The 64,291-nt window shown below is 34.4% G+C and overlaps 3 protein-coding genes, 1 long non-coding RNA gene and 1 pseudogene across 7 annotated transcripts; 2 read left to right on the forward strand and 3 right to left on the reverse strand.

The window, feature by feature from the left end:
• Window positions 1–1,171: 1,171 nt before the first annotated feature.
• LOC147395580 (uncharacterized) lies at window positions 1,172–4,392 on the reverse strand. The gene is made up of 2 exons (XM_086452042.1): window positions 2,805–4,392; window positions 1,172–1,643 (listed from the first exon to the last, which is right to left on the reverse strand). Exons 1-2 carry the CDS (start codon window positions 4,205–4,207, stop codon window positions 1,388–1,390), a joined length of 1,659 nt encoding a protein of 552 aa, XP_086308168.1. The 5' UTR covers window positions 4,208–4,392; the 3' UTR covers window positions 1,172–1,387.
• A 5,380-nt stretch (window positions 4,393–9,772) lies between these two features.
• LOC147395581 (protein GIGANTEA pseudogene) lies at window positions 9,773–10,859 on the reverse strand (annotated as a pseudogene).
• A 38-nt stretch (window positions 10,860–10,897) lies between these two features.
• Window positions 10,898–18,590, reverse strand: LOC147395582 (uncharacterized). The gene is made up of 9 exons (XR_015180876.1): window positions 18,415–18,590; window positions 17,746–17,788; window positions 17,396–17,508; window positions 15,017–15,124; window positions 13,754–13,838; window positions 12,666–13,508; window positions 12,449–12,540; window positions 12,112–12,326; window positions 10,898–11,316 (listed from the first exon to the last, which is right to left on the reverse strand). It is a non-coding gene; the product is annotated as an uncharacterized LOC147395582 (long non-coding RNA).
• A 2,996-nt stretch (window positions 18,591–21,586) lies between these two features.
• On the forward strand, window positions 21,587–27,325 carry LOC147395583 (protein NRT1/ PTR FAMILY 5.6-like). Of its 2 annotated transcripts, none has more exons than XM_086451004.1 (6): window positions 21,587–21,782; window positions 21,886–21,979; window positions 22,701–22,862; window positions 25,421–25,638; window positions 25,740–26,230; window positions 26,317–27,325. In XM_086451004.1, exons 3-6 carry the CDS (start codon window positions 22,775–22,777, stop codon window positions 27,149–27,151), a joined length of 1,632 nt encoding a protein of 543 aa, XP_086307130.1. In that variant the 5' UTR covers window positions 21,587–21,782; window positions 21,886–21,979; window positions 22,701–22,774; the 3' UTR covers window positions 27,152–27,325. The 2 variants fall into 2 exon arrangements, with proteins under 2 accessions (XP_086307130.1, XP_086307131.1); XM_086451005.1 differs by having other exon boundaries at window positions 22,707–22,862.
• A 14,152-nt stretch (window positions 27,326–41,477) lies between these two features.
• Window positions 41,478–51,588, forward strand: LOC147395584 (protein NRT1/ PTR FAMILY 5.4-like). Of its 3 annotated transcripts, XM_086451007.1 has the most exons (5): window positions 41,478–41,593; window positions 49,306–49,478; window positions 49,654–49,871; window positions 49,958–50,484; window positions 50,825–51,588. In XM_086451007.1, the coding sequence occupies exons 2-5, from the start codon at window positions 49,382–49,384 to the stop codon at window positions 51,462–51,464; spliced, it is 1,482 nt and encodes a 493-aa protein (XP_086307133.1). In that variant the 5' UTR covers window positions 41,478–41,593; window positions 49,306–49,381; the 3' UTR covers window positions 51,465–51,588. The 3 variants fall into 3 exon arrangements, with proteins under 3 accessions (XP_086307133.1, XP_086307134.1, XP_086307135.1); XM_086451008.1 differs by lacking the exon at window positions 49,306–49,478 and having other exon boundaries at window positions 41,479–41,593; XM_086451009.1 differs by lacking the exon at window positions 49,306–49,478 and having other exon boundaries at window positions 41,492–41,593; window positions 49,816–49,871.
• Window positions 51,589–64,291: the final 12,703 nt, after the last annotated feature.

A 64,291-nucleotide genomic window follows, 5' to 3' on the forward strand; every position in this document is an offset into this window, starting at 1 on the left:
GCTAAACTCAACACCCTCCCGCATGTGTAGGCCGAACTAGGTCGAAGCATGTGGAGATATGAATTGAGTGATATGGAGGAGAGAAAGACCCGCTCTGATACCATGATAAATTTGGGGGTCCAACTCAAAACCAATTGGCAAGTTCTTTGAATGGCGCACACATAACTCCCCGTACACACTAAGCATTTTCTCAAGCACTTTTCTCTTCGCCTTTTTGATTTTCCTCCTCTCTTGTGTGTGTCATACCCCCGTTAAATCCCACGATTGATCCTCTAGTTCTCCCCCTTTCCAACAGGTCGGTCTTTTGGAGTAGTTAGTTGATTAACATGATTTTAGAGCACTACATTCATATAGGTCATAGGTTTGATTTTTACCACCCTTAATGGGTGAGTGGGTGAGTGTTGAGTGTACATTTTCCTCCACTCTCGGGTTTGTCTTACCCCAATTAAGTCTTGTGACCCTCTCTCTCTCTCTCTCTCTCCAATAGATTGGACTTTTGGAATTGTTGGTTGGTTTATGCGCCTAGTCCATAACTCCAAATTTTCCAACACACATGAAATCTTGCCATTGATTCATTAGCTTAGTACTTTTTTTTTTTGGTTAAACAACAAATGTTAATTCTATTTATTGCCATCCTAAGCTAGAACAAAAAATCAAGGAGGTTATAAGTGCGTGGGGGTTCAAATTGATGGTTTTTATTTTGAGTAATCTTACCAAAACATGCACTGAAAATTGAAAAGCAGCACAGTATTGCTCATTTTAATTCTGAACGAATACGTAAAATGAAGAGTCGTGCTGGAATGACATTAAAATTGACATCGTTCCACATAGATGATGTAGAGGTGTAGACATAACCATAGATGCTTTTCACCTCGTACCTTGATGAAAAGCATCTATGATTTCTGCATACACATCTACATCAGCAATGTGTGAAACAATGTCAATTTAAGTGTCACTCCAGCATTTTCCTGAAATGAATAGTGCCATTTTGCCGTTCAACTATATTCCAACAAATGGCTGAGATGTGAATAATATATTTCTTTGAGATTCCCAAGTTACTTATGCCTAGGAATATCAACTTCCTTAAATACTTGGCATCTGAGCCCATTTGTTAGTTAGACAACTTCCAATTAAAATATTTTCACATTTGAGCCATTGTTTGACATAGTGCCTCGGCCACCAATGTGATTTGAGGCTCAAAAAGTCATTAAAAAAAAACTCCCACATGAACACCAAGTTTTCTTCCTAATTTCAATAATTGTAAATTCGTTAATTTTTGTTCTTTCTTTACATTTTATTCCAAGTATTATTAGAAGGAAAGGAGAAGGAGAAGAAGAAGGAAGGAATGAGTCTTCTAATGGGTATGCACTGTGTCTGTATCCATTAATCAAACCTCGTTCGTGCTGTTGTTGGTGGTGGTTTCAAGTGTGTAACACGTGTCATCACCTCCTGTGTTCCACAGAAAATTGGCGTAATTGGCTGCATGGAAAGTGTTACCCGGGTCAGCTGCCATGGCTTCCAAGTATGTCTGTTCCGCTGCTCCTATATCCTTCTTTGCTACCCACAAAAAACTTGCGTAACGGCTCAGTATTTCAGCATCTAGTGGTTCAACCTGAATCGCTTTATTGAAGTACAACTCCGCTCTGTTATCCATTTGAAATCCATTAATTTTATAGAGAGAAAAGGAGGCGTTTGGTTGGGAGTATTAGATTCTGATCTTGGATTGTTAGTTCTACATAATAATTTTTCTGTAGCTGATATCATAATCTCCTTTTGGGTCCTGCAATTGTGTATCCTTTCTTATTTTTTCAGACAATTTCTTTTTGCTGATTATGTGAGAAATTTTTGTAAGACTGATTTACTGAAACATGCTCTACAAATTGAAAATTTGCCAAAACAGTAGACTATTTTGGGAAATCAATTGTAAATAATTAAAAAAAAAATAATCAATTTTTGTAAATAATTAAAAAAAAAAATCAATTGTATAAAATAGTAAAAAAAATTCTCCACTTATGAAAAATATTATAATTATGGAAATGATAATTTACCTTTTCAGAATTAAAATGAATAGTCTACCACTTTCGAAATTTCAAGTCTTAGTTTCTCTTAACATATGATAGTTCCCCAATTTTTCTAATCCAAATCAAAATGTAATATTTGAGTAGAATGATTTAGACATAAAGTGAATACTTTTGATAAATATTTGAGATAACTTGAAGGATTGAAATTGAAGGCGTACCCCTTGACTTTTTCTAGTTTGGAAAACTAATAGAAAATGATCTAAACATTATCATCTTCAACATCTGGCCAAACACCCTTGTTTTTTGTACCAAAATAACCATATAGGTTGTATTTAATTAATGTAAATTTACTTGCCTTTGATTTACCCAAAGTAAATGACCATTATTAAACTACAAAAATGTGATTATTTGCAATGGCATCTTGTAATTATGTAATGAAATAGTGGAAATTTTTGAAGCTTAACATACATGTAATTTGATAATTTCAACTAAGTATGGTACATTTTTAACTTTTAATTTATTTTGTGTGAGGGTATAAAGATAAATACAAATTAACATCCCTATATTTAATTTATTATTTTACATAAATAATGTAAAACTATCCCACTACAAAAATTCATTAAGGTTTATATCTGTTTTTGTAATTCTATTTAAAATTAATTTATCCTAGATATTCAAGAGCTAATCAAGGGTTTATGGCTTAAGGTTGAAGATGATGGCATTAAAATGCATCCAAAATGATCCGAGCTGACTTGATTAGTAAAGAAGGAAATGAAAATTTACCTGTCGTGATCGTGGAAAACCAAGTAGATGAACTGAGCATAATTGGAGAGGAGAAGACAATTCTGAGGCTCTTGAGACACTGCAAGCTGATACATAAGATCTGTCCTCATGTAATCGACATAATTCTCTGGTTCTATCTCCACCCTCACAGGTGATACAAATCGTTTCATGGTCTCATGATCAAGAACTTCATCCTTCAACAAAGTTTGCATTCTTGATGCTTCTTCCATTATTGAATCCCACAACTTCACCTCCTCAGAACCCAAAATCGTTTCTTTGCTTGTTCGGTTCCCAAACGATGATAATTGAGATATCTCATCCGCAAGAAATGTGTGATGGTGGTTAGTTGATAATGATAACGACCCATCAAACCATCCGTCCCCACCACTATCGGCTCCGTTAGCAATTGGCCTAACTTTCCCTCCTCTACCATTGTTTCCTCCAATATTGAAAGATACAAAAGAAGTCTTACTTACTAAAGAATTCTTCGACCACTTGTGATTTTGACTATGAGAATTGGTTGATATGTGAGAACTTAGGGGCGGAGGTGGCGGTGAGGCTGCAATTGCAATGTTGTGGGACATCGAATGAACGGTGAAATTCGCGAGAAGGATCATTACATACACCATTAGAGATGGTGTGTGTGAGAAAACCTGTTGAAATAACCACACAAAAGAAGCTTCAATCTCTCGTTCGACTCGAGAAAGAATCGATTGTAGATCTTGGAAGAAGAGGACCTCTCTCATTTGTAAAGTGTAGCTATGAATCTCTCTAATTATGAACACCATTGAAGAGAAAGCCTTCTTCATAGAACAATAAGTAGATTCCCCTACTACTCTAAAACCTTTTTCCAATTGTTTCTTTTTCTTTATGATTCTAAGGGAGAGAGGTAAATCGACTTTGTTCGCTTTTCGCTCGATACTTGCATGAATAAATCTATCTCTTTCTGGCCAAATTGGCAGATCCGGACAAATTTTAAGCCATGGAGGTTCCGTAGAATCCATTTTATTCTTCAAGAATTCTTCCTTGAATTTAGAATCTTCATTTGTTAAGTTGTTATGATAATCGTCACACGAAAGTTGAAAACTTAGAGCCAATTCTTGAATTTCTTTAGAGAATTCCTCATCCGAGAATCGATCTAAGCTGGGGTTACAAGCTCTCTTTAGGGTTTTGTCTCTTGATTTCACATTGTCGGAAGAATGAGACCTAAATAGTGTCATTCGAAAAAGAGATAATCGATTGGGCTGGTTAACGAATTGGCAAACAAGAACTCGATTGTTCCAATTTTGTTTCTTCGATGAAGGAGAATAAATCAAAGACATTGATGGGTGAGAATTATAGAGAGAATGAGGAACAACGGACTGCGACCAATTCAAACAGGTCGCAGCAACCTTAATTCCCATCGCTTTGTAATGGAAATCAAAGTCGATAAAAGAAAGAAAAACGAAGAACAAGAAATTATCAAAGAAGATGAGAAAGAACTCAGATATGGAGCTTATACAAAGTTCCACACAGAGATTAATAAGAAAAAGAGAAATCCAAGTCACGAAAAAGTTTGTGGAAGAGAGCTTTTTAGTTTTTTCTCTTCTTCAAATTGCAAGTTAGACAATAGAAAGAATTAGAATTATGGTTTTAAGACTCGGTATTTTGTCTCGTCTTGCCTGGATACCGAGTTGGCTCTTGAGTCATCACATCTCACATGAGATAAATTATATAACTCTATCTACAATTGTATGATTATATATATAAGCAAATAATTATAATATTTTATTATAAAATAAGGTGGATTGGAAGATGCATTTATATAGCTAGATCAGATTTTATTTAGATATATTTTTTTCTGATCGATTATTTAGATATATAGTTAATATTTAGATTATAAAAGACATAATAATTAAAAAAACAAAAGCACAATTCAGTCAATCGATGCTCTAGAAATATCAAATAAGTCATATTGGTGTTGTTTCTTGAATGAGTCAATGTGAGGGATGACACACATTGAATATCCTAATGGTTTGGATGATTATTAAAAAATAAGCAAAATTTAGATTCATAGTTTTAAAACTTTGAGTCAACTCAAAGCTCATTCGATTCAAATCGATTTAGTTAAATCATTGCTACTCGAATTTTTCAATTTGCCGAGTGAGCAAAAGAAAAATCTTGTCAACTCTATTGAATCAGCTTGAAAATGAACGTAGTCAAGCCAAAAACCTAGTGGAGTTATCGATTATATATATGATAGAGAACAAAAAAGAATATTTTTTATTTTCTAAAACTATTAAAATTATTTGACTCGTCCCAATCATATTGTGAGTTTTGACTCAACACGACTCGTTGGACCTTGGACTTGGAGTCGGATCTTAAAAATTAATTATGATTGAAATAATATTGCAAGAGTCAAGTATACGTCTATATAGTCTATATACTATACGCCTCTGTCTAAATTTATTAGATTACAAAGAATACGGTTTCGAATACGGGTCATTCAGTTGTTTTATGGATCCGGATGTTTCTCCGGTATGACAGGGCTTTTGCTGACTTTTTTTGTTCAAGAAGCTAACATCACGGACTGTTAGATCTATAACTGCCACGTGTTAACATTGACTACCAATAAATGCTACACCCGTGAAACCAAAGATCTCTTTCTTTGAAAGATCGCCACCTGCAATTTGCTATTAATTCCTGATGACTATAAACCGAATAACAATTTTATTTTTTTACTTTTTTACTTTTTTACAATGAAGTAGTGCGAAAGTCAATTGGTGGTTCAATATCAAAGACCAAATCTTGACTTTTTGGGGTAGGCTGGAGTGGTTCATCAATCAAAACAGTCACAATTGACACCCTTAGTTGTACCACATTGAGAACTTTAATGATTCACTTTAAAATTATTTATTTATAATTAAAAGAAAACTGATGGTCAATAATCTTTATATTAATAAAGATAAATGTAATATAAGAAAAAAAAATTAAAAAATTGGGGCCCCCGACCCCTACTACCCCTAGCAATACCTGGGCTGCTCTTGCTCTTAGAGGCCCCCTCGATGCATAGTTTCAACCCATCCATGGGGAGGGCTCCTCCATTTAAAATGTATAACTTTCCTCAAACAACTATGACGCAAAGGCAGATTTAGAGCTCATAACGCTTCTGATTCGGCTACATTTGAAGAGCTCTTTAAGCTTTGCACACCTTAAGGTTTCAATATGGTTCATTAATGATTAAAATGTGAAGAAGAATGGATAGACTGAGGGCTGCGGGACAAACAAATGAGGTGCTTCGTAACAAAATAAGTAAGAATGAAAACTACTTTATTCTTTTCAACCTGATGAATGAAAAAAGTACTATATCATGAACTTGGATATAAAGTGACTTTATTTTTCTTTTGATGGGTACGTTTAACTTGAACCCATGACCTTGAAGTTGCAATGTGTGAAAGAAACTGGGTTATGAGTCTAAGCCCGATGAAAAAGATATCTTGATTTGATCGAAGGTGCTTATCATCATTTACTTGGACTATTTAGTTTTTCCTTGATTTCTTTTTCAGTTCTGTTTTTTTTTTTTAAAGAGACATGATAAATTGATGTGGTAAATAGTACGTGGTTGACATAACAAGGGTAAAGAACTATAGATCTTTTTCTTGGGGATACACACAGAAAAAGATTTACGATCCTTGCCAATGTCACATCAACCACATACTATTTACCACATCGATTTATCGTGTGAATTTATCAATAGCCTTTAAAAAATAGGCATAATTAATTTATGTGTATGTTGAATAAAATCAAAATTTCACTGCCAATCAGCAATGTTGACCACATCTTGCATTTTGCAAGGGGTATCCCCTAATATTGCAAATTTTGGCTGGGGGAGGGGCTGGGGCCGGGGAGTGACACTGACTTTTTCAAAAATTTTGATTTTTTAAATAAATTTAATCGAACCTACTAAACTAAATTAGGGAGGTTTACATCTTGGTATCATATCTCATCTTGTATATGTTTGTTATCGAAATGACCATATGGCTATCTCAAACACGTAGTTTTTTCTTTCTTTTAATTCTCTAAACAAGAATAACGAAGATGATGAAAAAGAAGATTTCAGTGATGATGTCTCATTCTCCCACGAACGATATCAAGATGACTCATCTTAATTATCTTGATTTCTGATAATTTTTTAAAAGAGACGTGATATTCTGACTCACCCTAATTTTTAAATGATTGCAGCGACATGTTTTACACCACCATCGAGATGTTGTCCATTTTTTCAATGCTTTCTACAACATCATTGGATCCTGTAAAATGGATGGCATACCAGCGATGTAAAAGATAATTGTAACTAATAGTTTTTCCCCAATCCTAACCCTATACCTAATATTCACCAAAACCAAGAAAGATACGCCTCAATCACCTTTGAGTTTTATATTTGGCATTCCATCACAATCATAATCTAGAGAAATATTTTCTCTATTTCATTGAAATTTCGCAAAGAATTTTCCTTCCTAATACACCGTTCTTTTTGAATCACATAGCACCCATTGATTGGTGTCAATGGATTTGTTTCACCAGTTTAGAATCTTAATCAAACCAGATTGGCCTTTCACGAGATACGCACAATAATTGTAGAACATAACATTTGCATGACATGCTATTTTTATCTTGATAGTTACAACCACCATGGAATGATCCCTCGAATGAACTCTCTTTCACACAACTTTTTACTGATTGGGCTATTCGAGATGGTCCATTCGTCTGCACTCCTTTGTTTGTTACTCAATTCTTAAGATAATATCCAAAAGAAGAAGACATCGTTAGGGCCCCTTCACATTGACTTGTACACGCCACTGCCACGACCATATCCTTATCTACTCATCCATCTCTCTCTCTCTCTCTCTCTCACAAATATCTTATTCTTCATCACTGTGTAGCTGCTAGAAATTGCAGTAGATATGGTTTTTCTCTTTGTCACACACATACCAATCGTTAGAACCATATCTGTACTATATGTATTAGAATTTCTTTTTCTATACTGGTAAAGGAGCAAAAGCAGTGATGTATTAGACCAAAATTGCTGGCGCAGCTGTGCTTTTAAAACATTTGTCGTAAGAGGCATGCCCATTTTTGGCTGCGACACAGTCACATATACGATTTTACATTTGTATCCTTCGTGTGAACGTCAAATAAAAGACCATTGATACAAAATTATTATAAAAAAGCCAGAACTATATTTAGGGTTTATTTCAGGTTGAAGGATAAAAATAAATTTTGCTGAATATATATTTGGAAAAAAGACAATTCATTCGTATGAATTTCTAAAAAGGGTATAAGGATAAATTAAGTTTGATTTCCGTATAGAACATACCCATTTTGATAAAATAAAATAAATTCCAAAATGGCTATGTGGCCATTTTGCTAACTGTTTAAAAAACTTGGCAATTGGTCCAGTAATTTCCATAGAATGCCCGCCCACTTTGGTACAACACATTCTTTTTGAACCCCAACATATATGACATTATTATTCTGGAGAATAATCTTGTAATTTGCAATAATAATATAATTTTAACTTTTCAGACTAAAAGAAGCCAAATTGCTCTTAATGTCTAAATTTAGAAACCAACCATAGATATCCATTCTAATCTCTTAACTCTAAAAAAATTATTTTGACTTCTAATCTATAAGTTGTTCTGAAAAAAATACTACTATTTCAAAAATTCAAGCAAATATTTTTTTTGAGAGAGAACAATTATAATGTATTTTTACAAAATATAGAATTTTTTTGTACTCTTATTGGAGGAATTTTTCGAATCTTCCACTTCTCAAGATCCGCACTATAATTAAAGTGGCTCTCCTGTTTTCTTCTCTAATGATTCACTGAATTTTTTGTCATCTTTTCTGGTGAATCTTTCTTTTCTAGATCGCTTTCTTCATTTGCCTTGACCTGAAAAGACATTGGTGTGATGTCGTCTAAAGAGCCTTCGACGTTCAAGCTAATAACTGATTAAAACTGCAAAACAGGAAGAAATATGAGCGCTAGAATTGTGTGCCTTGTGGTTTCAATGGAAGAAACCTCCTTATTTTATACAGTAAACTCTTTAATGAGGATAATAAATTTAATTGTAATTACTCACTTATGTTGTCTACCATTTATGATAATGAAGATCCCATCCTCATGATTCTTGTAACATACATAAGAGTAACCTTAAATATGTAATTGTTTCATCTTGGTGACTGTTCAGTTCCTCGAATTGACTTGGTTGATTTATGTGTCTGCAACTCTGTTGGATACAATACATTTTTTACTTTGACAATAGAGCATGTTGTAATGACTTTTGCTACTTGATTAATTTTATGGCGACTAGTTATAATACTTTGCTATGTTGTTGCTGAGGTAGCTTTACACAATTTCGTTAATGTATCAATCTTCTTAAAGTAATTCAAAAAAGTAGGAGGGAGAGGATTAATAATAGTAGTAGTAGTATTAGCTATTGAGCAAGAGTAAGAGAAGGATAAATAACAATAATATTAGCTACAACAAGAGCATGAGAAGAAATAAAAGGAAAATAAACAATAGCATCAACTACTAAGAAAGAGAAGAAACAACAGCATAAGCTAATGAGTAGGAGTAGGAGTAGGAGAAGTAGATGCAACGATAATAGTTATTGCTAATGAAAAAACTCGATCAAATCACTTTACATCTCTATGGGGAGGCCGACCCACCTAAGGATTGGAAAATGAGGGGTTGGCTGTCATGAGGAGGCCAAACCACTAAGATGTACCACGGTGTAGGGTTGGCCATGGTAACTGAACCACTTAGATGTAACATATAGATGAGAGGGTTAAGCCAAGGAAACTGAACCACCTTGAACCATTTTGAGGGAGCAAGAAAGGGAATGACCAAGGTAACTAAACCACTTAAACAAACACAATAGAGGGGCCATTGGCCAAAGAGGCCGATCCTGATGCATTTTCGAATTGGATTTGACAAAAAATGTGGAAGCAATATTTTAGATCATGGATAAAACTTACCAAAGTAGATCGAAGGGCTTGTCGAAGACTGACTGATTGTTTCCGGGGCTGCAACCAACTTGTGCCACAGCAAGGAAACAACAGAGAGACATAACTCTTGTTTATCGGCGAGTACAGACTTTAGAAGAACTTGGGCACTACAATTAAATCCAATATGTCTGTCCCTTATAAGGAAATTAGCCAAATCTGATGCATCCTTTTCCAATGAGGACACCCTTGTATCCTTCATGAATGTCAATGAGGTTATACAATGAGGACACCCTTGTATAAATTTCATTAGCCCACTTACACTGCATAAATACAGAGATAGCACGCGTGCACGCCTTCGATCGTCCAAATAGTTCGGAAACATGAGCAGTAACCATAGCTGCAGCGACTATCTCATTTGAACTATAACTCCATGAAGTGCCAATGGTAGATGGCTTTAGTGAAAATAGTGCTTCTAAGATTCCTAATATCCTTTGAGCATATTGTATGGCAGCACACAAACCATTTTGTAACCCATTTGAAGAACCATTAAGTTTTGCAAGCTTGGCCATGCTAGGTACATCTTTAGAAATCAATGGGAACATCTGAAATTCACAAGCCAAAGCACACACAGAAGCCAGAATATAAGAATCAAATGCTGCCACGGGCCCTTGTTTTCTTACTTTTATTGCTTTTGCATCCTTTTGTATTCCATTTCTTGATTGCAAGTCCTCGGTAGCATCATTAGTAGAACATATATCACCACTTCTTGTTCTCTTGCTTCCATTGGGTCGAGCTTTGTGACTGACACACACGGTTAACACCACAAACAGCAAGCGAGAAGCAAGAGCCATAGACGCATGTGATTCCAGGAGTGGTAAATACAGGTTCCATGATAAAACAGGAAGGTCGTAATGGGGTTGCAACTATGATTTCAGGAATATCAACGGCTGAGGAAGTTAAAGGAATCAGGCCATAAGCAGCTTCCCAAATAGTACAAATTCTCTATTAATCCACTTGAGTGTGCTTAGAAGATCTCTTATCCTCAAAGTCTCCTTGCTTCAACACACCCAAGATCTTAAACTTGAAATCAGACCTATCCCCTCCTGCATCACCATCCTCCACCTCCATCTCCTCATCATCTCTTCCATCCTCAATCTCCATACTCGGGTCCTCATTGGTATCAGCCAAAGCAGTTATGTCCACGGCCATCTCTGTCTCCTCCGATGATCCATTCTGAGAGAGTTGCAATGCTTGTGTGTTTTATTCTTCCGATGATCCATTCTAGGATATGCTTTCCAACCACATCTACTGATATAAATCTTGCAGAATTGGCAAACCTGTAGAGGCTCATTTTCATTAGTGGAGCCAAGCATCTCATTCACCAAGATCTGACGTTCTGCAGGACCACCAAAAGCTAAGCACTTCTCCACAACATTAGAAGCAAACTTCTGCTGGCTCATTTGAACTATCTGCCCAGTTAATTTCTTGGTTATGGAAGAGCGTTCGTGTGGCTTGTCATGCTCTATTACATGTTGTTACCAATACAAGCAATAAATCAATTGGAAGAACATGTGAACTATATTATTTTAAGCACACGAAGCTACAAAGTCAACAGTTTACAAGTATATATGGTGTGGGGAAGGGCTTAGACCCATAGCTCAGTTGGTTTGCCACATTGCAAAGCAACTTTGAGGTCGTGGGTTCAAGTCCAGCTTACCCATCCCAAATATATATATATATATATATGGCGGGGGGAATGAATGAGATCAGTGATATTGTGAGCAGAACTGCTGCATTATATATATATATATGGCGGGGGGAATGAATGAGATCAGTGATATTGTGAGCAGAACTATTGCATTCTAGAAGGTTGGGGAGCATATAGATCAACTGTATGTGCATGTGTTTCTTCTAGTCTGAAAACGTGATTGAAGCACCCAATAGACTAATTGGTATTATGATATCTATGCTTTTGTCTTAATTTTTGTTATACCACTGTTTTCCATCTAATTTCATAATGTGACTCAGGTTTATGTTCCACTGTTTTCCGTCGGTAGTCGTCGCTAATAGTCCCATCGCAAACACTTTTTGAAAACAATTCACAGAGACATCGGTAGGTACATGACTTATAGCGATACAGAAGCCAACATAGTTACTAATGTGGAGCTCACATATTAATACATTCACAAACACTTTTTGAATGTGGAAAGTGTACTGGCATTGGCTGTTACCATCCTTAGAACAAGTCTTCCATTTAATCTATATAAGCTTTGTACAGTCAAAAGTAAGAGGTGGGAGTAGGGAAAAAAAATATCACCTAGAAACAGAGATTAAGAGCATCATCTCCTTGTGAATTCCTGAGGCTCGAGAATCCACAAAGTCCCCAATTGTTGATGAATTGGACCATGATTCATATGGACAATTAGCTTGAGAAGCCTACAAAGCGATCATTCCCACAACTTAGAAGAAGTTCTGGCTGAAGAAGATTGCAGTGATGCCCCACAAGTTTTGTTGTTCGAGCGCATATCCACCCTGCAAAAAGCATAGGAGAATAATAGAACCCAATTTAGTATAAATACTTGTATTTTGTAATAATAACTGTGCTATAATAATAAAATAAAGTGCCAAGTAAACCACAAAAAAAGATTACTCACAAGTAGAGAAATCCAAAGCTATTAGCAACAAGCACAAGACCATTGTCTAAATTGATGTCCATACCATACAACATTCTCCAGTTAGCTGGGCCCTAGGAAAAAGACCATATGCGAATCAGTCTAGACGATAAATAAAACTAGTAGTTGCCATCATCACTTATCATAGATTAAGAATGCTAAGGACAGCGAAAGAAACAGTAATAAAAATAAGCAATACAATTGCTTATTGCAAAGCTACTCGCTGAGTCCTATGATCTTAAATTCCATATTGTTGTGAATCTCCTTAACCCTCAACTTCTTCAGCATTTCTTTGGCCTGCACACACCCAAATGATACAGGATGACCACATGAACAGAAAATAAGCAAATAAGAATTGAGAACTAAAACAATATCCCTCACATTCTAGTTGGTAAGTAAGAAGTCCAAAGTTACTTACAACTCAAACCTAAACTCATCCCTGATTTAGAAGCTCAAGCTCAAGTTGAATTGTGCTTGGGTTGAGAGTTGATCCAAGGGTGGGTTCACTTCAACCAGCCAAGGTTGGTTGGAGCCCGAGTGCTTATGCATTTGCTTCCATTTCACCAAACAATTCTAAGGTTTAGATTCTGTTGAGATTCCATATGAAGTTCAAAAAAATGAATCAAAAACCATTGGATTGTTTCTGAAATGTTGCTCAGGAGGAAGCAATGGTATTTAGCTATCATGAGACCCACGATTACAAGCCTAACTTAAGCCTTTGTATTCATTGTGCGTAAGCAAAGCAACCATTTATTACTTACCAACCACAAACAACTACCTATGCATCCAAAAGGATCAAAGCCTCTTTGGAGGCCTAGGTGGGGCTGCTTTGCCTGCGGATTCGAGGGCAAACTCTATGCCATGGGAGGACGGTCGAGCTTCACAATCGGAAACTCAAGGTTTGTGGATGTATACAACCCCGCGGACCACTCCTGGTTCGAGATGAAGAATGGATGTGTCATGGTCACTGCACATGTTGTGTTGGACAAGAAGCTCTTTTGTATGGAGTGGATGAATCAGCGGAAACTATCTATCTTCAACCCTGATGAAAAAAAGTGTCAGATTATCACGACTCTTATAAGAAAATTAAGGAGTCTACCTAAATATTTTTTAAGAGAGCTTCTATTAACATCCCAACTTTTACTTACTACACCCCAAATTCTTAAATTATTTATGACAACCCAATTAAAGATTACAACACACTACTCAAAACATCAAAAATGTTTGGCTCAAGTATCACCACAAGGCAATAGAAAGGATAGAAGCAAAATATCTAGATGAACATACTTGGTGTCACTGTTATAGCTGATATGAGAGGTCCATGTACACCTTTGTCTGGAATGGCAGTAGTCCCTTTCCCAGACCATCAACTCTAATACAGTTAAATAAGAGAGTAAATTGAGAAACATATGGTACCTGAAATGCAGTTTGCTTAAATGGTTTATAAGACACTTCTATATGTAGGTCTCCAATTTTATATCTCATTATGTTCTCTTTGTACAAAATCCATCTTAAATTGGCTCACTAGACTTCAAAATGGATAGGCTCATATACAACATTCTGTTGATTACTTAACTATGAAAGACACTAATTATGTAATTGAAAGAAAAAAGAAAATAGACTTGTTATATATGAGCCTATCCATGCTGAATAGATATTTGCAACTTACGAGTTGTTGCACAGTCGCTGAAAATGCAATATGACGTAGTGTGCTTATGATGACACTGGCATGTTACCTTCTATTTTAACTATATAAGTTTTAGTGAGGACACATTAAGAAAAACAACCAAAAAATATATGACAAAATTACATCTCTGGCAGCAGAGTGAGCTGGATCAGAAGTGAATTAACATACTATGCACACCCCCACACAACTCAACCATTTCGGTGGCCCAGCAACCTGAAATGTCATCATGTAACCATGTGTGGATTCCACTCCCCCAAAAATCATGTAGTCTATTTTATATGAGGTTTGATGGTCGTTGTTCTCATCCAAGTGTTTTTCTGCCTCATATGATTATGTTCCAATGATGAAAAGCAGAGAAACTTTGTTCTTGGAACCTATCAGAACTTATAGATAAACATGTTGTATTGAAGACTAGAGTGATATTCAATCAAATCAATTTACTTTGAGAATATTAAGGTTATTTCAATGTTGATAGCAGAAAGAGAAGATGCTGTAATATTCTCTTTGATATGTAATATATAACCATCATGTACTCACAATGGATCCTGCAAGGGTATTATTGATTGGTGCAAATGAATCGTTATCTATGACGGCAATGCAAAAGCTGAGAGCCAACAAACAATTGGAAGATTCTTCTGACTGTGACTACAACGGCAATATCAAATTCACTACATCAAACCACACAACAAATATAAGCAAAGGAAGGATTCCATCCCACTCAAAAAAAATAGAAGCAATAGCAAAAGGAGAGTTGCAAGGATAACCTGGCCAGTGAAATTCGTCCAAATTCGACAATAAGACTAATTTGTGAGGAGAGAAAAATGATCTACAGAAAAAAAGTATTAAGTAGGATTCAAACTTACTTGCTAAAAACATTAGAGAAATGACAACTTGATCGAAATTCACAAATGCCAAAGGAGATAAGGATTGCCAAATTGTAGTAGATCCTCGTGCTTGTAAGTAAATGGTATCTGAATCATAATAGTTCAATGGTGTGAGCCCCAAAACATTTAGCAGTGAGTGGAAGTTCTAGCAATAAAATAGAAACTCAATTACTTATACTCAAGGTTCCTTAATCTAGATGGCCCAACATAGGCTTTACTTGAGCAAAGTGAGTCCTATGTTGTTCTTTTTCATCTTTGTTCCTTAATCTAGATACACATGCTTGTCTTTTACCAATTAACAGGTTTCAAAACATCACCAATTTGAGAAGAAAATTACTTTAATCACTTCCTAAACCATAAAAGCCAACATCCAACTCTATTGGTTCAAGTGTGTTCAAGCCCATCCTGAACATTAAATCCAATATGATTTTAAACTCCAATTGAATGGTAATGAAAAAAAAAAAGAGAAGCCAAAGGCTACTGATGAGTAGGTTTTATACCTACGAATTAACCACTTTTAAATATAATATTTTGTTAATTTTAGAGTCTTTTAGTTGTTTTTATTTAAGTTTAGTTAGTTTTATACTTTTTATATGTTTATATGTTTTTATTTGATTTTTATGCTTATTTTACAGATTATGAACAATATGGAACATTGGGATGTTTGCATACGTTTAGGAGAAATTCTGACTCCAAATTGGTTCACTCTCGGAAGAAGGAAGCTAAGCATACAAGCTAAGAAGTCTTCAAGCCGCAGCTTGATAGAAAACGAGGCCGCGGCAGGAATTCAAGAATGGCATAACAGAAATATAAAAGTACAAGCCGCGGCATGATATACTGGGAGGCCATGGCCTGCTTACGTTTCCAGCTTTACACGTTAATTTATGGTGATCGAATTAGAGACGGATTTTGGGACTCTTAAACCCTAATGACTCCATACCTATAAATAGGAAAGTTTAACCCTTATTTGAGGACAGAAGTTTTGGGGTTTTTCTTGGAGGCACAAGATCGAGAAGGAGGACGAGAGTTGGAGATTCGACTTTTGAATTTTATCTTTCTAAACTTTATCTCTTCTCTTGATATTTGTAATCTCTAAGAATGGCTGAATACTTTTGTGATTTTGTTTTCTTTTCAATGATGAACTAATTTCTATTCTAGGGTTATAATGGAACCCATTCATGATATTTGATTAGTTTTATTTCTTTCTTCTCTGATTCCACATGTGATTGTTTATTCTATCCTATGTTTAATGCGATTTAATTAATTGGCCATTGATTGAATTGATTCGGTGAACCTTAATAATATCGACAGAGTTATTTTGTGTTCATGACCTAGATAGAGTAACATATGCTAATTTGAGATAGACATATACTCAAGTTGCATGTGCATCCCTTATGAGAGCTTATTCTTAATGAATTCTTCTTGATTTAATTCTCATAGACATATAGGGAGTTAGTTTTACATGACCATCGACAGAGGCTTGTAGAGAATTTAGTGTTCTTGGGTGACAATTGTAGTGGATTAATTTATCATAGAAGGAAAGGTAATCTAATTAAGTGGATTGTTTGGGGGAAATTATAAACCTAGATTTCATCACTCATTGATTTTAATTTACAAATTCATTTTCTCCGTTACTTTTCTTGTTTAGTCTTAAATCCTATTTTTACTTTTGTTTGGATAAAATTAGATTGAGATAAATTGGTAATTAAAAATAGATTGGTATTTAGTCTCCGTGGGAACGATACTTTCTTATCACTTTATTACTTGTTTCGATACGTATACTTGCGTGCGTAAATTTAGACAACATCTACAAAATCAACAATTGTTGGACCAGTATAAGTTTAATTGATGAGGAAACATTTTGTCCCTCAAGGAAACATACTTCCACATAGATGTAAGAATGCTGATATTTAAAGCTACCAAAAATAACCAACTTTTTTAAGAACAAAATATAAGAAATACAAGAAATATGTATATCAATAAATATGGTAGAAAAAGGTCAGTCCGTCCCCTTCCCCCGCTACCAACCTTCCCCTCAAAATCTGAAAATTCAAAGAAATACAGCCCATGCTTTCTAAGCTCTTCCCAATTTTCCTAACATATCTCAATTAACAAATAGAGACAAACAGCAATTCAGTCAGGTTGGTGTCTACTACTTAACTATTGACCACTCATTTTTAACATTTAATCACCTAATCAACATTTTGCAATAATACTATCCTTCATATCTTCTCAATTAAAAGGTGATCCATTAAGGGCAATACTTGGTCCAAAACTTCATTTTGCCATGATTTTCAACACATGTACTTAAATTTTGGATTTGTGTGAAAATTAAGGAGGGCATGATTACTCCGTTACCTGTAAACTAAAAGCCTTCAAGTGATGCTCATTCTGAAGCTCACGCATCCGACAACTCACTGCTAGAAGAGCTTTAGAAGGCACTCAGCTTCTATTCACACATGTTCCTCCCACTAGATAGAGATCGATAATCAATAATATTTCCATCATTTCTAACCCCATCACTTGTCCATGATTGATGTGGAAAAACTCAAAGACAGAAAATTTGTAATTCCACTTGAAAAATATAAATAAAATAAATAAAACAGTTCAAGTGCAAATTCGTAAGTGTCAATTATTAAACCAAAAATTGCAGCCACGCACTGAGTAAACCACAGACTAAAAAATACAAAAAAAAATGGTAATAATACCTCAGATATTGCTTGGGTACATGAAGACTCGAACCCTAAATCCCTGCAAAATCAAGCAATAATTAAGATTAAATCTCCAATAACCCTCCAATGAAATTGAAAAAAAAAAAACTGACAAACAATCATCATTGTTGATTACACTCAATAATATTGATCATAAACCAAAGATCGAAGGTAAGTTAAAATGATTAGAAAGGGGGAGATCGAACAAAGCCCTAAAACTCGTAACACGAAATCACTTTAATCTTCTTCTCCAGTTCGGACCAAATTGAAATCAAACCAAAAGGAAATCACTTTAATCTTCTTCTCCAGTTCAGACCAAATCGAGTTCAAACGAAATCAAGATCAGAATTAATTGAGTTCAAACCAAATCGAAATCAATTTAATTTTCTTATCGAGTTCAAACCAAATCGAAACAACCCTAAAAATCACAAATCGAAATCTGATTGCGTGTGACCACAGATTCAAAACCCTAGTTATCTTTCTTCAAAATCCGAGATTTATACGTGAGAGATCGAGTGAAGAATCGACGATTTTTTTTCAAAATCCGATCGAGATGGAGAGAAAGAATCAAAATCCGAGATTTGTGAGTGAGATATCGAGCAAAGAATCGAAGGTTTTTTTTTTTAAATCAAATCGAGATGGAGAGAAAGAGTCAAAATCCGAGACCTGTAAGTGAGAGATGAGCGAAGAATCGAAGATTTTTGTTCACAATCAAATCGAGAGAGAGAGTCGACTGATTTCAATACTTCGTTCAAAATCGAGAGAGAGAGTCGACTGATTTCGATTCGTCATTCAAAATCCATCGAAAGAGAGAGAGTCGAGTGACAGAGAGAGAGAGAGAGACACAGTTGAACAATTTGTTTGTGTGTGAAACAGTGAGAGTGAGGAGCTGAGTCGTGTTGACGCGCACTGAGCCGCGTTGAGTAGCGTTGACTCGCATTGAGTCACGGAAAAATAATGATTTGCGACTGCTGGAATCAGTCGCTTAAAACGACAGCTTGAAGCAGTCGTTTTGTCCGCAAAACTAGTGTTGCTTCTTGCGCCTTATGACGTAGTGGTAGGTTGGCCGCTTTAACTTTTGCTCGGAGGAAGGGTTATAATCAGATGGCACTGATTTCAGACTCTCTGTATGCAATTAGATGTATAAGAGAAGGAAATGAAGCCTCTTGGAAGTACATGGAAGATATCAAAGAAATTCAAGAACTAGCATCTTGCGTGAATCTAATAGAGCGACAGATTTTCCTGCGAAGTTAAGGGCCTTTTGAGAGGATTTGTTTGTAACTGAGGATGCATCATGCGTACCTTAGGAATTAATGTGAATAATTATCGAAGATTTAGGTTGCAATTATTCACGTTGAGCTCATGTAATCAAGATGGGGCCCTCTAATCCCAGCTTATCAATAATTAAAAAAAAAAAAAGGAATATTTTTGGATCCTACATCTTATATAACGATTTTTTGTATCTCTCTATGGGGACTAATAATGATGTACTTTTTGTTACTTTATCTAAAAATTCTTATAATTAGATCAATTCTATTATTCCTAAAATAAAAAGTAGAGGCACTTTATCAATTATCATATATTTTTATTGTGGGCATTGCCACTTACATTCCTTGTTTTAGGACCTGAAAACTTGTCTTGCCTTGCCTCGAATGACCATTGAGTTTATCTGAAATTTTTCCAGTGAATTGGGACGAGTCAAACTAAAATATATTAAAATTTATAAACATTTTAAAAATAGTTTGTAATATTTTTAAATAAATAAATATATTTATCTTCTGTTCTCCATAAAACTATTAGGAATAACTGGACAACTCAGTTGATCGAGTTTCTACCTGACTCGGTGCATTATCAAACTGTTTCAGCCAATTGGATGAGTGGACTTGATAATTTTTCAGGTTGACTCGAAAAGTTGGCTCTTTATAGTTTTAGGGTTCAACTCAAAATCCAATCGGACTGAGTCAACTCAATGAGTTTTAAAACTACGCTTGCACCAACTCTATGTACCCACTAATAGAATACTCCCTAACCATGTTTGCTAATAAGGATTCTTGCTAGGGTCAATCCAGTCAAAACTAAGGGTAGTTTGGAAATTTGGCAAACAAAATATCTAAGGTGTCTCTTGGTCTACCCTACCCCGCAAGTGGTCCCTTTATTTTTCAACCGATCCAAAGCATCTCACGAAAACATCATCTTAATTCTTAGAAAGCTACTACATGCAATCCCTGGGCCATAAAGCCCATAAGCAAATGTGCTGTATGGCACATAATTTCAAGCCCAATAAAGTTGTATGCACTCATTTATTGACTTACATGCCAAAAATCAGTTTGATTAGTGATTTTTGCCAAAAGTGTGTTCTTGTTGGGTAAGACTAGCCTTACTAAGTAAGATTTTAAATCTAACTAAAGGCTGTTGACTGCACCTTGTGGCATCCAATAGCATGATGCGATGCCACAGGAATATGTAGAGGCCAAAATTATATATATTAATTTTTTACTGTTAAATTTTAAATTTGGAAGTTCGGTGGGAGTTCAGTAACTATTCATTTTCAAAACCTTAGTAAGATTTGAAATCTTACCAACTAAGAAAAGTGTTTTTCGGTTCTGGTTCTTGTTTTGTAGGTCCAAAATGTTGGACAAAAGTGCAGATGGGTCAGTTGACCCGAAATAGTGTGCCATGGAATACTCTTTGATGTGGGACATTACAGCATTGTCTTTGGTAACGACTAACTTACTTTGGTGACGTGGTTGATTGATCATATTGTGCCAAGTGTCATAGTTATTGCTTTGGAACCACTTAAAGAAGGCGGAATTAAGGGAAACTAACTAGCCTGGTACTTAAGTTAATGGGCCAAGCCCATCCAATGTTCTATGTGCCAGATCTTAAGTTGCATATATCAACCCAAATGACTGGTCTAAACCATAGTTAGTAATTTGGTGTACGGTAAAAAATTGTTATGGGATTAATTCGAGAATGATTCAGAATATACATTTAGTATATTTAAAAATTAGGTCAAAAATTCAAAGAACGGCAAAAATACGATACGAGAATGGTTCAGGTATAATTCGACTTCAATACTCTAAAAAAAAATCTTTCAAAAATTTGTGTGTATGCATATTAAAATTTTCATAGTATTTATATCCAAATGCTTAGAAAACTCTCTTATCTTTCATTGATTTATTGTTTTTTATATTTTTTTCTTTTCAAAATCATCATTTGTACTCATTCTTGGTAAATAAAGAATATATGATATTTGTAAGCATGTGCATTCAAAACTTAAGCCTTATTAAAATCATTAACACTTGGATATCTTTACACATAATTCATTTTAATATTTATCAGCTTTTTCCGCCCTAAAAATTCAAGAGTCATGATAAAAGGATCTAAAACATGTGCAGTTTGTACGCCGCTGATGTAGCAAGTGCGACCATAGATCTTTTTCAACATTAGTCAACATTGGATGACATGTTAGTGTGTGGCTACACGCTTCACAGGTCGGTGGTTCTGGATAAACCTAATCTTGTAGTTTGCAGGGGTAAGCCTATTATCACCCATTAACCGGTCGGTGTTTCTAAAATACCCTTTCAAGAACTTGGAATTTTTTTTTAAAAGACAAGTTATTTTTTCCAGTTGAATTTGAAATTTGGGAGTATGGTGGCTGTCCATTTTCATAATAATGGATCAAGGTAAACCATGTGAGCCCAATGACCCTTAGTAAGATTTGAAATCTTACTACGTTAGTTAGGATATTCTGATTTCAAATAAAATTATTTAAAATATTTTTAATTTAAGAAATTTATTTAATTTTTGAAAACACATTAATTACAGGTGAGAGGAGGTTTCCAACAACAATTCTTGAAGTTTCCATCGACTCTTAAAGTTTCCAACAACAACAACGACTTTCATAGAAACAATGGAGAGGAGGTTTACAAGTTAAAAGAGAAGAGATTTCTCAGAAGGATACAAGAAAATAAAATAAATGGGAAACGCGTTTTGTAGAAGGACAAGGACACGGACACTACCTCTCTTCTCTCGTATTAAAAGGATTTCAACTTCTTCCAATAAGTTTCATTCAAAACTTGTTCTTGATTTATTTCATTATAATCCCATTTTATTTTTATTTACTTTTTTTCCCAGGAAAGAGGCATCGAAGAAGATAAAAAGACAATCAGCCAATCCGCACCATCATATCTAACTGGATCTATTGCTAAGCTGGTTCAATTTATTACAGGTATATAAAACTTTTTTGGAATTCTGATTTTAATAAATGTTAGAGATATATATCATTGATGTGGTATGATAAAAATTTTAGAGAGTAAGATAGGTTTAATTAGTATCAGTTTGATTTTTATGTTTGAGATCGACACTTGAAAATAAAACTAGAGTCGTTCTGCACTGCCTGCATTGGACACAGAGTACACCACTGCCTTGACTTAGAGTCACAGATAACCATAGATTTATTTTCTCGAAATATGAGTTAAAAATCAACGATTCTCTATGCACTGCCAGGTCAACTCAGTGTTGAAAAAAAAAAATGAAAAAAAAAAACACCTCAAACGTTTAAGGATTCTCTATGCACTGCCAGGTCAACTCAGTGTTGAACCCTTGTTAGCAATCTCCCATTTAATTCGATTTTTTAAATGAAAGTATTATTCTCCAGATTATTGAACTATTCTTAACAGTTCACGAATGTTAAGTTTGAAAAGAATAAAATGCAATTTTTACGGCTTTTGAAGCTCTTTAATCAAACCCCTAATAATATTTAAAGAGCACTGATTATATGTTTGCATAATAAGTACTAATGTACCATGCATCAGTAACCTTCAATGAATTGAAAGAATTTTGATTCTATAATTAGAGTTGGATTTCTTTTTCATATGTCCCTTATCAAATTGTATCTTTGATAATTTGTTTCGGGTTCTTAAGATGTTGAACTTCTTTCTATTTTGAAGTTACAGGAAAGAAAAACCTACAGGTTTGAAGTAGCAATTCTTAAAAAAAAAAAAAAAAAAAAAATTACTTGACAATGACCATAGTGAGCATTCGTGAGCTTGGTATCAAAAGCTGGATCGGGTACTATGTAGGTTTCTGCAAGGCTGGCCTTTTCATAACAGGTAATCAGCTTGATATAATTGCTTTTTCCAACCTTCTATGATGTCGGCAATTTCATTAGAGATTTTTTTGCTAATTAAGTTAGATAAATATTAATGAACAAAAAAATATAACATGAAAAGAAGGGTAATGTGAAAAACAAAGCAAAATGAAAAAAATCACACAGAATAAGAGGATTTACTGTTAAAGTATGGCTTAAAAATCAATTAGTCCTGGTTCAAGTGTGCGTATTGTTGGGTCAGTCCAAGGTAATTTGAGTTAGACTTGTAACTTATGTAAGTGACCCACTTATGTGGTACTTCTAAATTTTTTTTTTATTTTTTTGTTGTAAAAAGTCTAATTTCAAGTCTCAGTTTTTTTTTCTAGAGAAGAGTGTAAAGAAAGAAAGAAATCCAAGAGATAAGTGGTTGAGAGGTTTGGGAATATTGTGATCTAGAAGAAGATGAATTTAAGAGATAAAGGAAGTTATCGTATCAATTTGCCCCGTTTTCTTTATAGTGAAATCGAGCTCCAATGCTCATACCTCCGTGGATGTAGTCTTTTGGTGAACTACATAAAATCTCATGTTGTGTGTATTGTGTTCTTACTCTTTTCTCTGTGTGATTATTTATCTATTTTGCATTTGCTACTATTAGTTGAGTTACCCTTCATTTCCATTATTAAACAAAGTCTTGGAAAGTGTAACATATAAGGTGTTTGGTTAGGTACCCAATAGGTGTTTGGTTAAGTATCCAATAAGTGTTTAACCAAATTACTAAGTGAGTTTCACAAAGGTGTTCACATACACAACACATTCATGGTTCAAAGTCAATCTTAATCATATCTCACCCCTAATATATCAAACGTGTAAACCTTTTCTAAATTGGGTAAAATAGACATTTGATTGAATCCAAGGGCTTGATTTAAACATTATTCAATCTTGAACTCAAAATCAAAGGCACAAATCTTTCCTAACACCTAAACCCCAGCCCCAAACTTAATTATACCCTTGGGCATCGATACCTTTTATAGGGCAATTCCAAGTACACCCAATCAAAAGATAAAATCGCTTCAAAAATCATAACTAAGACTCCAAAATCACAAAACATGTACAAAGCTTAGAAAAACTTTCTCCAGTCTTAGAAATTCGTCCATCCTCCTAAGGGCCTCAACAAAACACTAAATGCTCAACTTTTTAGCCAAATGCCTCTAAAAAATCATCAACCCCTTGAGGTAACCCAAAGTTCTAGAAAATGCCTCAACACTTTTTACTAAATAAAAAAAAAGTATATGACTGAAAAATTAGGAGATTTTCTGAGAATTGAGAGTCACCACCTAATTTAGATGGTTCGGTAGTGTGCCTACGTCTACGGATCAAAATAAGAACAATCACTATTTTCTTTTAAGTTTTATAGTCCTAGAGATCTCTATTTAAAAAGTCAGGACTGCTAAAACGCATTTATCTTCCCCAAAACAGGAATCCACAAAAATAGTATACAAAACATCTCACACACAACAGTATACCTGTTATATTAATTACAAAATCGAATTTTGAAGTTGAGCAGACCCTTTTCTCTCTGAATGAACATGATTATTCTCCAAAATAAATCAAATTCAGAATTGAAGATTGGATTATTCTTTCTTCTTAAATCCATTGCAGTCGAATGCATCTATTACTGTTTGCCATCCCAAAAGTGTTCCCTAGCCTATGGACCACATTGATCTTTTAGAGTATCCTTAGTTAATTTTATTCATCCAAGGATCCACAATCCAAGGAAAATTCTCCTTACTAGCGTCTTACAAAATAGCAAAGAATCTGATTCAATGACTATTTTATCCATTTACACCAACAAGCTTACGACCTTAAGCTAATGATCTAAACTCCACCTCATTCTTTGAAGTTTTACCACAAAGAAACCTGAAAGCTAGCAATAAACTTCCATATTGGAATCCCTAACTACTTCGACTCCATCTCCTATACCTAGGTTCTTCAAGCAGGGTCCACCAATGTTACAGATGGAAGCGGAATCAACATCACTCAATGAAGATCTGACTTGAGTCAGATTGTCGAGTTTTAAAACTTTAATTTCCAATACAAAGGACATACTACAACCTATTTGTTGCTTTTAAAATATCGACTAAGTGGAATGTCATGCATACCAGTTTGGGAGTCGTCTAATTATTTTTTGGGAAATGTTCGACACCCTACACTTTACCCTATGCTTTACCCGACGTGTTTTGTCCTACATGGGTTAGAAGTTTTGGAATGGGCTGATTTTTGGTGAGAGTGATCTCTACGGTTAAAAGATCCTCCTCACCAAAAATCAGCCCATTCCGAAATTTCTAGCCCATGTTTACAAGTGGAAAAATCGTGGACCATCTATTTTTTGTAAATCATTTTTGATGGGGTTAAAAGTTTTTGAATGGACTGATTTTTTGTGAGGATGATCTTCTCACCATAGAGATCATCCTCACCAAAAATCAGCCCATTCCAAAACTTCTAACCCATGTAGGACAAAATGCGTAGGGTAAAGCGTAGGTGCCAAACGGGACCCTTATTTTTAATGCATTTCAATTGTAGGTATGATTTTCAGCTATAGCTTAGTGGAGTATGGTGTGGTATACCTCTTGATAACAAACTTCATCGATTTCTGGGGTGAAACATTACCAAATGCTGCAGCAATTGTGAATGTGAAAGAGGGAGTAACTACGATAAAAGCAATTCTTGTTGCTCACATTGCAGATTCTTACCTTGGTCGTTTTACCATGGTTATCATCTGTGCTCTTGCTTACATTATTGTAAGTTCTTTCAATTTCTTAAAACATATAATTATTCGTTTTTTTTTTTTTTTGTTCCTTGAAGTGTATCGACCTTTCTAAGGCATCTAACATTATCACAGGGATTAATCCTTCTATACATTTTAGGGATGCATCCACATATGATTGCTCGGAAGTCTCTCTTCTACGGGGGACTGGTCTTAATAGCATTAGGCAGATCAAATAGCGAACCCACATTGAAAGCATTTTTTGCTGACCAATTCAAGGCGAAGGATAAAGATGAGATTCGAGTTGATGCTCGCATAAATGTTTGGTGGTGGATCTACGGGTTTGTTGGCATCATGATCGGCACGTTCTGGCTCTCTATGAATGCTGATATTAGTTGGGCAACTACATACAAAATTTCAGCAATAGCAATAGGGGTAGCTTGTTTTATATTCTTGTGCGGTTCTCCTTATTATTCCTACAATAGACCTAGTGGGAGTCCACTCACTAATGTTTGTCGAGTTATTTGGGCCGCTACATGGAAGAGACATCCTGATTACCCTTGCCAGTTATATGAAAAAGATAATTTTGGAAATGAATTAAGATTGCAACAAACTGATCGTATCAGGTTTAGTGTAAAATTCTTCTTATCTCTTTAAATCCTTCGATCTCTTATTTTAATTCTCTCTAAAATGTAATTTTGATGGATTGCAGCTGGTTACACAAAGCTGCCATCATTGAATCATCTTCTCAATCTCTACAAGAACAGCAACAAAATTGGAGGCTTTGTACAATTACGGAAGTGAAAGAAACGATACATCTATTACAAATGTATCGACTGTGGGGAACCTTCCTCGCTTATGGTTTGGTGAAGTCTACAGGGAAGACCTTCTTTATTGAGCAAGGAAGCAATATGAATCCTTGCACTATCAACAATATAAAGGTTCCACTAATCTCCCTCTTTGTGATTAAGTTCTTCTCAAATTTAGTGATCTCCAATCTATATACACTACTATCCAGAAGATTATCCCCATCAAAAGAATATGCAGCCAAAGTTAGAATTTGGTTCGGTATGCTCTTATCGATATTTTGTTGTACAATTGCTTGGAGGGTGGAGGCGCAAAGGCTGAACATTGTTACGAAACTTATTTCTATCGGCAAGCCTCCTGAAGAGCTTATAAAAGCCATGAGCATGCTATGGCTAGTTCCCCAGTTTGTGTTACTAGGGGCAATGGAAGGGCTTGCTGAACCTGGCCTGGAGGATTTCTTCTATGATCAAGCACCTGAATCAATGAGGGACTATGGGCCACCATTCAACGACTGTATAGTAGGAATTGGAAGCCTACTTAGCGCATTTTGTGTGCATGCCTCAAGAAGCTGGTTTGCTGATACCCTAAACGACAGTCGATTGGATAAATATTATAGGATGTTAACTATATTAAGTTTTGTCAACTGGTTAATCTATCAATATATCTCAACGACATACACATTCAATGAACCAGTAATAGAATCGCAACTGTTAGAGATCATTGCTGATGCTACAGCTTGAAGGAAATTTTGATAGAACTATGCAGCAAATTCATTTTTGTTGTTATATATATTTTCATTTCTTTTAATTCATTCTTGTAAAAAGTTTTGTTTGAACTTTTAAGGAGTATCATCTTAACTATTTCCTCGCATCATTGTTTTTCACCATAACCTTCGTAACTGCTATTATATACAAAATACAATACAGAACCTCACTGATTTGAGTGGGGAAACTTCTTCAATATTTAAGTTGTTTTATGGTATCAGAGCAGTAGAAAAACTCACATTTTCTTTTCAATCCTTTCATGGCTGATCTCAACACTTACTCAATGACAATGCAAACATCACACGCAACACTCCCAACTTCCAACATTTCCTAACTATTAAACTTGATCAACACAATTACATACAGTACAAATCACAGTTCTTACCTCTTCTTCGAGAACATGACCTCATAGGTTATATCGATGTCTCTTTGCCTTGTCCACGCAAATTTTTTCCCGATGTCACTTCCAAACAAGCCAAATTAACCCTTGCTTATCTTGTCTCTGACAGAGAGCATCCACACCAAAATCGTTGGCCTGATACAACTTCCAAAGATGTTTGGACAGTTCTTGAGAAACAGTTCTTGTCTCTATCTCAGACTTGGTTGATACAACTTCGTCTATAATTCCAAGCAATTCGTAAAGTATCTCTCCCTATCTCTGATTATCATCATAAGATTAAGATCATAGTGTATCACCTTGATGCTGCTGATCACAAGATACCCGACAAAGAGCTTATGTTGTATATCCTCGTTGGACTTGATCCTAAGTATCATTATGAGAAAACTGGAAAATTCGACAGGCCTGGCCCAAGAATTTTAGAAATAGAATTTTGATGGTCTAGGGTCTTTGAAATTTGATGTTCACCAGATTCAATAGCTTAGAACCGACGAATTTCTCCCATCTTCCATTAATTTGAAAAAAATAATTCAACGGAGGTCAAAATAAAATATTAGACTATCACCACAACAAATTTTTATCTTAAGTAGCAAAAATTTTCTACCTCATCAACCAAACAATATTATTGCACAAATCATCATACAGTTCCCGAGCACTTAATTTTTTAATGGACACAGGCACGTATTGTGACTCACCACACTGATCATGGTTAGTTGTGCTTGTTGTACCATGAACACAACCTAAACCCTAATTTACCTTATGGCAATCTCCTTCACTTTTGACAAACTAAATAGTTTCATAAACCCTCAAAAACACCCATATTACGGCCCACACATCTTCCATCCACCTATTTTACATAAAACCTAGCCCCAAATCTATGGCCCATTTAAACAATAGAAAATTATATTTGTGTGAATGCACCTTTACATATTTGACTCCAAATTTATTTTCAAACTCCCATTATGTTGTAGTATGGCTTAAAAATCAATTTGGTTCGGTTCAAGTGTGTGTATTATTGGGCCGATCCAAGGTAATTTGGGTTGGGTTTGTAATTTATGTAAGTGGCCTACTTATGTGATGCTTCTAAAAAAGATTTTATTCTTTTGTTGTAAGAAGTCTAACTTCAAGTTTAAGTATTTTCTAGAGAAAAGTGTAGAAAAAGAAAGAAACCCAAAAGATGAGGAGTTGAGAGGTTTGAAAAGATTGAGGTCTAGAAGAAGGTGAATCTAAGTAATAAAGGAAGTCCTCGTATGGATCTGCCTCGTTTTCTTCATAATGAAATCGAGCTTCAACGCTCATACATAGCCTTTGAGTGAAACACATAAAATCTCATGTTATAAGTAATAAAGGTGTTTGACGAAATTACTAAGTATGCTTCATATGGGTGTTCACATACACAACAAGTGGTATCAAAGCCTACATTATTTAGGATGTTTACAATGGCAGGAAAGGGTACAACGATGATCGAAAGTTCCGATGGGTTGAAGTTTGAAGCAAAATCATTTGATGGAAAATCATACTTTACATTATGACAAAGGAAGATGAAGAATATTCTTATCCAACAAGGGCTTCATAATTGCACTCGAGACATTGAAACGAAGTTGGAGAGCATATCTCATCTTCTGAAAGTGTTGTTAGGTATGTTGATTTTGATTATGTTGGTGATGCAAACAAAAAGAAATCTTTGACAGGTTACGTTTTCACTTTTTACGGTAGTACCACCAGTTGAAATGCAACTTTGCAGCCAATGATCGAATTGTCTATCAGGTTGAGTATAGACAACTATAGAGGCAATATGGGTGTAGGACTTGGTTACTGATTTGGGTTTGGAATAAGGTGTTACTACGGTATTTTGTGACAATCAGAGTGTCATACATTTGATCAAAAATCATATGTATCATAAGAAAATCAAGCATATTGATATTAGATTACACTTCATTCAAAATGTTGTCGCTCAGGGTGTTACTGTAATGAAAAAGATTGATACAGCAAATAATCTAGTAGATTTAATGACTAAGGCCATCCCAAGTTTCAAGTTTAGGGTAGCCTAAATTTGGTAGGTGTTTACAGTTCTTGAGGTCCTAGTGGGGTGAGGCGAAAGCGATTTCTTTTTGTGAATAGAAGCCAAGGTAGAGATTTGTTGGGTTATGTCTTATATTTTTGTATATGAAGAGTTGTCATGGTTTCAACCCGGATCTTTTGATGATTCCTTAACGACCCATTTTATTGGTAATATGTGGGATTTCCCCATCATTATCGGGGGTCTACGGGCTTCGCCCCCGGGAAAAATATTGGGCCCATTTAGTTTTGATTTGGATCCAACTAGTTTAACCTATTTGTAACTCTAAATTTATAAATGGTAAGAGATGAAACCCTAAAGAGGTGAGAGAGATATACGAGAGATAGAGAGAAATTGTTACCTAGTTCTTCTTTGGTTATTATAATGAAATTATCGTTTTCGCCCATAGACGTAGGTCGATGCTTTGATTGAACTATGTATATCTTGTTTCTTGTAAGATTCTTGTGTTCTTGTTGATTTATACTTCGGATGATAGGGTTCTTTCTAACAAAGTCAATATGCACTACAAAATAACACTTTTAAGCCGTGGTTCAAGTAACTTAAACTCGTTACAAAGCCAATGACCATGATTTGTTGCGATATCTCATCACTACTAATCAAGACATCTAAAACAATCGATGGTTAAAATTTGTACTCCATCATACAAGCATAACCAAGCATCAAAATTGCTCAACATGGAAAGATTTGTACCCTATTAATGGTTTGGGCTACCTTTCTTAAACTGAGGTATCTTCACACATTGGCCCACCTTACATATCAGCTTTGATTTTCTCGATTATCGAGAGTGTTTTAATTAGCAAATCCTAACATATCAGGAAACACTCCGGCTTAAGATAAGATCTACGAGGAATAAAAGGAATAACAAGGCTTTTAATCTATAATGACTAAACTATCCTCTAAAAATACTATATAAAGCCAAAAACCCGATGGATATTTTCGGTATTTAGCTTAATCTTTTGCATCTTAGGCGGCCTACCTGTTTGCAGCTGTTATACTTATTGTATGTTTTATCTGGAAAATGTAAGTTACACAGCCAGGTGTTTGAATCTCATCTTAACCATCATTTGCAACTCATGGTGATTTTGAAATGTCCCTCCACTTTTTGTTCAAAATGACCCTATGTGTTTTCAAAATGATGACATGTTCCCTTGACTTAGGTCTTCTCAAAGAGACAACCAAAAATAACCTAAATGCCCTCATTTGCAACCTCTAGCTGAAGAACCCTTGATTTTCTCTTCAGAAAGTTATCATTTTCAAGATTACCTCTAGCCTAAAGTATGGACTATTTTAACCAACATAACTAAAAAAAAAAAAAAACAAATAGATAAATTAAACTATTTTGATCTATTCAATCCATTGTTTTCAATGCCTCGTAGAAAACCCTTGATCTTTCTACCCAAAACAATATCCATCTACTTCAAAAATCTCATATTGTTCTTAAGGTTTGAAGAAGATAGAATCTTTTGTTTTCTCAAGTTTTTCACTACTAAAAGCATATTCCAAAAAATTTATCTCGTTGTTGAGGTATCTGCAAGGTGATGAATCTTAAGATTGAAGAAGGATTGAAGAGAACTGATAAGAGTTTGAACATGAGGATATTTATGTCATTTTAAATTAATTTCTCACAGAAGACCTAGGTCAAAGGGACAAGTCATCAGTTTGTAAACATGGGAGGTATCTCTAATATTTACTAAAACGTTGAGGGGTATCTCTAAATCACCCAAAATTTTCATCTCTCTTCCCGACGACATATAATGACTAGATATAATGTAAGCCCTAAAAATCATAATATCGCATCGACTAATGATTTTTGAACTCAACCTGACAATCGGATTCAAAAACTCATTAATGTGTCATGTGTAAAGAAGCGTAGATTCTTTCTCTTGGGATACACAATTACATGGCAGGTTGGTTGTGTATCCCGAGGGACAGAATCTACAGTTCTTTGCCCATGCTACGTCGGTGAATTTTGAATCCTCCTGACAGCTTGATTTCAAAAATCAGCACTCTATCGCGTCTTCTTTGTGTTTTCAAATATGCTTCTTCTTCAGGTTTTTCGGTGTCATTAAGAATGGACACGTGTTACTAAATGAGGACAGAAGACCGATTATAGGAGGTTGTCTGAAACAGAGGCAACTTTAGACAATTTTTCTCTATTTAAGCCACTAAGACATGCGTCTGGGACCCCCTCCTCCCCCCCCCCCCCCCCCCCCCCCCACTCTCTCCCTCTCTCTCGCTCTCGCTCGCTCGCTCTCGTTTTATTTTCATTTTTCATTTTAATGGTGAGTAAGGGGTCTACAGATGTAGGTATTTTTATCCTCCATACTGTAGCAACAATATTGACCATTGATGTTCCTCGATTTCAAAATATTGAGGATCATCAAAGGGTTTGCATATCGGGGTGATGCTGCTAGTACACTACAGTAATATATTTTCCTTAGTTATGTGTCCTTACGTTTGTTTTCTCTTGCTTGTAGGAATGTGATTTTGGAAAAAAAAAAAAAAAGTTGAAATCTCTCAAGCTAGCTAAAGAACAAGATCGATTATTTGGCTAAGTGAGACTGATCTAACAAGGTGAGCAAACCATGTATATCTTTATAGCTTGATAGTAAAACCCACTGGTCCCACTAGAGCGGTAGTGGAATTTGTTAATATCTATATTTCTAGAACCTTCCTACTGTTTTACTGCTGTTATTTTTTTGTTTACTATTAGTTACAAATTAGGTTCAGTTAGTTGTAGTTAGTTAAAAGTAGTTCTTTCTTTTTTACCAATTTATCTTGAGTTTTTTTTTTTTTTTTTTTTTTTAAGAATTGCTATTTCAAACCTGTAAGTTTTTCTTTCCTGTAACTTCAAAATAGAAAGAAGTTCAACATCTTAAGAACTCGAAACAAATGATCAAAGATACAATTTGATAAGGGACATATGAAAAATAAATCCAACTCTAATTATAGAATCAAAATTCTTTCAATTCATTGAAGGTTACTGATGCATGGTACATTAGTACTTATTATGCAAACATATAATCAGTGCTCTTTAAATATTATTAGGGGTTTGATTAAAGAGCTTCAAAAGTCATAAAAATTGCATTTTATTCTTTTCAAACTTAAAATTCATGAACTATTTAGAATAGTTCACTAATCCGGAGAATAATACTTTCATTGAAAAAATCGAATTAAATGGGAGATTGCTAACAAGGGTTCAGGGATGTTCATCTTCAAATTTGTTATCTGGATCCTTAAACGTTTGAGGTGTTTTTTGTTTTTTTTTTTTTTTTCAACACTGAGTTGACCTGGCAGTGCATAGAGAATCGTTGATTTTTTACTCATATTTCGAGAAAATAAATCTATGGTTATCTGTGACTCTAAGTCAAGGCAGTGGTGTACTCTGTGTCCAATGCAGGCAGTGTAGAACGACTCTAGTTTTTATTTTCAAGTGTCGATCTCAAACATAAAAATCAAACTGATACTAATTAAACCTATCTTACTCTCTAAATTTTTTATCATACCACATCAATGATATATATCTTTAACATTTATTAAAATCAGAATTCCAAAAAAGTTTTATATACCTGTAATAAATTGAACCAGCTTAGCAATAGATCCAGTTAGATATGATGGTGCGGGTTGGCTGATTGTCGATGCCTCTTTCCCGGGAAGAAAAAAAAAAGTAAATAAAAATAAAATGGGATTATAATGAAATAAATCAAGAACAAGTTTTGAGTGAAACTTATTGGAAGAACTTGAAATCCTTTTAATACGAGAGAAGAGAGGTATTGTGATCATCTCATACCGTGTCCGTGTCCTTGTCTTCCTACAAAGCGCGTTTCCCATTGATTTTATTTTCTTGTATCCTTCTGAGAAATCTCTTCTCTTTCGACTTGTAAACCTCCTCTCCATCGTTTCTATAAAGACCGTTGTTGTTGGAAACTTTAAGAGTCAATGGAAACTTCAAGAAATGTTGTTGGAAACTTCCTCTCTCCTGTAATTAATGTGTTTTCAAAAATTAAATAAATTTCTTAAATTAAAAATATTTTAAATAATTTTATTTGGAATCAGGATAGCCTAACTAACGTACTAAGATTTCAAATCTTTCTAAGAGTCATTTGGACAAACATGGTTTACCTTGATCCATGGTTATGAAAATGGACGACCACCATACTCCCAAATTTCAAATTCAACAGGGAAAAATAACTAATCTTTTAAAAAAGATTTCCAAGCTCTTAAAAGGGTATTTTAGAAACACCGATCTGTTAAATGGGTGATATTAACTTTATCCCTTGCAAAATACAATATTAGGTTTATCTAGAAACACCGACCATGTTGAATGGTGTGTTTTCTCTGCCACACACAAACGTGTCAATGAATTTGGACTAATGATAAAATGACACGTTAAAATTTATGTGATTTATAGGCTGCTGACATGGCAAATGCACAATATCGTAGATCATTTTTCATTGTGTATCCCAAAGAAAAAGATCTATGATTTTGTCCACTTATCACATCAGTAGCGTACAAACAGCATATATTTTAGTGGATTCCTTTATCACGACTCTTTAATTTTTAGGGCGGAAAAAGCTTATGGTGCCCCCCCACCGATTGAAAATCTTTTATCTAACTAACTTATGTGACAATGAAATGTTGGAAAAGAATGTATTAAGTTTAAAAAACAAAAGAAAAAACACCTTCCTTAATGAGTAAGGAAAGTTTCCTGATAGTACCACTTGAGACACTTAAAAATAGGAAGCAGATCCTCTGTAGCACATGGTTCGTGTAATACCCTGTTGCACAGATCCAACGGAAGAGAGAGAATTATCTAAGTAAAAAATTAACAACTCAACGTCTTGTGATCATGATTTAAAAAATAAATAAATCAGAAAAAGAAAAAATATATTCTTAATTTTAAATTATTTTCAATATATATTATTTTAGAATAAATATTAAAATGGAATATGTGTAAAGATATCCAAGCGTTACTGATTTGTAATAAGGCTTAAGTGTTTAATGTACATGCATAAAAATATCATATATTCTTTATTTACCAAGGATGAGTACAAATGATGATTTTGAATATATATATATATATATGGGTCCCGTTCAGCACCCTAAGCTTTACCACACACTTTAACAAACGTGTTTTGTCTTACATGGATTAGAAGTTTTGGAATGGGCTGATTTTTGGTGAGGATGATCTCTATGGTGAGGAGATCATCCTCACCAAAAATCAGCTCATTCCAAAACTTCTAACCCCATCAAAAATGGTTTACAAAAAATGGACGGTCCACGATTTTTCAACGTGTAAACATGGGGCTAAACATTTCGGAATGGGCTGATTTTTGGGGAGGATGATCTTCTAATCATAGAGATCATCCTCACCAAAAATCAGCCCATTCCAAAACTTCTAGCCCCAGTTTACAAGTTGAAAAATCGTGGACCGTAATTTTTTATAAACCATTTTTTATGGGGTTAGAAGTTTTGGAATGGGCTGATTTTTGGTGATGATGAACTCCTCACCGTAGAGATCATTCTCACCAAAAATCAGCCCATTCCAAAACCTCTAACCCATGTTTTGAAAAATGTTTTGCCAAAATGTTTATTGCTGAACATTTCCATATATATATATATATATATATATATATATATATATATTAAATATTTGGATATAAGTATTATGAAAATTTTAATATGTATACACACGAATTTTTGAAAGTTTTTTTTAGAGTATTGAAGTTGAATTATACCCAAACCATTATCGTATCACATCTTTGATGTTCTTCGAATTTTGGCCGATTTTTAAACAAACTACTAAAGTTATATTCCAAATCATTCTCGAATTAATCCTGGAACGATTTTTTGCCGTACACCAAATTGCTAACTATGGTTTAGACCAATCATTTGGGTTGATATATGCAACTTAAGATCTGGCACAAAGAATATTGGATAGGCTCGGCCCATTAACATACGTACCAGGCTAGTTAGTTTCCCTTAATTCTGCCTTCTTTTAGTGGTACCAAACCAATAACTATGGCACTTGGCACAGCTCAATATGATCAATCAACTACGTCACCAAACTAATTTAGTCGTTCCCAAAGACAATGCTGTAATGCCCCACATCAAAGAGTACTCCATGACACGCTATTTTGGGTCAACTAGCCCATCTGCACTTTTGTTCACCATTTTGGGACCTACAAAATAAGAACAAGATCCGAAAAACACTTTCCTTACTTTGTAAGATTTCAAATCTTACTAAGGGATTTTTCGTATCTTCCACTCCTCAAGATCCACACTATAATTAAAGCGACTCTATGATTTTCTTCTCGTATGATCCTCTGAATTTTTTGTTATCTTCTCTGGTGAATTTTCCTTTTCTAAATCATCTTCTTCGTTTGTTTTGACCTGAAAAGACACTAGTATGATGTCGACTAAAGAGCCTTTGACGATCAAGCTAATAGTTGATGAAAATTACAAAATAGGAAGGAAAAATAAGCACTAGAGTTGTGTGCCTTGTGGTTTAAATGGGAGAAGTCTTCATATTTTATACGATGGACTCTTTAATGAGGAAAATAAATTTAATTGTAATTACTTACTCATGTTGTCTACCATTTATGGTAATAAAATCCCATGATGTTTTGATGATAATGAAGACCCTATCCTCATGGTTCTTATAACATACATAAGAGTGACCTTAAATATGTAATTGTTCCAACTCGATGACTGTTTAGTTCCTCAAGTAGACTTGGTCGATTTATGTGTCTGCAACTCTTTTGCGCACAATACATTTTTTACTTTGATGAAAGAACATGTTGTAATGACTTTTACTACTTGATTAATTTTATAGTGATTAGTTATAAATGTTGTTACTGAGACAACTTTACACAATTTCGTTAGTGTATCAATCTTCTCAAAGTAATTCAAAAAAGTAAGAGGAAGAGAATTAGTAATAATAGTAATAGTATTAGCTATTGAGCAAGAGTAAGAGAAGGATAAACAGCAATAGTATCAACTACTGAGCAAGAGTATGAGAAGAAACAGTAGCATCAACTATTGAGTAGGAGTAGGAGAAGGAAAAGAAACAATAGCATCAACTACTAAGAAAGAGAAGAAATAGTAGCATAAGCTAATAAGCAGGAGTAGGAGAAGTAGATGCAACAATAATAGTTATTGCTGACGAAAAAACTCGATCAAATCACTTTTAGTACCTATGGGGAGGCCGAAAGGATTGGAAAATGAGGGGTTGGCTCTCATAAGGAGGCCAAACCACTAAGATGTACCACAGAACAGGGTGGCCATGGTAATCGAACCACTTAGATGTAACATATAGAGGAGAGGGTTAGGCCAAGGAGGTCGAACCACCTTGAAGGAACAAATAAAGGGGTCGACTAAGGTGGTTAAACCATTTTGAGGGAGCAAGGGAGAGCATGACCAAGGTAATTGAACCACTTAAACAGAACAATAAAGTGGCGATTGGCCATAGAGGCCGACCCAAATACATTTTCGAATTGGGTTTATAAGTTGGTCACTTTAACTTTTGCTCGGATGAAGGGTTATAATCAGATGGCGCTGAATCCAGACTCTCTTTATGCAATTAGATGTATAAAGAAGGAGATTGAAGCCTCTTGGAAATACATGGAAGATATCAAAGAAATTCAACAACTAGCATCTTGAGTGAATCTAATAGAACGGCAGATATTCTTACAAAGTTAGGGGCCTTTGGAGAGGGTTGATTTGTGAATGAGGATGCATCTTACGTATCTCAAGAGTTAATGTGAATCATTATCAAAGATTTATTTTGCAATTATTCACGTTGAGCTCATGTAATCAGGGTGGTGCCCTTTAATCTCAGCATATCAATAAATAAAAAAAAGGGATATTTTTGGATCCTACATCTTATATAAAGATTTTTTACATTTTTCTACGAGACTAATAATGATGTACGTTTTTTTGTTACTTTATCTAAAAATTCTTATTATTTAATTAAATTCTATTATTCCTAAAATAGAAAGTAGCGGCACTTTATCAATTATTATATATTTTTATTGTGGGCATTTCCAGTTACACTACAAGTTTTTAAACCTGAAAACTTGACTTGCCTCGAATGACCATTGAGTTTCCTGAAAATTTTCCAGTGAATTGGGACGAGTCAAACTAAAATATATTAAATGTATAAACATTTTAAAAATAGTTTGTAATAATTTTAAATAAATAAAGATATTTATCTTCTGTCCTCCATAAAACTATTATGAATAACTGGACAACTCAGTCGAAAAAGTTTCTACCCAACTCGGTGCATTTTCAACCTGGTTCAGCCAATTGGATGAGTAGACTTGATAATTTTCCAAGTTGACTCTGACTGTGTCAACTCATTGAGTTTTAAACTACGCTTACACCAACTCTATGTACCCACTAATCGAATACTCCCTTACCATGTTTGCTAATAAAGATGCTTGCTAGGGTCAATCCAGTCAAAATTAAGGGTAGTTTGAAAATTTGGCAAACAAAATATCTAAGCATGTTTGATTGCATATGGAAAATAGGGTGGAAAATCAATTTTCATGGAAAATGACATTTTTCAAGTGTTTGATTGCATATGGAAATGGAAATTCATTTTCTACCTCAATCAAAAAGTCCACAAAAACATAGATTTCAATTTTCCACCCATATATGTGGGAAAGTGAAATCCACCCACATTTTTCATCCCCAATTTTTTCACACTCATATTTTCTTCTTCACCACCACCACCATTACCCTAACCTCGCCATCGTCACTATCACCGTCGTCGTTGCCTTCACCTTCACCTTCACCGTCGCCGTCATCACCATCTCCGACCACCTTTCCTCTCTCACTCTCTCTCTCTCTCTCTCTCTCTCTCTCTCTCTCTCTCTCTCTCTCTCTCTCTCTCTTCTTCTCCTTCTCCATCCCTCACCTCCGCCACCACCACCACCACCACATTCTCCCATCATCTTATTCCTCGCTTACTTCCGTCGTCATCGCCACCGCCACCGCCACCACCACCGTCGCCACCGCTGCCACCACCGCCACCGCCACTCATCTTCTTCTTCCTCTCTCCCTTCTCTCATCTTCTTTCTCCTCCTCTTCCTCTCCTTATTTTTCTTTTTCCTCATTTAATTTTTCCATGATTTTATCCAAGTAAAATCAAACAATAGAATTTTATTTTCCAACCCTACCTATTTTCCATCACAATTTTTTCATGGATTTCAAATTCCACTTTCCATGCAATCAAACATACCCTTAGTCTACCCTAACCTACAAGTGGTCCCCTTATTTTTCAACCGATCGAAAGCATCTCACGAAAACATCATCTTAATTCTTAGGAAAGCTACTACATGCCATCCCCAGGTCATAAAGCCCATAAGCAAATGTGCTATATGTTAGATAATTTCAGGCCCAATAAAGTTTTATACACTCATTTATTGACTAACATACCAAAAATTAGTTTGATTGGTGATTTTTGGCCAAAAGTTTGTTCTGGTTGGGTAAGGCTAGCCTTACTAAGTAAGATTTTAAATCTTACTAAGGGTTGTTGAATGCACCTTGTGGCATCCAATAGCATGATGCGATGCCACATGAATATGTAAAGGCCAAAATTCTAAATATGAAATTTTCACTTTTAAATTTTAAATTTGGGAGTTTGGTGGGAGTTTAGTAGAAGTCCATTTTCAGAAGCTTGGAACAAGCCCAAAAAATTTAAATTTTTTCTTTTTTTTTTGGATTTTGACTGTTCGTGCATAAAATCTAGAGGGCTGTGGAGTTGGATTACCAATTTGGCAATCATTTGAACTCTACGACCCTTGGAAATATTTGAAATCTTACAAAGTAAGGAAATTGTTTTTGGGTTCTTGTTTTGTAGGTCCCAAAATGGTGGACAAACGTGCAGATGGGGCAGTTGACCCGAAATAGTGTGCCATGGAGTACTCTTTGATGTGGGACATTACAACATTGTCTTTGGTACACGACTAAATTAATTTGGTGACGTGGTTGATTGATCATATTGAGCTGTGCCAAGTATCATAGTTATTGGTTTGGTACCACTAAAAGAAGGCAGAATTAAGGGAAACTAACTAGCCTGGTACGTATGTTAATGGGCCAACCCATCCAACGTTCTTTGTGCCAGATCTTAAGTTGCATGTATCAACCCGAATGACTGGTCTAAACCATAGTTAGCAATTTGGTGTGCGGCAAAAAATCAGTACAGGATTATTTTGAGAATGATTTGGAATATACATTTAGTATAGTTCGTTTAAAAATTAGGACAAAAATTCGAAAAACAGCAAAAATCCGATATGAGAATGGTTCGGGTATAATTCAACTTCAATACTCTAAAAAAACTTTCAAAAATTCAAATGTATATATATTAAAATTTTCATAGTACTTATATCCAAATATTTAGAAAACTCTCCTATCTAGCAGAGATTTATTGTTTTTATATATATATATATATTTTCAAAATTATCATTTGTACTCATCCTTGATAAATAAAGAATATATGATATTTTTATGCATGTACATTAAACATTTAAGCTTTATTATAAATTAGTAACACTTGGAAATCTATACACATATTCCATCTTAATATTTATTCTAAAATAACATATATTGAAAAATTTTAAATTTAAGAGCATATTTTTTTTTCTGATTTATTTATTATTTAAATCAGATCTAAATCATGACCACAAGACACTGAGTTAGTTCTCTCTCTTCTGTTGGATCTGTGCTTCAGGGTGTTACAAGAACCATGTGCTATGGAGGATCAGCTTCCTATTTTTTTAATGCCACAAGTGATACTGTCAGGAAACTTTCCTTACTTAGTAAGGAAGGTATTTTTTCTTTTGTTTTCTAAACTTAATATATTCTTTTCCAACATGTCATTGTCACATAGGTTAGACAAAACATTTTCGATCGGTGGGGGCACTATAAGCTTTTTCCGCCCTAAAAATTCAAGAGTCGTGATAAAGGGATCCACTAAACATGTGCAGTTTGAATGCGGCTGATGTGGCAAGTGCACATAACCATAGATCTTTTCTTTGGGATACACCAAGAAGAAAGATCTACACTATTATGCACTTGCCATGTCAGCCGCATATAAATCACATACATTTTAACGCGTCATTTTATCATTAGTTAAAATTCAATGCACATGTTAGTGTGTGGTAGAGAAAATGGACGTTGAACAGGTCGGTGTTTCTTGATAAAGCTAATCTTGTATTTTGCAAGGGGTAAACCTAATATCACCCATTTAAGAGGTCGGTGTTGCTAGATAAACTTAAATTTGTATTTTGCAAGGGATAAACCTAACATCACCATTTAACAGGTAGGTGTTTCTAGAATACCCTTTTAAGAACTTGGAAATTTTTTTTTAAAAGACAAGTTATTTTTCCAGTGAATTTGAAATTTGAGAGTATGGTGGCCGCCCATTTTCATAACCAGGGATCAAGGTAAACCATGTGGGCCCAATGACCCTTACTAAGATTTGAAATCTTACTACATTAGTTAGGCTATCCTGATTCGAAATAAAATTATTTAAAATATTTTTAATTTAAGAAATTTATTTAATTTTTAAAACACATTAATTTTAGGGACTACAACAAATCTCTCTCCCTCCTCCTGGGAAGAGAGCGAAATGGAAAAAAACTGATAAGAGAAAATTCAATGGTTGAAGTTTCCAACAACCACGACCTTGATAGAGAACGATGGACACAAGACCAAAAAAAATGGGAAACGCGCTTTCTCGTATTAAAAGGATTTCAAGTTCTTCCAATAAGTTTCATTCAAAACTTGCTCTTGATTTATTTCATTATAATCCCATTTAATTTTATTTACTTTTTTTCCCGGGAATGAGACATCGAAGAAGAAAAAAAGACAATCAGCCAATCCGCACCATCATATCTAACTGGATCTATTGCTAAGCTGGTTCAATTTATTACAGGTATATACAACTTTTTTGGAATTCTGATTTTAATAAATGTTAGAGATATATATCATTGATGTGGTATGATAAAAAATTTAGAGAGTAAGATAGGTTTAATTAGTATCAGTTTGATTTTTATGTTTGAGATCGACACTTGAAAATAAAAACTAGAGTCTTTCTGCACAGCCTGTATTGGACACTAGGTCCACCTAGGGTTGTCAACGGATAGGTATTCGATCGGATAGTGCTATATCTGAATTCGAATCCGAAAAAAATATATATATTGATATTCGAATTCGAATTCGAATCCGATCGGATATCACTAACCAAGATTCGAATTCGAATTCGAATTTGAAAAATATATCAGATATCCGATAATATCTGATTCAATAAAAACCCTACAAATTCGATCTATACCATCATTTTCAATTTGTAAAAATCAAATCGATTTTCCTATTCTTTTCAACTTCAAAAGTTATAATCTTCAACTTATTTCAATCTTAAAATCAACTAAACTTTGATTTTTAAAAGAAAAAATCATGAAAAATTCGAATAGAACATCAGGTATTTTTTACATCAACGTTGAAAATATAAATTTTCAAAAAATAAATCAAGATTATTTTTATTAGAGATTGAAGCCGATGGATTTTGAAGGAAAAAAAAATAGGGTTTTAATGAGAGAGAGAAAGAAATGAAGTATCTAGCTAGATGCTCATCGACTAAAGAAGATGGTGGTTATGGAGCTCGCACAATTTTAAAAAAAAAAGGGTTTTAGTCTCTCTCTCTCTCTCAAGAGTCTACCAAGCTCTAGATTTATTTTCCATTAATTAGAAATCAAAATGGAATTGGATGGAAATTCCTCCATGGCACAATCCCAGTTGATTCGGTAAGGAAGAGGAGGGGTTCGAGTTTGCCTTCAAAATGCCCCTATTGTGGTAATGACAAAGAGACCCTTGCTCAGTCAGTTTGGAAGTTTTTCAGGCTACTATTTTTTTAATTCTTGTATTGCTTCATCAACGTTGAATATGTTGATGTCATGGGTTATTTCCTCCTCTTCTTAGTTGGGTGTGATTAAAAATATGATTCCTTGAATTCCCTTAGGGTGCATTTGGCTCCATCGCAATGCTTCAATCTTTGAAGGAGGAGCTCCTTCTCCTCAAGTCGTGCTTAATAACTACCTAAGATGGTTTAGTGAGTTATAAATTCTCCTATGGCCGATTGCCGAAAGCTTGAGGAGCTTAATATCTCCATAAGGTTTCCCCCTCCTAAGTGAATTATGATGTTTCGTTGGGATAAGCCAGAGACTGGCTACTTAAAGCTCAATGCTGATGGTGTTTCTCAAAACAACCTTAGTATTTCTGATAGAGGTGTTTTTCTTAGAGAGTTGATATTCTAACTAGAAAGTCTTCACTCAATCAATACTCTTCACTCAATCAATACTCGGCTGACGTGGCATGTACACAGAAAAATCAATTTGTTTCCTCAGGATACACAATTACAACTCCCCATAAAATAGTGCAGTTGTGTATCCCAAGAAAATAGATCTATGATTCCATGTCCATGCCATATCAGCCATGTATTGACCGATTGAAAGATTTTTAGTTAGAAAATCAGCACTCTTTTTTTTAAAAAAAATAAATAAACAAGGAAATGAAATAGAATACTTTCTTACCAAATTTTGATGCTACCCAATCCCCTAATCTTGTCTACAAGGAGAATTACTAAAACTATCCAATTAGTTCCTTTCCAAGGTTTTCTTTGTCTTTCCAATTCATTCTCCAAAGTACTTCTAAATAAATGAAGGATTTTGTTAACGTGCCCTTAGTGCACACGTTAAAATGCAATAACTATACCTTGGGAATAAGCATTGAGGGTATTTTGATTAAAAAAATAAAAAATTTAACAGCATTTTCAATACAAAATCCAATTTTCAAAGTGTAGTTATTGCACTTTAACATGTGCCCTTAGGGCACAAATTAAGAACCTATAAATAAAATTTCTTCATAACTAACAACTATCAAAACAAGTAACTACACTTAAAATTCAAAGTTTCAAACTTAAGAGGAAAACGAGGGACTTATGACATTTTTCATAAATATAGGACTATGGGACTTTCCTTTCTTTTTCTAGCTCACCAGTTACTCACCCAAAAGACTGAAATACCCCTCACAAAGAGAAATTTCAGTATTCCAATATGAAATTTACAAGCATCCCATGACATTAAGCGAGTAATTTACGCTACAAATTTTTGCTGATGTTGGGCCCAACCAATCAATGTATAGGGGCCACGCACATTAAGTAATAATTTAAAGCTATAAAAATAGGTTAAATAATTACTTAAATATCAGAAAAGAGTCCGCACAATTTTTGTCTCAGAAATTTCCCAAATTTTGATATCACAAGAAAAATAATGTTTGGAGTAATTTCTGCTATTCTGATACCAAATTCCTTCATTTATAATGTGTCCCAAATGGCAATTATCTAAAACAATCATTACCAAGCTACCATTGGAGTCATCAAAGTATTTCGGATTGTGTTTTTTCTGTTTCAAGTTCATGGCCTTAGGTAAATCTTTATAGAGTTGTATTCATTATTTATTGTAAATGATCTTAAAGACGCAAAAATCCCTTGGAGATTGGAGCCTTTCATGAAGAAAATTACGTCTTCCATGGCCATAGTAAATTGGAGGTCCAACACTCTCGGAGAGAAAGCAATTAGGTCACGGATGCATTAATTAGCTAACTTTGCCATTAGAAGTAGATCTTCCAATTTTATAAGTTCGGCTAATAACCTCCCCCCATTAGTTAGTGTCTGTCGGGAGATATGTTAGCCATGCCTAAAGTGAAAATTGTAAATTGAAGAAAATATATTAAAAAATTGTTGGTTTAAAAAAAAAAAAAGTAATAATTTTTAAAAAATTACAAAAAATGATTTAAGACGTTGGACTTATGCCTTCACATTTTTTTTTTGGATTCCAAAAATGCCCTCAAAATACCTAAACCGACTAACAATCCAACGTTTCTTTATAAAATACCGAGTAACGCTAGCAGGACTACCTTAATAAGATTTGAAATCCTACTAATGGATGTTGAACCCATGATTTACCAAATTGGTAATCCAGCACCACAGACATATCTTTCATTGAAAAATTCAGACTAAAAAAGTATATCAAAACAGAAAATCATTTTTGGACTTGATCTGAAATGTTGAAAATGGACCATCACTGAATTTCTAAATATAAAATTAAAATTCAAACGTGAAAAAATAACTTTTTTTTTATGATTTTTTCCCCAAAGTACTTAGAATTAGGGGTGTCAATGGGTCGGTTCCGGTTCGGTTCCTATGATATTTGGAACCATAACCTTTATATTTTATCGGTTCCGGTTCTTGTCGATTCCGGTTCCAATTTTAAAATAAATGGAATCGGAACCGGAACCATAAAAAATCATGGGTACCCCTCGGTTTCGGTTCTCAATAATCGAATGAGAAAAATTATTTCAAAATCATTATAATAAAAAATTTCTTCTAAAAAAGAATATATTATTTGTAAAGTATCAACTTAATAATAATTTGTTCCACTAAAATGATGATTTAATGACTTTTATTTTCAAACATTAAAATGTATTTCCTTTACAAGTAATAAATTTAAAAAGAAATGACTCTTCTTAAGCTCAAATATTTAGTTTATATGAAATTTGAAGAATTTTATATCATATATGTTAATTTTAAAATATAGCATTACCTTGAATCATGTATAATGTAAAAATAAATGACAAAATAAATCGATTCCGGATACCCGTGGGTACCCATCGGATAGAACCTAATGGTTCCGGTTCCTATCGGTTCGGTTCCATATTAGACCCGACTCTAATTGGTTCTAATAAAAAGGGAATCGGAACCGGAGTTTTCGATTTCGATTCCAGTTCGGTTCCAGGTAAATGGTTATCCATTGACACCCCTACTTAGAATTACGTCTTGTACGTCCCTGTTGTATCGGATCATGTTTTGGATGCCACGTGCATTGGTAGTTTGGAAACTTTCTTTACTTGGTATGGAAAGTTTTTTTTTTTTTTTAAAGAATTTCAAAATGCGAAAGGACTGAAACGCTGGACCGTCCAACGATTTCAAAAGACATTGAACAGTCCAACCTTATAAATCCTTTTTTTTATAATATTTTAAAAATTAGTAGTTTTTTTATAATTAATTAAAATATTAATCCTTTCGCTTCCTTAGTAAAAAAAAAATTCAAATTCAATTACTTAAATCTAATAGGCATAGAACAAAGCTACAACATTCGTAGGGCAGTTTCTCATTTTGAGGTGAACTTTGTTGGGCGTTTAAAATGGTATTAATTTGATTGAGTTGCATGCGATGTTCAAAGATTATAATATCTTCAAGTTTGTTATGAACCAAACATTACTTTATGAATTAGGCTAGCATGATTAGTTAGTAAGATTTCAAATATTACTAAGGGTCATTGGGCCCACATGGATTGTCAAATTGGCAATCAAACACTACATCCTTTTAGATTTCATGGAAAAACTTAGATTCTAAAGAAAAAAATATTTTATTTTATTTTATTTTTAAAGTTTGATCGAAGGAATTGAAAATAGATTATTACCGAACTCCCAAATTTAAAACTAAAATACAACAATTAAAAATAATAAAAAATTCAATATTTTTTTTCAAAGTTCTTAGAATATTTTCTTTTATAACCCTGTGTCAACTGATCATGTTTTTGGATACCACAAATTGATGAGGTTAGGATCCACTCCAAGTCCCATTTGTAGGTTTGTTGTTAACAAACTTGATGAAGGAAGGTTTGGTGAGTAACAAAAATCATAAAGTAAGGTTCACTTGGAGTTATCAGAACTCCAAGAGTGTTTTTGTAATAAAAAATGTAATAATTAGGTAAAAGCCTAAAAAGGTCCAAGAGATTTCCAAAGTCGTTGTATCTATTACTTTCTATCACCGTTGGATGTTAACTCAGTGGTTAGGTGGTTAAGGACATTAGGTCTTGCAAACGAGTTGAGTTATATTAGAGTCGTCATTTTCTGACTCCCCCCTCTGACATACTCCCCTATCATGGGATGTGCAGTTGTGTATATCAAGGAAAAATCTATGGCTCTAGCACATGACACGTGAAGGGTGTATGTCAAAGGGGTGTCAGTTTATCATTATTCATTATATTATGATTGTTACATGCATTATTCTCATTTGCAATATTATTTTAGAATAATGATGAATGCATATGATAAATCATACATCGTTTGTACACGGTTGATGTGGCAAGGGCCCAAAATCTTAGATATTTTTCTTGTGTATCCAAAAGAAAAATATCTATGATTTTGTACCCTTGTCATGTCAACCGTGTGCATTATGTTGTGTATGTGAACACCTTTGTGAAGCTCACTCAGTAATTTGATTAAACACCTATTTGGTGTTTCACCAAACATCTTATACGCAACATCTTTCAAGACCTTGTTTGATAATGACAATGAAGGATAAATCCAACTAATAGTAGTAAATGCAAAGAAGATAAACAACCACATAAAGAAAGAGTAAAAACACAATACCTATAACACAAAATTTTACGTGGTTCACCCAAAGGTTACGTTCACAGAGGTATAAGCATTGGAGCTCGATTTCACTATGAAGAAAATGAGACAAATCAATACAAGAAAACACTTTTATCACTTAACTTCACCTTTTTTTAGATCTTAATTTTTATCAACCTTTCCTCTCTTTGATTTTTTTTTTCTTTCTTTACTCACTTCTTTAGAAAAGACTTAAACTTAGAGTTAGACTTCTAACAAAAGAAAAAAAAAAAACAAAACCCCATCCTTTTAGAAGCACTACGAAGTGGGTCATTTACAAAAGTTACAAGTCCAACCCAAAATACCTTGGACAGACCTAAAAAACATGCACACTTGGACCGGCCTAATTATTTCGAGACATACTTCAACACATTCACCACAACTCTTTTTATTTTTATTTATTTATTGATAAAACGTGGTCCAATTAAACACCAGCTTACCAATAAAATAAAATACAACAAATCAACAAGCAAACTAATTAAACTATAACTATTCCATACCTTACTTGTTGTAGGTCTTCATATTCAATTAATTAAATCTAGTAATCATAGAACAAAGCTACAACATTTGTATTATTTTCAACTCGATTGACACATTGGTTCATTTGTTGTGTTGTTTTCATTTCAAGGTCAAATTTGTCGGGCGCTTAATATGTTCAGTTACATTGATAGATAAAGGGAAGAGAGATTTATAAAGTGAAAGAGGAGATTTCTTTTGAATTATAAAAGAAAACAAAATGAAAGCCAAGTTTGCTAGGATGAGAAGATGATAAGGGGCAAAGTTTCTCCACTAAGATTGTACTCCAAAGTGAAGCTTGGAAATTGCATTACTTGTATACTGTTCTCTTTACCAAAAGGGAACCCGTTTGGGATCCTTTCAGATTCCACTTTAGGCAGGTGTTAGATGCGCTTCCAATTAAATTTGAGTTGGGATTTTTGAATTTACGTTCTAACCTCTCTTTTTTTTCCAAAAAGAGAGCTTCTAGTAAGACACCGACTTCTACTTATAACCATGCAATGGCCATTCAAGCCCCTCGTTGGCCACCCAAAGGGATTCATCCCTGTTTACCTCTATGAGTGGTTTGTGGGCTATTGCATGTACTGGGGGATTTAGGTGAGAAATGAAGTTCTAAAAGTTGCCTCGCCCTTACTAGTCTAGCCTATGGTTTCAAAACCCCTATCATCAAAATATATATATATATATATACTTATAACCACTCTATATGCATATAAGCATTTAATTTCATAAGGATAGGTGTGTTTTAAATAAAAGATTATGTGCCAATAGAATCTATCTTTAAAAAGAATTTATAACCCTACTTCTATGAAAATCCCCGTAACCCTCGTAAGAAGCATGAAAATTCCTTTAACCTGGATTTACATAATAAATACTTATCTTTTACATAATAAATGTTAAGGCATTTTAGGTTAAGTCAAAATCCAGAACAGTGTCATGTTCCTATAGCAAAATAAGGTGTCTATGTGGCAAGTGTTTATTGGAAAATAAACACATTGGGCTGCTTGCCATCTAAAAAATCGGCTTGGTTAGGAGCCCTATGTCTTAAACTACTACTCAAACACACCACATAGACGTTCCTCCTATGCTATAGAAACAAGACACCATTCTAGATCCTGGCTCTTTTAGTTTATGGATGTAAATAACTTATTTGTTAAAGTCATTTATATAAACAAGTATTTAGTATATAAAAGACCATTATATCCTTGTCTTTTTTACTAAAAGACAACGTGTGCAGGGGTATTATTGGAAAGTGAATGTGATGCAGTATTACCCATTGTATATATGATCATGTATTTTAATGCCATGTTATTAGTGAATCGCAGCATGCTAATTCATTTGACCTTGATTTATATAATAAATACTTATCTTTTACATCATAAATGCTAAGGCATTTTAGTGAAGGTGCCAATTAGCCAGGTGGTGAAGGTTTGAAGAGAGTTGATCCCATGGGTGACCAAGGTTCAAACCCCGTTTGATCCACTTTCACCTCCATTACTCATCTCATGTTTCTGCACACACAACACTTCTCGAGTGTGATTTCCAAATTCCAGCTTTTTGCAACATCACTTCCCTGCTTCTTTTGATAACACACTCCATTCTCTTCTAAATTTGCAGGTTTTGTTCCTCCAATTAAAACAGAAAGGAAAATTATAGGTTTGCGAAAAACAACTTAATTCACAGAGAGTTGACGATGGAGAAAGATAATTCGGTCACAAAATTTGGCCACAACGTTAGGAAATGGTTTGAATCCTATGTAGGTTTCTGCAAGGCTGCCATTTTCATGATGGGTAATTGGGACAGTACCATGGCATTTTTATTTTTATTTATTTATTTATCTTTACCTACTATGATACCAGAGCATTTGAGTCATGTTTTTGAGTTCTAAAAACTTAAATTGGAACCAAACTTAATGTGGTTGGTTTGAAGAGTTTTTTAATAATTGGTATTGCATCTCTACTGTAGGTTTAGTATTCAGTTACAGCCTAGTGGAGTATGGTTTTGTGTTTATCATTATAACATACTTCGCGGACATCTTGGAAGCTACACTGCCAAAAGCTGTAAAACTAACGAACATAAACGAGGGGTTAACTGCTATGATGATGATGCTCAATGCTCACATTGCAGATGCTTATGTAGGTCGTTTCGCCATGGTTATATTCTCTACTGTCTCCTATTGCATTGTAAGTTCTTTCACTTCTTATTTTCCTTTTTAAGTTTACCAAAACTCAAGTGAGTAAATAATTCTAAGGCATATAATGATCCACAGGGAATTATTCTATTATACATCCTAGAGTTAAATCGGCATAGAAAAGCAAAGAAATTGCTCCTGTTCATGGGGTTGGTCTTAATTGCACAAGGTGGAGCAAATCGCAAACCCACATTTAAAGCATTTTTCGCTGACCCAATTGAATTCAAGGATGATAATGTTAATGAGATGGAGAATAATGAGGATAATAATAATGAGAGTCGAGCAGAGTTCCGCGCAAAGGTTTGGTGGAGCTGTTTCTCTTTCCTAGGCATCATCATCGGCACCTTCTGCATCTCTATGTCTAATATGACTTGGGCAAATATCTATAAAATCTCAGCATTAACCACGGGGATATCTTGTTTTGTATGCTTCTGTGGTTTTCCTTATTACAACTGCCGCAAACCAACTGGGAGTACATTCACTGTAGTTTTTCCTGTCTTCGTGGCAGCAACATTGAAATGCCGTCTTGATTACTCGCTCGACTCTAGCCAGTTCTTTGAGAAAGATGGAAATGTATTGAGGCTTCCACGAACCCATCGCTTCAGGTTTAGTGTAACATATCATTATCTCACTAGCTTGTACAAAAAAGATTATAGATATCACTTTTTAAATGATATCCATTAGAGTGATGTTTATTCTTCCGATGAAAAAGTGTTCATAAAAGGGGGATTTTAGACATCGATTTTTCAAAAACCGATTTCTGAAGTCCTGCACATTCTGACGTGATCCCTCCAACTGTGAAAACTTAAATGTCATTTTTTTCTAAAATCGATGTCTATTTCAAAATATGTGATGTCTAAAGTATTTTTTTTAGTAGTAACGATGATCCATTCTCAGAACTCTATGCTCTCTCTATCTCAGAAAAGTAATTTTGATGGAATGCAGATGGCTAGACAAAGCTGCAATCATAGATGCATCCTCTCACTATACAGAAGAAGAACAGGAGAAAAAATGGAGGCTATGTACAGTTACACAAGTGGAAGAAACTAAGCTTCTATTAGTAATGTATCCAATGTGGTCAACCCTTTTAGTTTATAGTTTGGTGAAGTCTACAGGGAACACCTTCTTTATTGAGCAAGCATCATATCTGAATCCTTCTATGGGAAATATAAAGTTCCCACTTAGCGGCTTCATGCTGATTATGTTCTTGTTGATGATAGGAGTCTCCAATCTCTATGACCGACTTTCAAGAAAACTAGCGGGCTCACACCAAAAACACATGAAAACAAAAGTTAGAGTGGGGCTTGGAATGCTCTCCTCAATAATTTGTTGCATGATTGCTTGGCGGGTGGAAGTGCGAAGGCTGGGCCTTGTTAAAACATACGATTTAGTAGACAATCCCGATGTGTTTGTACACATGAGCATATTCTGGTTAGTTCCCCAATATTTCATGCTAGGTGCAATGGATGGGCTTGCTGAAGATGGCATACATAATTTCTTCCATTATATAGCACCAAAATCAATGAAGAACTACGGGCCTGCAATCAGTGATTGTGTGCTCGGATTCGGAACTTCCATAGTGTGATTTGTGTGTATGGATCAAGAAGCTGGTTCGGTGACACGTTAAATCAGAGTCGATTGGATAATTACTACATGATGTTAACTATATTAAGCTTTCTCAACTTGTTATTGTACCTCAAAATCTCGCCTACATACAAGCACCCTGGACCAGCAGTAGAAGAGGAGCAACCAACAATAGAAGAGGCAGCACTCGAAGAGATCATAGGTAATGATACAATATTGAATCTTGGAAAGAAGTTTTAGTAGAATTATGCAACATATTTGTTCTTCTTGTGTTATACATTTTTTTTTTTTTGAACATTTTATTTTTTCATGCTAGCTTGAAAAATATTCGGGCTAAATTTTTAAGCACCATCATCACCTGTTATAGTAGCTTGAATGTTCTATGGTTTAATATTTCATTAACGTTATGACACCATGGTAGGCTCAAGGACAGTGTTAGTTCTAATCCATGAGATTCGGTTGTCTTTCAGGTGTTGCTCCTTCGAATTTTATTCAAGAGAGGCAAATGGAGCCACCTACTTTTTAGTTACATCGGGTGTTGGTTATAGTGAGCTTTCAGTGTTTCTACTTAGATCCAATTTGTATTTGATGAGGCGCAGGGGGTTGTGAATCAAAACAACAATGAAGGGAAAGACAATTTAGAGCGCGGACAGCCCATTTGTCTCTAATATTTTGTAAAGATTTTTAGTCTTAGGTAGAGATTTAGCTCCTGTTTTGGTTTGGGGTCGATTGGTCTTGGAACAATCCCCAACTTTGCTTTTATTTCTGCATATTAGTAGCCCATATCTATATAGAATTATATTTCTGTTTTGTGGTGTGCAATTTCTTATTAGTAGTCAACTGGTTTTTGACTAAATTTGGTTGGAAGAATTAAATGTGGCTTAATTGGCCCAGAGCATGGTTAGTAATTCTTGGAATAATTCAACAATTATACCTGAATTTTTCGAATGATACAAAAATAATTAAAACTTTTGTCCAATTCGGCTTCTTGTAAAAATTCTCAATTTTTTAACCTTTATCAAATTATTCACAATTTATTCTTTTGCTGAATTAAATAAATCAAAAAAACTTTTTGTAGAGAGGTCTAAAAATTAATTTTATTGAGAATTCTTGTATGATGATATATATGATTCAAATCTAGATCTTTAATATATGTGATGAGATACACCATGACATTGATATGATGCATCTCATGTGCAATATTTTTTTATGGGAAGCTGGATTCAAACCCACGATCTCAAAGTTGCTTTGCAATGTGTCAAACCAACTGAGCTATGAGTCTAAGCTCTCATGTTCAATATTGATGTTATTGAAGTATCGAATATTGTGTTGCATCAATAATTTATCTCTATTAAATATTCTATTATCGGTCATTTTAACAACTTACAACTATTTGTGATTGAAATTGCATGCTATGACATACAAAGAATCAATAGTTCCACTTATAGGTTAGTGTATATATATGTCTATGAAAGATACTTTTGTATATAAAAATAGTTTATTAAAAAAAGAATTATTTATGATTTTCCGTATTATCTATCAACTAATATTCAGTGGGAATTTTTGAAATAATGATTTCTTGTTTAGATATTTATGTGCCAAGGTGATGAGTCAATGGCATGACACCATGTATATTAAATGAGGGAGCGTGATTGGTTAGTAAAGAGAAAATTTTGGAGCAGTTTAAGTGTTTTATTTTTGTGTTTTTCAATACCCCTAGCATGATCATGCCATTGGTTCATCAGCTTCACGCATAAATTTCGAAATAGCAAACTTTTGTTTGAAATTTTGAGAGCTACTTCTTAGCATTCACAAAACACAATACAGTAAAATTTTATATTTTACAACATTATACATACGAAGTACCAAGGAGTATAAATGATTAAACATTTTGCGAGTTAAGGTAAAGTGGTAAACGTACATGAATCTTGACTTGAGAATATATTATTGAGACATTTACCGAACAGACCTATCTGTTGCAATTTTATTACAAAAACTCCCCTACTTTAACAAGTTTGTTACCTGCATGAACCTTACTTTATGAATCATGCTACCATGACTAAATTAATAAGATTTCAAATCTTACAAAGGGTCATTGGGCCCACATGGACAATCAAATTAGCAATCTAACAACACAGAATTCTCACTACGTGAAAATTGGAAAATTCGACATAAAAATTTGACAGGCCAAGGCCTACAAATTTTAGAAACTGAATTTTAACGATCTAGGACTGTTGAAATTCTTGAAGTTCTCATATTTGATGGCTTAAAGTTGTTGAATTTCTCCCATCCTTCATTTATTTAACAGTTTTGACCCGTCGAAAAAATAAATTTGACAATGAAAAATTCGACCCCTTGATTCATCAAATTTTATGAAATTTGACAGTCTAGGGCCATCAAATTTGGGTTTTTTTCACATTGTGTCTATATTGCAGGTAAAAACTCAGATTCTACATAAATCATTAAAAGAAAAAAAAAAATCTTTTTGATCTTGATAGTAAATTTTCAAAATGAATGGATATCGAGCTCCCAAATTTAAAATTAAATTCAACGGTGAAAATTATTAGCTTTTTTTCATATTCTTTTTTTTTTTTTTTTAAGTTCTTAGAATTTTGTCCTTCATAATCTTGTACATCAGATCATGTTTTTGAACACCACAAATTAATGTGGTTAGAATCAATTCTAAGATGTGTTGAGTAACAAATTAACTGCAAAAAATTAGAAATTTATGACGTGGATCCCGCTCCAAGGTTTGCTCGGTAACAACCTTGATAAAGTGAGATTTACTAGGTATCGAACTTCATAAAGCAAGATTCCCTTGGAGTTATCAAAACTCCAAGGGAGTTTTTGTAATAAAAGTGTAACAGCTCGGTCTATTGAGTAAATCTCTCTATATTATTTATATGCAAGTAAAAGTTAAAGTAAATAGGTCTGACTAACTTTGTAAGATTTCAAATCATACTATAAGGTCATTGGCCATATGATCTACATGTTGGCAATCCAACACTACTACAACTCTCTAGATTTTAGGGTGCATACCAAATTTTATAAAAAAATAAAATAAAATAAAAATATTTTTCAACTTCATCTATTGTATCAAAGGTCGGTTTATTTTCATCCATCTTTACGCTCTGTTGAGTTTAGTCTCACATCGGACACTCATTGCTTTGTTTCTTTCTTTATAAGCTCCTGGGCCTCTCCACTCATTGCCAATTGATTTTGAGTTGGACCCCAAATTTATCATGGTATTAGAGCTGGTCTTTCTCTCTTCCACATCACTCAGTTCATATCTCCATGTGCTTTGGCCAGTTTGGCCCACACATGCAGAGTCATGTTGAGTTTAGTCCCATATCGGACGCTCATTACCTTGTCTCTCTCCTTATAAACTCTTGGGCCTCTTTAGTCATTGGCAATTAGTTTTGAGTTGGACCCCCAAATTTATCATGGTTAATGCATCCACTTTTTTCTAGATGTCCCACCCTAAAATGTACTTCATGGATTCAGTGACCACAAATGGTGGGTGAAAATAATTTGGCCATTTTGAAAATGAGCGATCATTGAAGTTTTAAATTTAAAATTAAATTTAATAGTAAACAATATATATTTTTAAATTCTTAAAATTGTGTGCCCTAGGATTAGGGTCGGTCGGATAATATCCACTTAACCGACTCATCCCACTTTAGTTATTCGGGTATGGGTACAATTTTTTTATCCAATTAAGAATTCGGGCAAATTTATCTATAATTATTTTATTCGAATTCGTTTAAAGTTGAATATGGATATGTGTCAATTCCAATCTGAAGATCTGTCTATCCGAATTTAATACGATAAATTCATAATAAAATATATTTATAACCCAAAATTAAGGATTTTCCATCATCTTCACAATGAAGTATACTTACTCAACTTAGATGCATGTTCGCAAGAAATTTGGATAAAAGTCAGATACGGATATCCTTTAAGAAATTGGATAAATAGTTGGATATGAATATCCTTAGCAAAAGTATGTAAAAAATCAAATCCAGATATAAAATTGGATATGGTTTCGGATATTGGTTCATCCTACCCACACTCAACCCATTACTAGTCCTACTTAGGATCTTTTCGTAGTTGTGCAGAAAGATTAATTGCTCAACAAGGAAAGTGTTCTTTTAAAGTTGAATTATTTCCACCCAAAGTCAGTATCTCAAAGTAGTTGTTACAGATGAAGACCTTGCAATTAGGATTTATTTTTGGCACTGTGTCTATTGTTATGTTTGTCTTTTCTTTTGTGTGGTTTATCTTTTTTTGGGAGGGCGGTTGATTATTGGATCATTTCAAATTGGAAAATGCTTTACTGCTTAGACACTAGGTACAACACTGAATTGACTTGGCTATACATGGAGATCCGTTGATTTTCTAACTTGTATCTCAAGAAAATAAATCTATGGTTATTTGTACATTGCCAAGTCTACTAACGATGTGTTTGGATTGAGAGAAATGGAGAGAAAAGAAGAGAAAGTAAATGAGTTTCTCTTCATTTCTGTTGCTTGGATTGTTAAGAGAGGAGAAAAGAGAAAAGAATTGGAGAGAAGATGAGAGAAAAAAGATGAGTTTTCTTTCCCTCCAAAAATGGAGAGAAGATGATAGAAATGGAGAGAAACCTTTAAAATATTTTATAATTTCAATTTTTCCCCTAGATGTCTTTTAAGATATTTTAAATTTTCAAAATACATTGAGCTCATGTAATCAGGATGGGCCCTTTAATCTCAGCTTATCAATAATTTAAAATAAAAATTAAAAAAAGGAATATTTTTGGATCCTACATCTTATATAAAGATTTTTTGTATCTCTCTAGGGAGGACTAATAATGATATACTTTTTGTTATTTTATCTAAAAAATCTTATAATTAGATCAATTCTATTATTCCTAAAATAAAAAGAAGAAGCACTTTATCAATTATCATGTATTTTTATTGTGGGCATAGCCACTTACATTCCTAGTTTTAAGACCTGAAAACTTGACTTGCCTCGAATGATCATTGAGTTTATCTGAAATTTTTCCAGTGAATTGGGATGAATCAAACTAAAATATATTAAATTTATAAACATTTTAAAAATAGTTTGTAATATTTTTAAATAAATAAAGATATTTATCTTCTGTTCTCCATAAAACTATTAGGAATAACTGGAAAACTCAGTCGATCAAGTTTCTACCCGACTCAGTGCATTTTCAACCTGTTTCAGCCAATTGGATGAGTGGACTTGATAATTTTCCAAGTTGACTCGGAAAGTTGGTTCTTCAAAGTTTTAGGGTTCAACTCAAAATCCAATTGGACTGAGTCAACTCAATGAGTTTTAAAACTACGCTTACACCAACTCTATGTACCCACTAATAGAATACTCCCTAACCATGTTTGCTAATAAGGATGCTTGCTAGGGTCAATCCAGTCAAAACTAAGGGTAGTTTGGAAATTTGGCAACCCTAACCTGCAAGTGGTCCCTTTATTTTTCTACCGATCCAAAGCATATCACGAAAACATCATCTTAATTCTTAGGAAAGCTACTGCATGCCATCCCCGGCCCATGAAGCCCACAAGAAAATGTGCTATATGGCAGATAATTTCAGGCCCAATAAAGTTTTATACACTCATTTATTGACTAACATACTAAAAATTAGTTGATTGTTGATTTTTGGCCAAAAGTTTGTTCTGGTTGGGAAGGCTCGCCTTACTAAGTAAGATTTCAAATCTTACTAACGGTTGTTGAGTGCACCTTGTGGCATCCAATAGCATGATGCAATGCCACATGAATATGTGGAGGCCAAAATTCTATATATGAATTTTTCACTTTTAAATTTTAAATTTGGGAGTTCGGTGAGAGTTTAGTAGAAGTCCATTTTGAGAACCTTGGATCAAGCCCAAAAAATTCAATTTTTTTTTTTTTTTTGGATTCTGATTGTTCGTTATAAAATCTAGAGGGCTGTGGTGTTGGATTACCAATTTGGCAATCATTTGAGCTCTACGACCCTTGGAAAGATTTGAAATCTTATGTTTTTGGGTTCTTGTTCTTGTTTTGTAGGTCCCAAAATGGTGGACAAACGTGCAGATGGGTCAGTTGACCCGAAATAGTGTGCCATGGACTACTCTTTGATGTGGGACATTACAGCATTGTCTTTGGTACACGACTAAATTAGTTTGGTGACGTGGTTGATTGATCATATTGAGCTGTGCCAAGTATCATAGTTATTGGTTTGGTACCACTAAAAGAAGGCAGAATTAAGGGAAGCTAACTAGCCAGATACGTATGTTAATGGGCCAAGCCCATCCAACGTTCTTTGTGCCAGATCTTAAGTTGCATTTATCAACCCAAATGACTGGTCTAAACCATAGTTAGCAATTTGGTGTACGGCAAAAAACCGTTACGGGATTAATTTGAGAATGATTCAGAATATACATTTAGTAGTTCGTTAAAAATTCGGCCAAAAACTTGAAGAATGGCAAAAATCTTCATAATGCAAAGCATATATCTGAATTAATTGAGTTACCAAGATTGATGTTCAAAAAATCCGAGAGGAGAGAAGATATGTGAAAGGAGTGAAAAAACTAATTGTTTATTGATTATCAATAACAAACGATGATTAATGTGATAACAATAAAAAATTAGTGATTGTCTAATGAAAAAACCTTTAAGTATAAAAAAAGAATAATCAAAATACTATCATAAGATATTGAGGTTAATTTGTGTTTTAAACTCTCTTTGTAGAAAGTATTTTTAATTTGTTTAATTCAGGAAAAGAATAAATCGTGAATGATTCTTTTTTTTTTGTTGCTAATCAAGCAAGCATTTGTATTAAATAAGAGAAATTACATTCGCCTAGGGTTTGGGAGAATGTAATTTCTCTTATTCAATTGATCACCCACAAACGCCTCATGAGCGAAGAAAGGAAAATAAAAAACATTATGAAAAATAAGTGTAGAAGACGTTAAGGAGGCATAATAGGCTAGAGCATCAACTGTACTATTAGCTTCCCCGTAAACATGTCTGACCCATTCTATTTCATCCAAAATCTCCAAAACCTTGAAGACAATAAACTGAAGATGCCATGGGAGATTTCCACCCTTGGTTGCATCAACTAACAACATCGAATCCGATTCGATAATAATTTTTGACCTTGACATGACAGATAATTTCAGCCCAAAAAGCAAAGCGTTAAACTCCGCAAAATTATTTGTTCCCTCATTGAGAAAACAATAACCAGCCTTAACTAACTCTCCTTCATGGCCCCTTAAGATACATCCTACCCCGGCCTTTCTAGGATTCCCTATGCATGAACCGTCAATGTTCAATCTTAATCAACCCAATGGTGGTTAAACTCAATTCACTACCACAAAAGATGATGGAGATGATTTGTGATTATGAAGAAAACTTAGTTTGGTAATCTACTTTTGTGCTCTCTTTAGAATATCATCCTTGGAGCAATTTTTTCCTTCAAATATCGTAGCGTTACGAGCCAACCATATTTCCCATAGCAGTAGCCAAGGAACCATTTTAGATATCCAACTAGAAGAGCTCTTGCAAGCTTGAATCACAAAAGAAATTAGCCCTCCTCGAGGGTTTGGCAATCCATAAACTCCACATATTTTAGTCTATAAATCTTTGGCAAAAATGCATTTGAAGAACAAATGATGGATTTCTTCTTTAGTAGGGGCATCGTAAGGCCTTTGGAAAAAAATTTAGGGGCCTCAAGAAGGTTGACCAATGATACAAATATCTGCAAACTAATCAGCATTTGTTGATTGAGCAACAGGGACAGTTGTTGGCCTATATTAAAGAGTAGAAAGTACGTGCAAGTGCTCAGGCTGTTCAAAGTTCAGATTCAAATTAGGATTTATTACTTTCTTAGACTAAGATGTTCTTGTTTTCTTAGATAGGTTTTCTTTTATGCAAAATTGTGTCCAAAATTATCATTGTTATAATTTTTAATCTTTTTAGATCAGTTATAACAAGACTTTGCACATTAATGCCCATTTCGTTTCAGGTGTGATCTAACATTTATGTCTATTTCCTTATTGCTTGCATATTGAAGACAGTATTAATTTAGATTTTAGGCTATTATGTGAAATCACTTGATCAACCATTTTTCACTGAATAGTGAAAGGGTTCGATTGGTAAATGGGATTTTTTTGATAAATGGGAGTCGTCACCTAGTTTAGGTATAGGAACAAAAAATAACTTCAAATGAATATGGATCGGTCCACGGATCAGAGAAATGGGTAAGGGGTCAGATTACAGGTTTCAGAAGGAATTATGCACTGAACCCGCCTGATCAAAATGATTGATTTTTACTACGATCCAAGACTAACCTATGGTCAACGGGGAAGATTATGATCCAATCATCATTATCAATTTATATCGGATTTGCCAAACAAATCTTATGACTAAGATCCTCTAATTATTACATGATTTCTCTAATTTCCCACAAAATAAAAAGATTTGAAGAAATCTTAATTTGAGCCCCATGATCTAAAGTAAAAAAAAAAATCCACATGCAAACATTTTCCAAATCATTCGAAATAGAAACTCACAAAAATTCATCCAAATAGGAAAATTATAAAACTGCTAAGTTGGCATTTATAAAACTTTTAAATTAAGAATTTGAAGTTTCTTAAATTAGAATTTGAAAATTATATGATGAGTTCCCAAATTTGAAGTTTATAAAAATGAATTCTCAAAAGTAAAAAAGTTTCCAAAAAATATCAAAATTTTAAATTAGAAAATCCTAAATTTTCATGAATATGAAGTTTATAAATTAGAAAATGTAAAATCTTCTAAATTGGGAAATTACTAAAATTTGAAATTTCTGAATTAGAAATTTATGAATATATGTTTTCTCAAAATAGAAAATTATGTGATTTCTATATTAGAAAGTTTCAAATATCAATTTTCCAAAACAAAATTATAAATATGAGTTTTTGAATTAGAAAATTATGAATTTATGATGAATCACCAAATTGAAATTTTATAAAATAACAGTAAAAGGAAATTCATATTATTATGCTTACCAAATTGGAGATTGACAAATATCGATGCATACAAAATTTTCAAATTTGAAGAAAAAATCGACATTCATCCAATTCTCAAAATAACCAAACAGACATGTATACATAATTCTCGATCTTTTCAAAATAATTATCATTTAACGACACGCATGTTTGTCAAGTCAAGAGTGCACTAATCACGTGGAATAACCTTAAAATAATACGAAAAGCTTGAACATCATCATGAGTCATACAAATCCCATTCGAACATAATAATCCCAAAAATAGAAAAAAAATTCTCCCAATCCTATCAATATGCGAAAATAAATAAAGACAAAAAAATAAAAAATACAGAAAAAAATATATTTTTCCTAATCCTATCGATATGCAAAAATAAATAAAAAATGCATAAAATATTCGAACCTTATCGATATGCAAAAATAACTAATAAAGGAATAAAAAAAAGATATATAAAAAATATTCTCCTAATCTCATCGGCATGCAAAAATAACTAATAAAAAAAATAAAAAAGATGTATTAAATATATTCTCCTAATCCTATTGATACGCAAAAATAACAAATAAAAAAATTTTAAAAATGCATAAAACTTATTCTCCTAATCCTATCGATACACAAAAATAAATAAAGTAATAAAAAAATGCACCTTTCCCATGGTGAGTTATTCGAAACACTATAAAACATTACATAGCGTTGCAAGTAGGAAAAGAAAAATTAACTCTACGATGAATATAATGCCAAAAATTACCACGAGACATCAATGTAGGGGCATATTTAACTAGAAGAACACATGAAAACAGAGGAAAAAAAAAGTGCCATGAAAAATAAGGAAAGAAAGAAGGAAACAAAAATAAAAAATAAGAAAAAAAAACTAAAAAAAAACCTACCTATTGAGAATAACGAGCCGATTCCATCAGGTATGACCCAAAGGCCTGTGAGTATTCGTTGTTGTGAGGACACATGAGACAAGGCCAGAGAGAGGCATTGTAACAGTGGTGTGAAGAAACCGGGCAGCCAAGGGGGGTTGTGTTACAATGCTGTGATTGCCGCAGGAGCGTTGGAGATGATGAAGGCTAAAAAAGATGGATGGGTTGTGTTGTGAGGGAGATGAAAACAGAGAGAGGTGATTGGTAGTGTCGTGAGGGAGATAGATACATCCCCTCACTATATAGAAGAAGAACAGGAGAAAAAATGGAGGCTACGTACAGTAACACAAGTGGAAGAAACTAAGCTTCTATTAGGAATGTATCCAATGTGGTCAACCCTTTTAGTTTATAGTTTGGTGAAGTATACAGGGAACACCTTCTTTATTGAGCAAGCATCATATCTGAATCCTTCTACGGGAAATATAAAGTTCCCACTTAGCGGTTTCATGCTGATTATTTTATTGTCGATGATAGGAGTCTCCAATCTCTATGACCAACTGTCTAGAAAACTAGTGGACTCGCATAAAAAATACTTGAAAACCAAAGTTAGAATGGGGCTTGGAATGCTCTCCTCAATAATTTGTTGCACGATTGCTTGGCGGGTGGAGGTGCGAAGGCTGGATATTGTTAAAACATATGGTTCAGTAGACAATCCTGATGTGCTTATACCTATGAGCATATTCTGGTGAGTTCCCCAGTTTTTCTTGCTAGGGGCAATGGATAGGTTTGCTGAAGATGGCATGCATTATTTCTTCTATGATCTAGCACCAAAATCAATGAAGAACTACGGGCCTGCAATCAGCGATTGTATGCTTGGATTCGGAAACTTTTTTAGTGCGATTTGTGTGTATGGATCAAGAAGCTGGTTCGGTGACACATTAAATCAGAGTCGATTGGATAATTATTACCGGATGTTAACTCTATTAAGCTTTCTCAACTTGTTATTGTACCTCAAAATCTAACCTACAAGCACCCTGGACCAGCAGTAGAAGAGCAGCAACCAACAATAGAAGAGGCAGCACTCAAAGAGATCATCGGTAATGATACAATATTGAATCTTGGAAAGCAGTTTTAGTGATTATGCAACAAATTTGTTCTTCTTGTGTTATATTATTATTATTTTTTTCAACATTTATTATTTCATGCTAGCTTGAAAAAATATTCAGGTAAAATTTTTAAGCACCATCAGCACCTGTTATTATACTTTTAACAGGATTACATGATATTTCATGAAGGTCTTGACACGATAGTTTGCAGTGTGTGGTAGGCTCAAGAACAGTGTTAGTTCTAATCCATGAGATCTGGCTATAGCGGGAGTAGATCCTCTGTAGCCCATTTCTCATGTATCTCTTGTTCTACAGGCCACAGAACCCCACATTCAAGGAAAATAACAACACAGCCCTCTTGGATTCATGGTTTAGATCAGATTTGAAAAAAAAAAATTATCAAAAAAAAACTTTTTCTTTGGCCTTAATCAAGTGCTTGAAAGTGGACGGTCACTGTACTCCTATATTTTTTTTTTTTTTTTTTTTTTTTTTTTGATAAATAGTATTGTATTCATAAAAAAAACCAAGTCGGTCGAGTTGACCAACCGGGGAAGGCCTTACAAAGAGAACTATTCACGTACAGACTGACACAACCCATCCCACCTGTACAACAAATCCTCAAAAAATAGGCCCCTAAATTCATTATGTACTTTAGACCAACAAAAGATGAGACCAAAAATGAACAGAATCGTGTCTTGACAATCCTTTTGTTTCCCCTCGAAGACGCGCCTATTCCTTTCGAACCACACCCCCCAACAAATTGCAAAAGGTGTAATGGTCCACAACCACCTCTTTGTGCCGCCAAACGCATGGCCCATTGATGACCAGCCAAAGAAAATATCCTTAATTGAATTCGGTAAGCATGTTGAAACCCCATACAATTTTAAAAAATGAGTCCAAATGCTATGCGAGAACTTGCAATGTATTAGAAGGTGATCCGATGATTCTCCATTTTCCATACATAACATGCAACAACTTGCCCCACACCAACCACGCCGCATTAACAAATCTGTAGTTTGAATTCTTCCTAATGCCGCCATCCATGTGAAGAATGCTACTTTGCTTGGCACTTTTGGGCCCCAAATTGAAGCGTGAGGAAACAAGGATTCCCCATTATTACACAAAGAATTGTAGAAGGAGCGTACTGTGAATCTTCCGTCATTGCACGCCGTCCATATCCTCTCATCTTCCCTACCCGTACGAAACTCAATACTCGAAGCATCACCGACTAGTCTCCCAACTTCTTGAAATTCCAACTCGCTAATGCTCCTTCGAAAACCAAGGTCCCATGTCCATTCTCCACCCCTAACTTGTCGGACGGAAGTAATTGGTTGACCTTGCTTCGAAGAAATGGAATATAGTGCTGGAAATGCCTCCATTAGAGGTCGATTGCCACACCATGTGTCTTCCCAAAATCTTACCCGGTTGCCTTGTCCCACTCTGAATTTAATTCTCATATTGAATAGTGGGATGATCTTCATGATGCCCTTCCACAACCCGCACCCATATGGTTGTCTTGTTGATCCGCTTTCCCACCTCGTTCGGCTCAGTTTGTACTTGCTTGCTATGACTTGTCTCCAAAGGCTATTCCCATCATTCCCAAACTTCCACAACCACTTCCCCCTCAAGGCCACATTCATCTCCCCGAGTCTCTTGATGTCGAGGCCACCATGTTTTTTAGATGAACAGATCTGTTTCCAATTCACAAGATGGTGTTTCCTATTCCCAGCTCTGTCGTGCCATAGGAAGTTACGAAACAACCTATCTAACCTTAGTTCTACACTCCGAGGCATTGAGAGAAGAGAGAGAAAGTATATT

This window comes from Akebia trifoliata, chromosome 8 (assembly GCF_017979445.1).
Source record: "Akebia trifoliata isolate Shusen 1 chromosome 8, ASM1797944v1, whole genome shotgun sequence".
Classification (NCBI taxonomy): Eukaryota; Viridiplantae; Streptophyta; class Magnoliopsida; order Ranunculales; family Lardizabalaceae; genus Akebia; species Akebia trifoliata.

Excerpts from the sequence above, each read along its gene's own strand:
- LOC147395580 (XM_086452042.1), bottom strand. The coding sequence starts at position 4,207 with ATGGGAATTAAGGTTGCTGCGACCTGTTTGAATTGGTCGCAGTCCGTT. Across the intron at positions 1,644-2,804 it reads GTTTTCCACGATCACGACAG|AGCGGAGTTGTACTTCAATA; the intron begins GTAAATTTTCAT and ends AATGGATAACAG.
- LOC147395583 (XM_086451004.1), top strand. The coding sequence starts at position 22,775 with ATGACCATAGTGAGCATTCGTGAGCTTGGTATCAAAAGCTGGATCGGG. Across the intron at positions 22,863-25,420 it reads GGCTGGCCTTTTCATAACAG|GTATGATTTTCAGCTATAGC; the intron begins GTAATCAGCTTG and ends TTTCAATTGTAG. Across the intron at positions 25,639-25,739 it reads GTGCTCTTGCTTACATTATT|GGATTAATCCTTCTATACAT; the intron begins GTAAGTTCTTTC and ends ACATTATCACAG.
- LOC147395584 (XM_086451007.1), top strand. The coding sequence starts at position 49,382 with ATGGAGAAAGATAATTCGGTCACAAAATTTGGCCACAACGTTAGGAAA. Across the intron at positions 49,872-49,957 it reads CTACTGTCTCCTATTGCATT|GGAATTATTCTATTATACAT; the intron begins GTAAGTTCTTTC and ends AATGATCCACAG. Across the intron at positions 50,485-50,824 it reads CCACGAACCCATCGCTTCAG|ATGGCTAGACAAAGCTGCAA; the intron begins GTTTAGTGTAAC and ends GATGGAATGCAG.